This window comes from Equus przewalskii, chromosome 4, assembly GCF_037783145.1.
Source record: "Equus przewalskii isolate Varuska chromosome 4, EquPr2, whole genome shotgun sequence".
Classification (NCBI taxonomy): domain Eukaryota; kingdom Metazoa; phylum Chordata; class Mammalia; order Perissodactyla; family Equidae; genus Equus; species Equus przewalskii.
Window position 1 is genome coordinate 96,828,024 of NC_091834.1, and position 72,089 is coordinate 96,900,112.

At 38.4% G+C, this 72,089-nt stretch overlaps 4 protein-coding genes, 1 long non-coding RNA gene and 2 pseudogenes across 5 annotated transcripts; 6 read left to right on the top strand and 1 right to left on the bottom strand.

The window, feature by feature from the left end:
* The first annotated feature begins 3,848 nt into the window (after positions 1–3,848).
* On the top strand, positions 3,849–4,781 carry LOC103552556 (olfactory receptor 2A2-like). Its single transcript, XM_070618141.1, has one exon. It carries the CDS (start codon positions 3,849–3,851, stop codon positions 4,779–4,781), a length of 933 nt encoding a protein of 310 aa, XP_070474242.1.
* Positions 4,782–5,608: 827 nt separating this feature from the next.
* LOC103552555 (olfactory receptor 2A12-like) lies at positions 5,609–8,471 on the top strand (annotated as a pseudogene).
* Positions 8,472–15,018: 6,547 nt separating this feature from the next.
* LOC139083132 (uncharacterized) lies at positions 15,019–38,729 on the bottom strand. The gene is made up of 3 exons (XR_011539702.1): positions 38,595–38,729; positions 22,400–22,593; positions 15,019–15,386 (listed from the first exon to the last, which is right to left on the bottom strand). It is a non-coding gene; the product is annotated as an uncharacterized lncRNA (long non-coding RNA).
* On the top strand, positions 17,239–18,171 carry LOC103552544 (olfactory receptor 2A14-like). The gene has a single exon (XM_008522616.2). It carries the CDS (start codon positions 17,239–17,241, stop codon positions 18,169–18,171), a length of 933 nt encoding a protein of 310 aa, XP_008520838.2.
* On the top strand, positions 33,259–35,445 carry LOC103552543 (olfactory receptor 2A2-like). Its single transcript, XM_008522614.2, has one exon. The coding sequence runs from the start codon at positions 33,409–33,411 to the stop codon at positions 34,339–34,341; it is 933 nt and encodes a 310-aa protein (XP_008520836.2). The 5' UTR covers positions 33,259–33,408; the 3' UTR covers positions 34,342–35,445.
* On the top strand, positions 35,343–38,087 carry LOC103552554 (olfactory receptor 2A12-like; annotated as a pseudogene).
* An 11,694-nt stretch (positions 38,730–50,423) lies between the features above and the next one.
* Positions 50,424–58,708, top strand: LOC103552553 (olfactory receptor 2A2-like). Its single transcript, XM_008522624.2, has 2 exons — positions 50,424–50,491; positions 57,832–58,708. The coding sequence occupies exons 1-2, from the start codon at positions 50,424–50,426 to the stop codon at positions 58,706–58,708; spliced, it is 945 nt and encodes a 314-aa protein (XP_008520846.2).
* Positions 58,709–72,089: the final 13,381 nt, after the last annotated feature.

The following is a 72,089-nucleotide window of genomic DNA, read 5'->3' on the forward strand; positions in this document are numbered from 1 at the left end:
GCTATTGATTTATTCACTCTATTGGGAAGGTGATGTTTTAGGCATTGATGCTGTGATAGTCTTTATTCTAGTACTGTATCTGCTTAAGAGTTTTAATCTATCTTCAGTTTTATTTTGTTATCTTGCTTATTTTTAATAGCAAAATAGTAATAATGGTAAGAAAGATAAAAATTAAAACATTTATTAATTCAGATATAAAAATAACTAGAATAAAAAGTTAATAAGCAAATGTTCCTACTGGATATTAATAGATTGAGTTACCTTCAACAATATTATTATCCATTATGTTCAGAGGTTAAATGTTTTCCAGGGATTGCTTATTGTGTCCGACTGGTCTAAGTATAATTGTGCAACACTAATGTTACTCTCTCCCACTACATAATATAGGACCATTCTTTAATAGCAAAAATCAATGTCTCAAACTTGAAGAATATTTATATAGAATCCTCCCAAATGAAAGAACCTATGATTTTTATCTTTCATTTTCCAGTGATCAAATTCTAACTGTGGACTTCTCTAATAAAGTAGAAACCATGTCTTGGTCAATAGAAACTGGCAAATAGAAGACACTTAGCACATACATTTTTTGAACTAAAAATCACAATCATCCATTTAACAAACATTTCCTGAGTGCCTGTTTCAACTAGAACTGTACTAGTTATTATGAGGTATAAAGACATATACCTCAGCTCAGGACATATTACCCACCCACAAGGCATTGTTTGGTGAAAGGGCATCTCAGTTCAAGTAAATGACATTTGGTACAAACCCCTTTTAATCTTCAATTTTGTCTTTAAGATTATCCAGATCTACACAGTGAGGATATGACTCTCTAAGCTGTAATTATTTACCAAGTCTATACACTTACTAGGTGCCCAAAGAGCCTCCTCATATGAATCCACTCTAATTCCCAAGAGTAGAAAAGACCCTCTTTATAGGCTGTCTGACAACTAGCCTCTTAATGGACCAAGAGAAGCTCAAGTAGGCTGCCACCTTTGATTTATAGGAACTGGCTGTAAACTGCAATAAAATGGTTCAGATGAGGAGGGCCGTGACTCCAGTGCAACACCCCTTCAGGATTACACAATGAGGGCAGTGATAGCACAGTTTGCAACTACACTAGTATTTCTGAATGACCCATATGCATTTTCCAACTCAATATACACTAGCCTGAGAATTTACATTTACCTAAGCCTGATATGCTCTAGAGGAATATACAATAATTCTCAGCATTTTAAAATTACTGAATTCATCCTATACTCACAAGCATTAAAAAAACTGTGAACTAAAATTATACCCATCATCTTAAGACATTTAATTCATAACTATCTGGGGATGAATTGTCTGCTCTGTTGACCTTACTGTCAATAATGTAAGCCAAGTGTGATAAAATGCCTTTATATTTATGTAACATTTTAAAGTGATGTTGGTATTGATTATATTAAAATATTTTTTGACTTTTAATTCCTGTATAGATAAGAACCTTCCCCTTTTGAATATCGAAGAGTCAAATAATTACAGATGTCACTCACTGAGGAAACAGGAGTTCTTCTCGAGCCAGAAACTGGAATTGAGAAGAAAACTCTAGGTTAGAAACTACATGAGAAATCTGCATCTCTTGTTCTTAATAAGAGAGGCAGGAAGATGTCTAGAGAGGACTCCTGAGTAGTGGTGTCAGGTGGTTTCTTTCACATGGAAACATATGGAACCTGGGGAGTAAGAAACACAAACAAATCTCACATTAAATTGTGTCAGCTCCTTGAATTAGAGGACAGATAGCTCAGGGAGCAGGTGAAATAGACAATAAAAAATAAGAGAACTTCAAGGGGCCGGCCCCGTGGCCAAGTGGTTAAGTTCCCACACTCCGCTTCGGCGGCCCAGGGTTTCGTGGGTTCAGATCCTGGGCACAGACATGGCACCGCTCTTTAGGCCACACTGAGGCAGGTTCCCACATGCCACAACTAGAAGGACTCATAACTAAAATATACAAATATGTACTGGGGGGATTTGGGGAGAAAAAGCAGGGAAAACAATTGGCAACAGCTGTTGGCTTAGGTGCCAATCTTTAAAAAAAAAAAAAAAAAACAGGGGCTGGCCCAGTGGTGCAGCCATTAAGTTCACATGTTCTGCTTTGGAGGCCCAGGGTTCAGATCCTGGATGCCGACATGGCACCACTTCTCAAGCCATGCTGTGGTAGGTGTCCCACATGTAAAGTAGAGGAAGATAGGCATGGATGTTAGCTCAGGGCCAGTCTTCCTCAGCAAAAAGGGGAGGATTGGCAGCAGTTAGCTCAGGGCTAATCTTCCTCAAAAAAGAAGGAGAATTTCAGTGATTAACCAAGTAGCCATACACATTATAAGTCAACTTGAACTTAAGCTTGGTGGGCTATTAATTTCCATTTAATATTTTCCTTCCTCCTCAGTATCTAATAGCAAGCTGAGATAAGAATGAACCAAAGGAGCCTCATGTTAAGCAGACTTCCACCAAAGCATTAAAAGAGACTCAATGCCCCTTTGGGAGCCAGCATGAGAGGAGTATCCCTGTAAGTGGGACAACCACAAAGGAAAGGTGAACTTGGGATTGTAGAGTCGTGACTGTTAAGTTACGCATCCCTTCCCAATAAGTGGTGCTTACAGAAATAAGTCTTCCTACATCTGGGTTTTTTGCTTGTGTGATTTTTAGATGACTAGAAACAGATAGATACCTACACATAGAGACATGAATTGTGTGATTGATTTGACTGAGCAGTTTCAAGTCTCAAAATTTATTATAAAGCTTCATGAAAAAAACATAAATTCATATGTATAAAATTTAATCACTGAAGCCTAATATTGTAAAAACCTAATGAGGAGATAATATGTTAAATTAAAATATTTATATTGAAGGAAATAGTATGCACCTGTTCTAAGTATGTTGTAAAGAAATATTTTGACACGGAAAATTATTCCGAGGTGTTTCTAAATGGAAGAAATACGTAAACTAGCAACGCTGTTTCTGTATTTTTTTAATTCATGATGTATATGAAAATAAATGTACAGTAAAAGGTATAACTGTACATACCAACCATTAACAATGATCATCTGTGATTTTATGTTTCAGGATATTACCTCTTTAGTCTTTTAAATACAGTTTCATAATGTTTTTCTAAGAAGATTATGAAACTTGATGTCAAAAGCTCATACAAGGTAGGTACCACCTTATTCACAAAATGAGCCATATTCTTAAAACTCTAATCTCTAAATTTAAAATGTTAAAGTCTGTAATTTTCTAACCAGGAATAAAAGAAAGAAAACAATATAAACTTGATAATATGGTGCGAGTTACAAACATATGTTTTGCCTAAAAATAAACCACTGAAGAATTTCAAGACCATTTTCTTCAATGTTAATGTTAATTTAGTGAAATAAACTTGACTCCATAAAGGAAGTCAGTTAAGATATATTAGATTCTCAGAAGTAGTTATAAGAATCTGATATCCCCTATAAAAATGTATATACCTTCCCAAATTATATGTTCCTTCTTTTCAGTAACGACATTAGAAATTTGGCAAAAATCATGATATAAATATAAAATATTAAAATTCAGATATTGGTTTATATGATTCTTCACTAAAAGTAATCAGATTTTTTGGAGAAATGGCTGCATCCATGGCTGAAGTGGCGAATGTATTAGAAGAGCATGAAACGTCTTATAATATCAGACATGAGGGAGAGCTCAAAATGTATGGGAACATGTTAATAGGACAAAGGAGCAAGCTTTATTTTCAGGTAAACAACTCCAATTTTTGTTGATTCTCTGGTTCTGACCCTTTTATCACATTTCAGTCCTTGACAAACTGTCATTAGGGAATGGGAAGCAACCAGTCATGGGTCACAGAGTTCGTCTTGATGGGATTCGAGCTCAGTGCAGACGTGGAAGTGCTCCTCCTCTGGGTCTTCTCCCTGTTCTACATCTTCAATCTCTTGGCAAATGGCGTGATCTTGGGACTCATCTGTCTGGACCCGAGTCTACACACCCCCATGTACTTCTTCCTCTCACATCTGTCAATCATTGACATGTCCTATGCTTCCAGTAATGTGCCCAAGATGTTGGCAAATTTTGTGAACCAGAATAAAAACATATCCTTTGTTCCATGCATTATGCAGACATTTTTGTATTTGAGTTTTGCTCACACAGAGTGCCTGATTTTGATGGCGATGTCCTATGATAGGTTTGTGGCGATCTGCCACCCCCTCCAGTACACTGGCATCATGAACTGGAGAGTGTGCTCGGTCCTGGCTGTCACTTCCTGGTCATGTGGATTTATTCTGGCTCTGGTACATGCAATTCTCCTCTTAAGGTTGCCCTTCTGTGGGCCCTGGGAAGTGAACCACTTCTTCTGTGAAATTCTATCTGTCCTCAAGCTGGCCTGTGCTGAAACCTGGATCAACCAAGTGGTTATCCTGGCTGCCTGTGTGTTTGTCTTAGTCGGGCCCCTCTGCTCAATACTAGTCTCTTACGTGTTCATCGTCTGGGCCATCCTAAAGATCCAGTCAAAGGAGGGCCGCACAAAGGCCTTCTCCACCTGCCTCTCCCACCTCTGTGTGGTTGGACTCTTCTTTGGCATCGCCATGGTGGTTTATATGGTCCCAGACTCCAATCAACGAAAAGAGTGGGAGAAAATACTGACCCTGTTTCACAGTCTGTTTAACCCCATGCTGAACCCCCTCATCTACAGCCTGAGGAATGCTCAGGTGAAAGGTGCCTTGTATCGAGCACTGCAGAAGAAGAGGCCCACGTGAAGGGTAGAGAGAGTGTTGTTTGACTGGGGTTTTCCTTTTAAAATATGTGATTTGTGAAGTAAACTTTCAAAGGAATTTCCCAATTAGAATTTTATGTAGAAATAGTAATTGCCCGAATTCTATCTCTAACAATAGGGCAAAGTTCCCTGGAAAAGCATATCCTCTAAACTTTAAAGACCATGTTAGGAGATGGGACAGCTAAATTATCGGAATATTTAGTCTTTCTTTTAAGAAATATTGAATTCTCTTTATTTTTTGAAGCCAAGAATATTAATGTATGGAAAAAATATAAATGTAAGAAAATGATATCAATACATTTCTCTGGCTTATGTATTAGACATCTGTGACTTTGGGTCACCTTCTTGTAGCTGGAAACAGTGCAGTAAAATTAACGTCATGAGAGACAACTTCCAAAGTAGACTTGAAATTTCAACAAAGAAAATATTGTAGAGTTACATGACTCTACCTCCCCAGTTATGAAGCCAATGAGATAAGAGTTTAGAGAAACTCTAGATTACTTGATGGAATAATTTAGGAGTAAAGTGGAAAAAGTTAGAGAAAGCTTTAGTCCAACAAGGAACTGTATAAAAATTCTAAAATATATTAAAGGTTTAAGATTTGGTAAAAAGGAAATTCATTAGCAAATATGAAAATAGTTCCAGAGATAAGAGTTTTGAATATTGCTTAAACATTACATTTATTTTGAGGTCATGATTTTTCTAACAATGTAAGATTTAATCCTGTTGAAGTTGAAAATTTTCCCACCAAAATTTGTGTACTGTTTGAACCAACTTTTCTGAAGATGGTTTGGAGTAGCATTAAGCATCATGAGACAACTAGGATATAGCCAACACCATTTGTCCTTCATGGTGGCAAAAGTTCCTCTGGCTGTATGAAATGATATTGAACAACTGTCTTCATGATTCTAATGAGGATTCAATAAGTTAGGGTTTCTCCCTTTTTGCAAAGATTCAATATTTGTATATATTGCAAAACGATCACCACAATAAGTCTAGTTAACATCTCTCACCATGCATAGTCATAAAATTTTTTTCCTGTGACAAGAACTTTTAAGGTGTTATCTTAGTCACTTTCACATAAGCAATACAGTATTATTAACTATAATCACCATGCTGTACATACATCCCCAAGATTTATTTATTTTATAACTCTCAGCTTGTCCTTTCTGACCCCTTACACCCGTTTTGCCCACCCCCCACCCCGTGCCTCTGGCAACACCAATTTATTCTCTGCATTTATGATGTCTTGTTTTTTTTTTTTAGATTCCATCTATAAATGAGATCAAATGGTATTTGACTTATTTCGCTTAGGCTAATGCCCTCAAGGTCCATCCATGTTGCCGAAAATGACAAAAGTTCCTTCTTTTTATGGCTCTATAATATTCCATTGTGAGGTGTGTGTATGTGTGTGCATGCTTGTGTATACACACAACATTTTATTTATCCATTCATCCATTGATGGACAGTTAGGTTGTTTCTATATCTTGGCTATTGTAAATAATGCTGCAATGACCATGGGGGTGCAGAATCTTTTTGAGTTAGTGCTTTCCTTTCCTTTGGATCATTAGCCGGAATTGGGATTGCTGAATCATATGTTCCATTTTTAATTTTTTGAGGAACCTCCATACTGTTTTCCCTAGTGGCTGCACCAATTTACCTTCCCACCAACAGTGCAGAAGAATTCCCCTTTCTCTACATCCTTGCCAAAAGTTATTATTTTTTGTGTTTTGCAGAATAGATGTCCTAACAGGTGTGATGTGTTATCTCATTGTGGTTGCGATTTGCATTTCTCTGATGACTAGTGATGTTGAGTACCCTTTCATGTACCTGTTGGCCATCTGTATGTCTTCTGAATGGAAGAATGCCCATTCAGATCCTCTGCCCATTTTTTAATCAGATTCTTTGTTTGTTTTTCTGTTGAGTTGTATGAGTTCTTTACATATTTTGTATATTAACCCCTCAGGAGATAGAGGATTGCAAATATTTTCTCCCATTTGGTAGGTGGCCTTTTCGTTTTGTTTATGATTTGCTCTGACATGAAGAAGACTTTCAGTCTTATTATAAAATGTATCATGATGTTAATTTTTCTCTATGTTTTGACATCATCAGAACTTTACCTCAAGAGTGATAAAATTCTAGAATGAGTACAAAATTAAACATAATTAACTTTCATTTGAAAAATATAGAGTGCCAAAGCATAAAATATACACCTTTCAACACTATAAACAAACAAATGTGCTGAAAAAGACAACCAATCAAAACGGTGCCCTAGACCTTTCACAAGCCCAAATAAATTACAACACAGACACACTACTAGGCAGAGGATCATCATCCATGTATGCTTCCTCTTTTTGCAGTGTTTTTATGTCGTAATTTTATCTCTAAATTCTTCAATTTTATGTCTAAATTCTTCATGTGCTGCCAATATATGATTGTAATTATAATTTTTTTCCACTGGATTTATTCACAGGGTTTTTTTTTTTTTTCTGTCGCAGTAACATTAGTTTAAACTTTGTATAAATTTCAGGTGGAACATTATATTTCATTTTCTGTGTAGATTACATCATGTTCACCCCCCTAAGACTAAGTTGCTTGTAATTACAATTTAAAAATATAATCAATTCTGTCTCTTGCCTTTTCTGAGCAAAATAATTATATTTCCTTGGAATATAAAGTGCCAGAATTTTAGAGTTAGAAATTCTTCAAAGAATAGCTATAGTCTTTGCTGAAACATGAAATAGAAGATAGTTTTAGAGAAGATTACAGTTCAACTCAGTCCTCCCAATGAGAATAAAAAAATTGGCTTGACTGTTGCCCAAAGTCAATACCTCAGGTTCTAAGATGTCAGTATATATTTTTTTAATTATCTTCAATATTTTCAGCAATGTAAGCAAGCTTTGTACTTCTTTCTTTCAAACCTGGCCATCGTGGACATGTCCTATGCCTCCAGCAATGTCTCAAATGCTGGCAAATCTTATAATGCAGAAGAAAACCGTCTCCTTCGCTCCATGCGTCCTTCAGATTGTTCGGTATTTGGCATGTGCTGTCACAGAATATGAGTTTGGTAGTGATATTCTATGACTGGTAGGTGCCGATCTGCCATCCCCTGATTACACTGTCAACATGAGCTGGAGAGTGTGCACTGTCCTGGCCACCACTTGCTGGCTGTTCAGATTCCTCTTGCCTCTGGTCCATATTGCACTCATTCTGATGCTGCCTTTTTTAGACCACAAAAAATCAGCCACACTCTCCGTCAAATCAGGTGGATATTCAAATAGGCCTGTGCTGACACTAGGCCCAACCAAACTGTCCTCTTTATGGGCTCTGGGTTTGTCTTAGACAGGACCCTCTCCTTGGTTCTGGTCTCCTACATGTGCATCTATTTGCCATCCTCAATCCAGTCTACAGAGGGCTGCAGAAAGACCTTCTCACCTGCTCCTACCAACTCTGCATAGTCGGACTCTTCCTTGGCAGTGCAGTCATCATGTACCCGGCTCTCAAATCCAACCATTCTCAAGAATAAAGGAAAAGCCTATCATTGTTTTGCAGCCTTTTCAAACCTCTGCTGAATCCCTTGGTCTACAGTTTGAGGAACCCAGAGCTGAAGGATGTCCTGACAAGATCTGTGGGAAGAAGAGATCAGTGTGAGGGATGGTTTGTAGCACCCTGAGAGTGTGAGCTTGTCCTCACGATCCTGGGTCCTTAAATGCCTTTTTGGGTCATTTAACTTAACAAACCCAGTACTCTTGATCTTTGGACTTCTTATAAAGTGAGAGAATAAGTACTCTTACTGTTTAAGCCATTGATGCCAAACCTGAGATAAACATTATGACACAAAATCGCAGTCTAACCCTATTCACTAACATAGATGCAAATTTTAAAGAAAATACTAGAAAACAAGTCCATAAAATAATATTACATTATAATAAAATTTTTATCCCCAAAATGCAAGAATTGTTTAACATTCAACCAAAGAAAAAAATTTGCCACATTAATAAATTAAAGGATACGCATTGCCTATTGCAAAGGTTTGTACTTGTCTTGACTAAATGACTTTCAACTATATCACTCCAATTTATCTTTTTACCCAAATCACTCTACAAAATAAACAAACCTTAAGAATGAACGCAGAATAGAGTATTGTCTTCAGCCACCTCAGACAATATATCCATCCCTCAGGAGATTTCCCTTCTCATTCTGTTTGCACTGGTTATTTCCTAGAAATTCCATCTGCCTTTAGATTGTGTTGGACTCCTTAGTTCATTAATTTCACATCTTCCTCTTTCTTGGTTAACTCCCTTGTTTTGATGGAGTGTATGCTACACTAGTTCCGTATGGTTAAAAAGGCATACCATAGCAGAACTTATGGTGAAAACAGTCATAAGCAATAATAATTTCTCATCATCGCCTATGTTATTTTATTTTTTTAAAATGACCCATTGAAATTCTATGAGCTAAGTAGACCTAAAATTAAGTAAGACAGGACTCAAGACCTGCAAAAGAGGAATTATTGTCTCAGAGAAGGCAACATATTAAAATAATATTTAAGTGCGGCTCTAGGTGTCGTCTTGTGATCTGTAAACACCTTTCTCTCTAAACTGACCTTCATTCAATAAAGGTCCATCACAAATGATGAAGCCCAGCATGCTGTGTAATATTTATTCTTACTAAAACATAATTCAATATAAAAATTAATAACACTCAAATGAAGTCTAAGATTTTCCACAGTAAATGTTTTTGCTCTATCCATTTCAAAGATTAAAAGCAAAAAAATGGAGACAAAACATGACACCTCTTTGGTCCACAGTAAGATGTGTTAAATGTCATTATATCATCTTCATCAAAAGAAATTAAGTGGTAATTATGCATAACTGAATGAACATGCAGTAAATTTTTATCCTTAGCTCTATCTGGGTGTTGGTGAATGATATTTCTTTTTCTGTAATAATCTTGCTTTGCTAGTAAAAAAGGGAAAATGAACAATAAACACTACGAAAGTTAATAAGTTATTTAAGCACAACACTGAAGTATGTTATAATAAGTACTTCTAGTCTGCCAGAGAAGACCAATTTGGGTTGGGATAGTTGAAGAGGGATCCATGAGTGCTTTGAAAGATTGGTTTTATGTTTAAAGTCAAATGGGTAATACAAGGAGAAAATGGACTTGAAACAAGGAGTAAGAATTTCAAGAGGAAGAATACTGGGAGTAGGACTTGAGAGAAGTAGAGAGCGTGTGTTGGAGAATAAGGAGGTAAATGGAGTGTGGTTCTATTGGACACACATTATTTTAAGAAAAGAAATAACCCCAATTTGTCTCCTTTTAAGTACACTTTTTACTACTCCCCAGTAGATTAAGTGGATTACTTTTATTATGAAGTGCTCCTTCCACCACAGTTTGAAGAACTAAGACTCTCTAGAGAAGTAGATTAAGGTAGAAACTTCGGAAATTAGACCTAGAAGGACTTGAAAATCATCAAATATTAACGCTTAGTGAGAGACTGAGAGAGAAAGAGACAGAGAGAGAGATGTTCATTTTAACTGTAGCACTTAACCCGGGATGCAGAAATAAAGATGTGGCTCAGAAATCTGGAAATATTGGAAATGGAGGGCAAACTAAGGAAAATTAAGGAAGAAGCATATCTAAATTGTCAAGTCAAAAATATTTGTAAGTTATAAATGTGCAGTGATTGTTTGGCAATGACATTGTCTCCATTGGGAGATAGACTATTTCTCCGAGACGATGTCTTAACAGGGTCAGGGCATCACCTCCTGTGAGAGATCCAGGAATTACAGCCTCTCTTCTGCCGTCAAGCAGGAGGAATTATTGAGTGGAACAATTTTAAAACTGATAAAATACATATGAGAGAAATCAATTTATGAGAGAATCTTGAGTTTTTTTTATTTTCTATGCTAGAGTCTTGCATAGTTTAGAGACATCCTGGCCTCATCCAATCCCAGGCAAACAAAAACAAATTCCAGACAAACCCAAAAATGCCCATGGGAGACTGACAGCAGAAAATGAATTGACATGGGAAATGCATTCATGGGTTCACCTGCCCATAGGAAAGAAGCAAACTGCTTAAATCTCTCTGGGGAGAATGTGAGTAGATATAATTCACCTCGGTTCTGTCTCCTGAATCATTATTTGTGTCTGTGGGCAGGGAGTTGGGTTCAAATGATGGTAGGAAAGCCCCTTCCTTGCAGAAGCAAATCTCCCATAAAGTTCAGTGATGAGAGCTGTGTATCTGGGCTTCCCTTCCCCATGAGGCGCCTTTAGAGAGGAGATTCAATTCGAGGCTTCTCTGTGAGCTTTCTTCTAAGCTCAAGGCCACATTTGATAAAAGAACACAGATGGTACCACTGTAAGGAAAAGTGGTTCATCAGCCGTGAGCAGGGGTCTGCAGGTGGGTAATGGGAGTGAATGAGATCACTGGCTCCAGGGATCAGTGACTAAAAGCCTTCCATGTGTGGTCCTAAGCCTGTCTTCATAACTAGGGGCCTGAGGGGATCTGTAGGAACCACTACCTATCCCCATGGTGTGGCCACAATGGCTCTGTTCGTCTAGGACCCTCCATCCATGTTTCACTCATCATCCTCATGTGGCAGCTGTTGGCTTTGTCATGACTGTGTCAGAGGAGAGGAATCAGCTAACCATCCATGTGATAAATCAACTGGCTCAAAGGCGGCAAGGAACTGCAGGGACCTTGAGTACCAGGTGCCTCTTAGAAACAGAAGATGCTGAAGGCAGAGGAGAGTGGTTTGCTTGCCCTAAGACTGATCTTCCTTCCCTGCTGCTAAGCTCCTGCCCCACAGATTCTCAGAAACATTGTCTAACCAAACAGGTCCCATTTCTCACTTGTCCAGGAGACAGATGGCCTGGTCTTATGGGGAAACTCAGTGTCTCTTTTTGTTCCTTATTTTGGCAGAGGAACATTATGATTCCTTAACATGTTTCCAAACGATTATTAGATCCAGAAGTTACCCTGCAATGATAGTTTTCAAATCCCTTAAAGTATATTTTTAAGCACATATTAAGGGTCTTATGTGAGTAAACTCATTTAATTATTTCAACTATCTTGTGAGGTAGGGTTTAGTATTCACCCCATTTTGCAGATGGAAGAACTGAGGAACAGAGAAGCACAGATTGGTCACAAAGCTAGTACGTAGCAAAGCTGGGATTTGCACCCAGGAAGTCAGGCTCAGATTTCAAGTTTTCTTGTTTGCTTCTTAAACTGTGCCTCTCGTTAGGGTCAAGCTGAGTGTTAAAGTAACAGTTGGAGATGGTAAGTAATTTCTGAGTAAGCATGAAAATTGGATAACTGTGCTTCCTGAGAACTCCATCTTTGACAGACCAGGGTTCTCACTCAGAGACTGATCAATGGAAACTTTTACTTTGGCTCAGTGCTAAATATCCTGAATATGGCCCCCTTTCCTTTCGCAAGGGTCACACTCTCTCTCACATTGGGATATTTGGAATGGCAGAACTGCCATTTGAGTTTTAAAACCTGTATTTTCTTCTTCAGTCCAGGAGTGAAGTTACTGTAAAGGATTCTTCCGTTTCCTTTTTAAACAATTTTAAAAATCAGCATATAGAATCATTAATAGAAATGAAAGTAAAATGTATGCTTTTTAGTTTAAACTCAGAAATAACCATAAGAAAAGCAAGGTAGATGTGAAAGAGTTTACAATCCCGTGATTTTGTTGGATCTGTAATCCCAATGATTAGGAGTCTGCCTTCAATTTTGTGGTCTCCTTAATACTATTAATAACAGCTCACATTTATTTAACTCCTAATATATACCAGTTTAGTGGTATTTGTTCTTCACATCAGCCCATAGACATCTGTTGTCACCATGTACAGAGGAATTAGTGAAGCACAGAGTAAATTACTCAAGCTCACGTGTTCACCTTGCAGAATCGGGTTTAGAATGATGGTCTGACCAACATGTGAACCATGCTCCCATCATCTCATTCAGGGACCTTTTGTTTTTCAGGCCCTGCAAATTTTCATGTCGTGGAAGAGGAGAAAAATATATCCATGAAACTTTTCTCCTTATTCTGGGCACTGAAGATCTTTCTTTAATGTGTAGCTAGAGTGGATGGACACTTAAAGAAATCTTCACGTGGGTATCTCTCTGTGTATTGTATCTGTAAATCCTTAAAAATTTATGCAGTGTCTATGCCCCTGGAAGTCTCAGGGATTAAGATCTCTCTGAGATCCCAGTCAGCTCGATTCAGTGGGACTGATTAACACAACATTTGGTGTGTCTACGAAGGGCCATAATGCATTGTCATTAAATTTGCATTGTCCAGAAAATTGGGCAGATTCTCATTTCATCAATCTCCTAATTGGGACTTCAACATATGTCCTTTAAGTGTGCTCTATTGCATGAAATTAAAATACATCAATTAATAAGTCAAAGTATATCTATCAGCTCAGATAAAATCAATTCAATAGTATTTGAGTGACATTATAAGATATTTTTGGGTGCTCCAGTGAAGTGTCCAACCAAAACTTAGAGAGTTACTTTAAGAGGGCGACCTCCTTTTAATAGACACACCAAATTCATGTAGGCATAGACACACAAATTCACATGAAAGGAAGCAATTGTAGCTCAAATTTGCAATTTCATGGCACTCTGATCAACTGTGTCTACTAGTGGCCATACTGCAAGCATAGGAGTGTAAATAAAGGGAATTCACAGAGGCGAAGTTTGACACGAGTCCTCCGGCGGTATCTAGGGAAAGAGCAGAATTTCATGAGCCGACTTGGGATACAACGTTCCCGCTAGAAAGTAGGCTGATTCTAAGAGTCTTTTTCTAACAACCTGATGGAAAGATACCTGGACTTGATGATGACTAAATTCCCTGTCACTTCTGATTCTGCCTGTACAGGTACCGATTTTATTGTTGTTTTCATTTCTTTTGGTTTTTAACATGAAATGCCCAGAAGCTACATTACAGATAAGAAAACTAGAAGGGCTTTGAAATGTGCTCCTATCTATGACTAAAGTCACTTCCTTAGACCTTTGCTCTGCTTGTGCTCCCATTCACATTTTGGTGGATGTTTCCATAATTTTCAACTGGATTTAAGATTTGTTTTTACTTTTAGTCAATAGAAGATCTTGATCTTTTTCTCTATCTGTACAATTCAGAAAAAAATTCTATGAAGTAAAATGAAATTGAGGTTTTCAATATCTCCTTTCCTGTCCAATAATAGCTGTTTATCATAATAGAGTGACTTATTTCTCCCATTTGAAGCTCTAAGAAAATCAGCTCACATTTGAGATTCCTGTTAAAATTTGATGAGGGTTACTCTCAAGATGAGCAAAAATGATGGGCAACTATGGTTGTATATTACATTGTGGATTTTTCCAAAATGAAAATACCTTGTTTTTCTCATGATAATGCATACAGTGTATTAAAAAACAAACAGCAAATATGCAAACAATTTATAGAAGAGGTATGCCCCTGCATAATCCTACTCTCTAAAGAGAAAGTGCAGTATCCTTTTTAACTTAAAGAATTTACCCTTATATGTGTAAATAGATACAGAAGACATGTGCTTATATTTTAAAATATGAATCAGATCATATTATATACACATGGTTTGACTTTACGTGGAAAACTTTTCCTTTCACTATATAAAGACCTATATTATCTTTTTAAATGGCAGCATTGTTTTCTGTGCTTTTTACAAAGTTGCAGAATATTTTAACCCATTCTCCAATTTATACACTTTCATGTTGATTCCAAATTTTAACCATAAACAGGATTACAATGAATAATTGACAATCTCTTGGTCACTGTGGTTTGAGGACATTGGATTTTTTCTGTTCCCAGAACTCACCAAGTCCTTCTTGCCCGGGGACTGGCTTTTACTGTTCTCTGTACAAAGAGCGGTCTATGTGGTTGCAGTCAGGGTGGACTCCCCTCCATTGTTTAGATTGCACCCATGTGTCTCCTCTTTGGAGAGACCTTTCCTGACAATCCCATCTACAGGAGCCCCTTCAAACCGGGTCACTGTCTATCATTTACCCTGTTTATTTCCTTCACAGGACTTTTCACTCTCAACAAATATCTTCTTGGTTTATTTACTCCTGGTGTTTTAGGAGTGGTAATTAACCATGACCTCTCCTTGCTGCAAGTCTGAAAAAATAAATTGAGAAATAGACACAGGAATCAGGTAGAAATTAAAAATACGTTTTATTAGCGAGGTTCATTGGAAAACATCGTTTATATCTTTAACAAAATTTCTCTCCAAATTACGATCACAATTAGCACCCCCATCCCCGCCCAAAGGGTCCAGAACATGCTCCCACAGGCTGTAACCTGAAGGTTAGAAATGTATCTGACCAAACAGGAGAACAGAGGAGGAGCATCCTCAGTGCCTTTTTCCTGTTTCACAAATTGTGTCAACTAGAGGACAGAGAGGGCAGGTGTGCTCCAAAGCGCTTCATCCAGGGTAGAGAGGCTCCTCCCCTCTGTGGGAATGTGAGGAAGAGGACGTAGTTGGACCACCTACTTGCTCAGAATATGTCTCCCCTTCAGAATATCTCCCTTATCCACTGCTGTGCCTCCAGAACCTAGAACAGAGATGGGAACAGCTGATGCACTCAAGGAATATGTGTGAGGAATAGTGGAAATATAAATTTAAACTGTATGAAATTATTCACATATTAAATTAGCAAAGGTTAAAACTGATAATTTGTAGTATTGGTGCCCAAGTGGAAAACAGGCGTGATTCTCACACACTGTCAGTGGGAGGAATTGGTACAAATTTTCTGCAAAGATGCTGGCAATAGGTATCATAGCTTTTAGCATCTGCAATTTCACTTTTAGAATATATCCTAATGAAATAATCAGGAGGGTAGGCAAAACTTCAATTTGAAAGAATATATATTCTCAATGCTACTAAAGGTAAGAGAAATAAAAACCACAAATTTCCAACACAAGGAAATTAAATGTTATTATAATACAATATTGCGCTAATTTTAAATGCTATCAGTAAAATATTACTTAAATACATAAAAATGTTCTGAATATTAAATGAAAACGGTAGTTAAAAAACAGTCTGTATGGGGCTGGCCTCGTAGAGTAGTGGTTAAGTTTGCGTGCTCGACTTTGGCGAACCAGGGTACGTGAGTTCGGATCCTAGGCATGGACCTACGCAGCACTCATCAAGTCATGCTGTCTTGGGGTCTCACATACAAAATAGAGGAAGATTGGCATAGATGTTAGCTCAGCAACAATCTTCCTCAGCAAAAAGAGAAAGATTGGCAACAGATGTTAGCACAGGGTCAATCTTCCTCATCAAACAAATTTAAAAAGTCTGTATAATATAATCCCAATTTTAAAATATGAATTGAGTATCTAAGCGTTTACTAAAAGAAATCATTGAAAGTACTTTTTAAATATTATGTTGGATTTGAAACATTACAGTAGTTTAAAAATAAAGATAGTTCAGCATGTTTCTAGAATAAATGTGAAGAAACATAAAGGGACTGCATGATGTCACCTGGTTTCTCAACGTGATGTTGCCATCCAGCCCTTCAGGACCCTTTCTCCCTCTGCTCCTGGACACACCCAGGCACCTCCCAGGAGGAGCGCTCTAGAAACAAGTAACCAACTGATGCTGCAGCTGGTCCCACTCCCTGTGAGCTGCTCAGAATCCATCAGAACAGCAGGAAGCGGTCAGCATGGGAACAGTGATGAGGACGGTCTTCAGGGGATTGGATGACAATGGGAGTTGCCAAAGCTGGGAGGAAATTGTGAGGACGAATGATTCTGTCACACCAGGAAATAAGCTAAGCTCTGGGATTTGTCTCTATATTAAGTTATAAAAGGGAAAAGAGATAACATCGAAACAAAATACAATTACTGTACAGTTGTCATCTTTATAGATATGCACAGTTAATGTAAATATATTTTCTCCTTTTGAATTTCATACTTGAAGAGGCTACCAAAACATCATCATGTATAACTGAATTTAGAATATTTGGATATGTTTATTATGTTCTTTCACTTATACTTCACAAAATATTCTTTCACTTATACATAAATTTCAGTATCAAGTGCTGATAAAGAAAATAAAACTCTCACAATAAAACTACAAAAACTGGAGATGGAACAGAGGTCCCAGAAGATTCTAATGTATCAGATTAGGTTATCTTATAGTTCATTTTATTATCAATAAATAACTATATATATATTTATCATATTATTCCCTTGATTCAAGTGGCTTATTTTTCTGATTTATATGAGCACACTGAGTCAGTTTTTACAACGTATCTAAAAATAGACTATAGAAAACTTGCCAAAGTAATACATTTCTAAATGCTAACTCTGCAAGTTTCAGTAAATATTTTCTGTTTTGATGGCCTACAGCTCCGAGCTTCCTGTTGTGGACATGGGCTTATCTGTCTCTGCCACAGGAGCATGACAGACAACCAGACGTGGATCACAGAAGTCACCCTGCTGGGATTCCAGGTGGACCCAGCACTGGAGTTGGTCCTCTTTGGACTTTTCTCTCTCTTCTATACCCTCACCCTTCTGGGGAATGGGGTCATTCTGGGGCTTATCTGCTTAGATCCTAGACTTCACACCCCCATGTACTTCTTCCTCTCCCACTTGGCCATCATTGACATGTCCTATGCTTCCAACAATGTCCCCAAGATGCTGGCAAATCTTGTGAGCCAGAAAAGAACTATCTCCTTTGTTCCTTGCATTATGCAGACATTTCTCTATCTGGCTTTCGCTAACACAGAGTGCCTGATTTTGCTGGTGATGTCCTATGATCGTTTTACAGCAATCTGCCACCCCTTACGTTACACTGTCATCATGAGCTGGAAAGTGTGCTTGGTCCTGGTCACCATTTCATGGGCATTTAGCTTCATTTTGGCTCTGGTCCATTTAATTCTCATCCTGAGGCTGCCCTTCTGTGTGCGTCATGAAATCAACCACTTCTTCTGTGAAATCCTGTCTGTCCTCAAGCTGGCCTGTGCTGACACTAGGCTCAACCAAGTTGTCATCTTTGCATCCTGTGTTTTTATCTTAGTCGGGCCCCTGTGCTTGGTGGTGGTCTCCTACACACGCATCCTCTTTGCTGTCCTCAAGATCCAGTCTGGGGAGGGCCGCAGAAAGGCCTTCTCTACATGCTCCTCCCACCTCTGTGTGGTCGGGCTCTTCTTTGGCAGCGCCATTGTCATGTACATGGACCCCAAATCCCACCATCCTGAGGAGCAGCAGAAGATCCTTTCCCTGTTTTACAGTCTTTTCAACCCTATGCTGAACCCACTGATCTACAGCCTCAGGAACACAGAGGTCAAGGGTGCCCTGAGGAGAGCACTGTGCAAGGAGAGGCCAGTGTGAGAGACAGTGGAGATCATCATGGGGGTGGGGGCTTGGCTCCTTGTGAATATTGGTGGGTGGCATGTTCTGCCTTATGCTATAACAGATGCCACTTTCAAAAAGATTATAGATCTAAACATATAACCAGAAACCATAAATATTTTAAAAAATAAAATAGATGAATATCTTCATGACCTTGGGTAGGCAAAGATTCTCAGAGATGACCCAAAAATCATAAAACATACAATTTGAAAAATTGATAAATATTGGGCCTTTTTAAAATGACTCATTTTGTTCATCGAAGTCACTGTTAAGAAACAAGAAATGTAAGGCACAGACCAAGTATTTTGTATTTTTTAAAATATAATGGTCAGTCAGGTGTGGCCACAAGAGGAGACAAAGCAGAGGCTCAGGACAAAACACTTGATTATACTCCCAGGTCCTGGAGACGGGAGGTGGGGGACAGCATGCAAGGCCATATGGGCATGACACCAGAGTGGTCTGGAGCAGGAGACAGGAGTGAGGAGAGGTTTAGACCACCACCTTTAAAGGCATTTCTGCAGGAAACACCCAATAGAGATGGGAGATAAGAACAAGTTGGAGTTCTTATAACAGGTAAATCTTTACCACATAAAGAAAGATAATCGTGTAGCCTGACAGAGCAGGCAAATCCTAAAGCAGCGAATTCCTCTGATATTCGGAGCCCAAGTCATCCTATTTTCAATAATCCCCTTTGAAATCTCTCTGGCCTTCGTTCTCCCTTGAAGTATAAAGTGCTGTATAATAGTATATCTTACTGTTTTCTTCTTTTTTCTTGGTCCTCCTCAATCAGTTTGATAATCACCATGTGCACTTCTAAACTTCATACAACTGCCCATGCATTTCCCCTCGATTTTACCCATTTCTTGGTATTTAAATGTTCCACTCCCTAATTGCTCTGCAGTTTGGTTTGAAATATCTTTCTGTCATCTTCTCACAAGAAGATGTGAGCATTCATGGGCTTCCATCTGTCTTACTGAAAATGAGTATTAAAAAAGAAATGTAATGGAATATTTTTAAAAAGAAAGAACAGTTTGCCATTGTAAACTTCAAGGTCGTGGAATGATGAATCCCTGATCTCGAAAAGCAAAATAAAATGAAAATAGATATTTTTTAAAATAATAAAATAAAATATGACTTTTTTCTCATCAGTGGGATTTTCAAACCCTGACAAACTAGATAATATCTTAAAATCTCACATCAAATTTTTAAAATATACTGCTCCCAAATGTGAGAATAAAGTAAGAAAAAAGTGCTTTTCGGTGCAAAATTGTAATTATTATAAAAGGTTAAAACACTAAGAGGGCTTTTCAGTGCAGCTGCTGAGAGAGAAAGCGGCCTGAGGCCCCACCATGCAGGCAGGGAGGCGGTGGACACTGCAGGCCCTACTGACAGCCTCTGCAAGGTGCAGCAAACCCATGAGTTTTGAAGATGCATGAAGGTCATCAAGATAAATGTTTCTAAAAACTTGTCATAGAGAAGACTGTGAAACAGCTACTAGGGCCACAACTGTGTGTTACAAGAGGTACCAAAATTTACATCACATAGGTAGTTGTAGATGCATGTTCAGTCCTTAACCATGGTATTCCAAAATCCTTCACTACCCAAGTATGGTGTGCAACAGTTTGGAAAGTAAAAATGAAGAATTGACAAGAACAGATGAACAGAAGCAGACAATGAAAATTAATATTTTATTCGACATTGATAACATATCTCACAATAATTTATAGAGAAAAAATATATTAATGGGGAATTCTACTTCTGGTATGACATTGTGACAAGCGTTTGTGGACATGCTCCCCAGGGAAACTGGTGAAAGCTATTTTTAAACAACCAGTCAAACTATCTGGAAATGGCCTGAAGGGCATACAACAAATGAAGAAACATTTCTTCAAGAAAATCTACTAAGATTCAGTCTGAAGAACAAGAGTCTGATATCTGAACCAAGGTCGGATGCCTCCTTCCCCCTCCTCACCTCATGGAGAAGGAAACTCCACTGCAGACACATGCAGCCAAGTCCACAGGGTTCCCCTCCCCCTAACTCCCCAACAGAGGGCCGTCTCCCAGGAAGGGAAGGACACAGCATTTCTCATCCAGCCTGAAAGACCTCAGCATTTCTTCATCTGCCCCAGAGCTAACTGCTACTGAGACTAAGTTCTGGGTGAATGAGGCAGGAAGTGGGGGATCCCATCTTCTGCTCAGCCCCCACTTATGGGACAGAGACTCTTCTTTGGGTACGGCAGTGCTGAAATATGGGGGCCTTGTTCCCCTCTAATGTGGTGGTTCCAAACCACAAGAGACAAGTCAAGAAGACCTGAGGCTTCTACCCCCCATCTACTACATACTGAGGCCCATTCCTAAAATGGAGATTTCAGGGAGAGTTATGCCATTGTTCTCACATCTAGTCACAAAATCATGACTCAGAGATTTTGCCTGGAGGTAAAATCAGGACAGCCATCAAATAGCTATTGATCTCTCCTAAAGAAGCTGACTCCACTTGCAAGAGTGTGGAGAAATTCAAGCCTACGAGTGCTCTCGAAACAATGGAGGTTGTGTGGAAAGGAGGTGGGAAGAGATGGTTACATCCATTGGAGATACAAGCTAATCTATTGACTGGCTAGTTTTCAGGAGAGAACTGGAGAAAGAAATAGCTGAGAAGGGCCCTCCAGGGGTCAGAAGGAAGCTCCAACACTGACCTCTGATGGATCCCTTCAAGAGAGTCCTAATTTGGTTGGATTTTTGTCTGGAGTAATTTATACTCTAGAGCATTGCCAAGAACAAGAGACTAATCAGCCCACAATAGTGGGGTTTAACAGCTGAGTGCGGTCAGAGAAATAGACAGGCAAAGTGAGACTTGTCACAACCACTCTAATCCCACGGTGACTGTAGGCATACCCAAGCTGTTACCCTCTGAAAAGCAACACCCTGTGATGTTAACACCTAAAACTGATGTGCTGGTGGATGGGAGAATAGACTTCATTAGAGTAGTCTACCTGTCGATGCCAACAATCCGTAACTACTCTATAAATTGGATTTGGGGTGAGTTTACTGTGAGCCAACCTTGAGGAACATAAACCCCAGAGAGTCCTTTCACAAAGAAATGGAGCACTCCAAAGAAGTGAGGGTGTACAGAGTGGTTGTATACTGTCAAAGAACACGTATATCATATGATTAGAATGTCCCTTTTATAATAGTCATGAGGTTGCTTTGCAGGAACAGCCATTTGGTCAACAGAGTGTGTCAATGGTCTCAAGATGGGTGGTCACAAAGTGAGCACAGCAAGTCAGCAATCAATCCACAGTTTGGGGAGAGATGCTTATCCTTAAGGAAATAATGATGTGGGGGAAGTTACATCCTTACGTATAAGGACATTGTTTTTGTCTTTGGGAAGTAGTAAATACTCAAAGCAGATTCACAATGGATGCTCAACAGCCACCACATCAGGCCCGTTGGGAAAAACAATGTCAGGCCAAATTACTTTTACACCAAATGGCTTCCTCATATACTCCAATGTATCCTGTTGCTTGTCATTTATTTATCACAGCCAATCAATAAACAAGTAATCAAACAAATAGTAACAAAAAGACCCAGGTCAGTTGTGAGAGAGGTACCAATACCCAGAGTTTTATCTAAAATGTTGAGTTTACAACAAAAACACTATGAGACATGTAAAGAAACAGGGAAGCAAGACCCTTACACTAGAAGAAAGCAGACAACAGAAACCACCTGTGAGAGTGACCAGATGTTGGATTGAACAGACAAGGCTTCAAAGTAGCCATTGTAGATATGTTCAGTGAACTAAAGGAAGCCATGATTAAAAGAGTAAAGGCTGTACCATTTGGACCACCACACTGCATTTCTTTAGAACAAAGATTGCATTTTACAGCCCATACTGCCAACAATGGGCAAAGACATATCACATCCAGTAGACATATTATGTTGCATATCGTTCTCTAAATAGTGATTTGTTAGAGAATTGGAGAGGGCCATTGAAACATTTGTAATCTACAATGGGAAGAGAGAGAGGCAGGAAGGATTGGTTTACACGCCTCTGTTAGTGTACGTTCACTGTCAAATGTGAGGAAGGCCAAGGAGTCCCCACTCAACAGCATCCTCCACTTTTCTGGGAGATTTGAGGAAAGGGGGTGAGGGAGGATCCTCGATCATACACAGTTCTTCCCCATATTATCTCCACTTTCTGTTCTCCTACCTTATGCTGTTGTCCCTGGGTCAGGGCTGCAACTGTGGTTGCCAGAAGCAGGGATGATCACTCTACAAGAAACTGTAGCTGTACCTTTAGACATTGATGCCAGAATTCCTGAAGGCTGCTGGGATGCAGGTGTTTTCACTCCATCAGGCAAAACTGGGGTTGACAGTTGTCAATGCAAATAATTCATAACCAATCTATAAAAGAAAATTGGGGTAAGTTTATTATGAGACAAATGTGAGGACCAGCTTAGCCCAGGGCCTTCCTTCCCTGTGGAAGGAAGGGCACCAAAGAAGTGGGTGTACAGAGTGGTTATATACCCTCAAAGAGCATGGTTCACATATGATTGAAATGTCCTTTGTACAACAATCACGAGATTGCTCTGTCTGCACAGCAACTGATGGACACAGCAGGTAGCAAGTCTGCTGTCTAGATGGACACAGCAGGAAGCAGATCTATTGTCTCACGCTGGGTGGTCACAGCGTGGGCACAGCCATCAATTCCTAGCCTTGGGAGAGAAGCTTATCATGAGGTAATGCAAATGCAGGGGAAGTTGCATCTTTATCTTAAAGCCATTTTTTCTTATCTTTGGGACACAGCAAATGTTTAAAGCACAGCCACGTCAGGCCTTTTTGGAAAGAGAAGCTCAGGCCCTGTTAGATTTACACCAAATGCCTTCCTCATATTCTCCAATATATCCTATTGCTTGCCATTTATTTGTCACAGTGAATGCAGCTGTATTGCCTAGTGGTTGAGGAAGCCCACAAGTTCAGTGCCTGTGTAGTCAGACCCTATATGAATGGGAATGGACTTAGGGACACTTGCTAAACTAGTATTGCTCTCAGCAATCTGTCACAGCACAGTCCCTGAAACTAACGTCCCTTCCAAAGGTGGAAAACTGGATTCAACTCAACGATAAGTGGAGAAGAAGAGAAATAGTAGCAGAAAGTCAAAAAATGAATAAATAAATGGTAACACAATAAGGGAAATCTAATATTCAATGGTGCACCAGGAGAGGCTCACAGCTAGAGAATGATATTGTCTCTTAACACGATTATGCCAGATGCACAAAATGGTGAAGTCATAGGTTTCCCAAAACCAACCCCACTTTTGGACCCTGATAAGGTCAAATGGAAGCATGCAATCCTGAGTGGCATTGCACTGGCAAATATTTTGGTCAAATGATACAATGATAAACTGGACCGAATATAGCAGTAAACATTGACCCCTACCTTTCAGGTTGCTTCTACTACAAGGGATCTCATTTGGGAAGAAATTTTCAGGAACCACTCTCCACGTGGCCATCAGACCATGTGTTGTACAATTCGCACCAGACTGATCAGTGTGTAAGTATCAACTTTGATGATCAAATGCTTAGAAAAGTCCCTAGTTATAGTGGACAAAATATATAAGTTGCGTTCTTAGCATGCCATAGTGTGCTGTGCACATGTACCTTTGTTTTTGTGGATGGAAAGTTATTAAACAGAGGAGGAGAAGACAATGGATTTCTGTTATGAATAAAGTGTAGACTTCATATGCTGGGTATGAATTCCCTACAAAATAGCCCCACTCTCACAGGAGGATGGTTCTAGGAGGCCTTATGGCATACTCAGACTAAATTACATCTAGGTGGGACTACCACTTATCTAACCCTAGTAACAGGTGACTCAATATTGTGGGATAATAAAATATATATCATGACTGTACTCACCCCGTTAGTAGACAATGGCAACAAGCAGCTTAATGGATTCTTCCACAAAACAACAAGTGGCTTTAGGAGAGACAGGTGACTATCTAAGCATCATTGAACAAGCTGAATTCACTTTTAATAAGGAATGACAGTCAGTGGGAAAAGATTTGTTAACCATAATGAGCAGATTAGAAGGAATTCTCTTCCAGGAGGAAGGCAAGGGATAGGAGCCAGCCTGGAAATATGATGAGATTTGAGTGAAATGGGTCTGGCAGACTCAACAAATAATGCTGGATACTGCTGGGGGTCAGTCCTGACCCAGCAGGACCTCCTGACTGTTTTGATACAGATGGAAGCTAAAATAACTACGGGCAATAGCCCTCTGTTCTAGCTGCTGAGGCCCAAGGAGTGCACTGCTGGGGTCTTACAGACAAGGGAACTTATTCAAGTTCTCTGGGGGCACTTGTAATTTTCGCTGATGCACCACGACTCTCTCCAAGACTAGATCAGAGGAAGACATGATCGGTAGTACAGTTAGGAAGAAAGGAACTATTCTGAATAACACCATGGTGTCCTCACCATGGGGCGGGGAGACAGAAGTGGGTCCCACTACGTAATAACACACTAACAAACTAGTTTCAATACAAGACTTTAAACTAAAATAAGGTAACTGGCTTTGTCCCCAACTATCTTGGAATCCATAAATAAGTGAATCACGGCTAATTGTAATCACACCAGTCCACAATAATAGTCTGGTATATGGACAAGAGTCAAATCTATGGAAAGGCTTAGCATAGACCTCCATAACTCTTACTGACTTGTTCTTAATAAAACTGAATTCTACCATGACCATTCTGTGATAAGGGTTACATTGGCATTGTGGTTAAGATTCAACTACCGTATGTAAATAAGTCATGTGACCACACTGGTATTGATGATCAAATGTGTTGGAAGAAGGAGTTAAAGCCTCTTCAGAATGTAACCCCAATGGGAAATGGCTGGCCTGAGAAGAACTTGATTTAGCTGAATCATCAGCTCATTTCTATGCTAAACAGTTCTGTACAAGATTATTGGAGGTACAAATACCACAGGTCAAAGAGAATAAGTAATCAAATTAGTATAAAAATATGAAAATGTATGTTTTCATATCATATAGGATTATATATATCATATATATATCATATTCATTATATATATCATATAGGATATAGCTATTTCTTTGAGTCTATCGCTACCCTACACTGGCTCCTCCAAATGGTAGGCATATTCATGCTATTCATGTATTCATATTCATATTCATGTATCTGTTACATTAAATCAACTACTTCTGTATCTGTTACATAAATGCTCTTCTAAATTCAGTTGCTCAGAAACAATTGGCCATTAGGCTGTAGGAGAGCCCAGGCCAAGGTCCAGGTGGGTGGACTATGAAAGAAAGGGTTACTCAGTTAAATTCACGTAAATTGAGAATTAAAAGAAACTTTAAAGTATCCTAATCTGGTCACTTAGAATAATACACAGAAATGGAAATTGTTCATTCTGAGTTAGGATTCAGAACTATTTTGATTATTTTGGGCAGGAGTTCTGGAGGCACATACAGCTGATAACAAAGATAGGAGAGACAGGATGGCATATTTCTGAGGAACATTACAGGATCTAAAAAATGAAAACACTGCTCAGCGGTTAAGAGAAAAGACCCTGTGGGGTAGGCAGAATGCTAAAGTTGCCACCTAACATCCCTGTCCCCTCACTATTTAATCAAGCACTAATCAGGGTACGACTGTGGAGGGATTTGGCAAATCAGTTGATCTAAAATGTGGAGGCTATCTGGGGGGCCTAACCTGATCAGGTGAGCCTCCTGAAAGCAGGCATTTTTCTCCATCTGGTAGCCAAGGAGGAAGCCAGGGAGCTTTAAAGTGGGAAGGACTCAACACACCTGCTGATTTGAAGGTGGAGGGGCCGAGTGCAAGGACCTCGGAGGAGGATGCAGACCCAGCCAACACCTTGCTCTCAGCCTGTGAGACCTGTGCAGAGAAGCCTGCTGACCTGGGTCAGGAATTCTGACCAAGGAAACTGTGAGGGAGTAGACGTCAGCTGTTTTCAGCCGATGGGTTTGCATTAATTCGTTGCAGCAGCAACAGAAAACGAAAACACATTTGGTATTAGATAAAATTCATATTTCCAGCTCTGGCCCTTGCTACATTAGTAATCTATCATTTATGCAATGGTTCTCTAACTTTTTTTGGTCTCAAGACCTCTTTGAAATCTTAAAAATTGCTGAAGATACAAACACATTTAATTTATATGGTTGTATTTGTTGATATGTATCATACTAGAAATTAAAACTGTGAAATTATTTATTTTTAACTCATTTAGAAATATTTCCACTATGTGTTAATATAAATAATATATTTTTATGAAAAGTAAGTATCTTTTATGAAAAAAATAGTGAAAAGAGTAGTTATGGTTTACATTTTTTAAAATATTTAAATGTTTGGCTTAACCAAAGACAGTTGGATCTTAAATCTTCTTCTGCATTCTATGTCTTGCAATATCACATGTCACATTGCCTCTGGAAAGCTCCACTGTGCACTCAGGAAAGAGTAAGGTTGAAAAAGGCAAAAAGTCTCTAAATATTATTGTGAAAATAGTTTTGATCTCATGGACCCTTTGAAATGTTCTCAGAAATTCCCAGTGGCCTACGGACCACACTTAAAGAATGGATAACTTAGTTTATTTAATCTTCAGTTTCCACATCTGTAAAATGAAGATAATGACCAGATTAAACTGTGTAGTCAATACAAAGCATTTGGCACGTTTTCTGAAATATAAGAAGGGCTCGGCACTTGTCGCTTATGGATATTATCATCCTTCCTCATTTGTATCTATCAACTTCTACTGCAGACAGAAATACCTCTGGCCTTGGGGATTTATTCCCTCTCAGGGTTGCCAGAACAGGCTCCATGGGAACCCACCTCTCAACTATCTAAAAGTCCCAGCCTCTCATATACCTTCATGGGGACTGTAGAAGCGTGAATTCATAAAACTGTAATAATTGTAAGAGTTTGGGTACAGATATGTGATATCTGTCTCTGGCTTATAATCTTTGAGATATTTGGAAGTTAGTGTAGAAATAGTGTGATGCTGTGGGGGACTGGAATTGGCCACCCCAAGATATGTCTCTTTGGCATGAGGATTATTTTGGGCTGGTTACTTTTAAAAACTGCAGGCAGGAAAGAAACTCTGAAAAGTAGAATTTACTTACCCTTTGTTAAGAGACATTTACATTGTAAAGAAAATCTCCATCTGTAAAGGTGTCTCCCTTTCTGTACCAAGAAGGGAGGTTGATCTTATCTCTAGAAACTCTTAGTCAATGGGGAAGGCAAGATCTCAAGTCTGCATAACAATCTATAATAATCTTACTCGTGTTTAGTGTACTCATCTGGTAACCTCCTACAACTGACTCCCCCCACCCACAACATCCTCCTTTGTCTTTAGCTGAAGATGATATTTAAGGTGGCGGCTTCAGCCATTTTGGTGAGTTACTCAGGTTGCCTGAGCCTCTCCCGTGTATACATGTTATAAAGCGTTGTTTAATTTTCTCCTGCTATTCTGTCTCATGTGAATTTAATTCGTTCTCCAGCCAGAAGAACCCAGCACGGGTAGAGGAAATGTCTTCCTCTCCTACAATGCCATTATCTGCCCTACCTCTTCCCTGGAATTTTTCCTCCAATCAAAATCAAACACAATCTTAACTCTCCCAAGAGAATGTGGGCATCTTTTTTCCTCTTAAGGAGAAGATAAATAGCTATGATATATTATGATCCTTGTGGGAATTTGAATTCTCAAGAGAAATTCAAATGTGTTTTTAATTCATCTGATTCTAAAATAAAACCTATGTTCCTGGGTTCTTGGAATAACCTTCAGCAAGTCCTCCACCTCTATCTGGGATTTACTCCTGAAAGCTGCTAAGGGAGCAGGATACCACACTTATGTTTGAGGTCTGTTTCTCACCTCTTTGGATGTTATTTGGGTCAAAGTCAATTCTGACGAGAAAATCCAGTGCTAACACATCCTTATTCAGAAGAGATTCATTTATTCTGAGAGGTGGTTATCAGTATGTGTGGTTGATATAGATCAGGGAGCAGCAGAAACCACCATGGCTATGTGAGCAAGAATGACATTCCTGGGTGATCTTCCCTCCTGAGTCACCGTGCATTGAAGTTAGATTTAATAGGCACTAAATGTCTCCCTCCCCCACCTTAGAGACCCTCTGTCTACTGTGCTATGGGCAGGAGGTCCTTGAACTCCCTCAGCATCTCTCACCATCACCTGCCAATTTAATTGGGTGTTGTGGTCAGAGCTGGCCCAACTGTCTCAGTGAGAAGAGGCTCAGAGAATGAGAGGCTTTATATCCAGGCATTGTGTCTGGACAAGGTTCTGAAATAGCCAAATTAATGAGAGGAAATTATGTATTACCTAGCCTAAATGAAGATATTGATTTCCAGGTAAACTTCTCTCAATGGAGGAGAAAATTATAGTAACAGTTGAAGTAAGTCTTTTCTTTGCTGAAACAGTGTAAAATGTAAGTTTGCTACAAAGTTATTTCTGTGTGGAATCATCCCAGGTTATCACCCTACTGTGATGATTATCTGACTTGAAATCACAGTATTTTATATAAATATCTTTCTCCTCACAAAATAGGATGGAATGATTGCCAACACTCTTGACAAGAGTTGGAAAAATAGAATGAAAAATAGAATAAAGCCCCACAGATCAGGAAACATTCTGGGTTACAGGACTGCCCAGGAAGAGAATTGCTCACACTGACCATGCAAACATTTGTTATCTGAGCCACTATTGTTTTATTCACTCTATTGGGAAGGTGACGTTTTAGGTATCACTACTGTGATGTATTCTTCTCCATTCCAGTACTGTGTCTGCTTAAGAGTTTTAATGTATCTTCAACTTTATTTTTTATATTGTTTATTTTTAACAGAAAAATGTTAATAATGGTAAGAAAGATTAAAAATAAAATGATTTATTAATTCAGATACAAAAATACCTAGAATAAAAAGTTAATAAACAAATGTTCCTACTGGGTATTAATAGATTAGGTTACTTTCAACAATATTATTATCTTTTATGCTCAGAGATTAAATGCGTTTCAGACATTGCCTATTGTGTCCAACTGTGTCTAAGTAGAATTGTGTAATACTGATGTAGCAATAATCAATGCATCAAATTTAATGAACATTTACACAGAATCCTCCCAAATGCAATCATATTTATGGAAGTGAAAGACTCTATGATTTTATCAGTTTAGTTTTCCAGCGATCAAATTCTAACTGTGAACTTCTCTAATAAGTAGAAACCATGTCTTGGTCAATAGAAACTGGCAAATAGAAGATGCTTAGTACATACACTTTTTGAACTAATAATGACAGTCATCCATTTAACAAACATTTCCTGAGTGACTGTTTCATCTATAACTATACTAGTTATTATGAGATATAAAGATGTTCATGACATATTACCTACCCACAAGACTTATTCTTGGTGAAAGGGCATCTTAGGTCAAATCAATGACTGTATAAAGCCTGTTTTTACCTTGAATTTTATCTTGAAGATTATCTAGATCTTTATAGTGAGGATGCAACTCTTTTAACTGTGATTGTTGACCAAGCCTTTGCATTTACTAGGTGCCTGAAGAGCCTTCTCAAATGAATCTACTCTAATTCCCAAGAGTAGAAAAGACCCTGTTTATAGGCTGTCTGACAACTAGCCTCTTAATGGGGCCTAGAGAAGGTCAAGTAGGCTGCCACCTTTCTCTTTATAGGAACTGACTGTAACCTGCAATAAAATGGTTCAAATGAGGAGGGCTGTGACTCCAGTGCAACACCCCTTCCGGATTACACAATGAGTGCAGTGATGGCACAGTTTTCAACCATACTAGTATTTTTGAGTGGCCCATAGGCATTTTCAACTCAATATATACTAGCCTGAAGATTTACATTTACCTAAGGCTGATATCCTTTAGAGGGATGTACAGTAATTCTCAGCATTTTTAAAATTGCTGAATTCATCTTACGCTCAGAAGCATTGAAAAATTCAACTAAAAATTATACCCATCATTTTAAGATATTTAATTCATAACCATCTGGGGATGCAATGTCTGCTCTGTTGACCTTACTGTAAGCCATGTGTGATAAAATCACTTTATATTTATGTAACATTTTAAAGTGATGTTGGTATTGATTATATAAAAATATTGTTTAACTTGCAATTTCTGTACAGATAAGAACTTTCCCCTTTTAAATAGTAAAGAGTCAAATAATCACAGATGTTGTTCACTGAGGAAACAGGAGTTCCTCTCAAGCCAGAAACTGGAATTTAGAAGAAAACACAAGGTTAGATACTACATGAGAAATCTACATCACTTGTTCTTAATAATATAGGCATGAAGACGTCTAGAGAGGACGCCTGAGTAGTGGTGTCAGGTGGTTTCTTTCACATGGAACCATATGGATCCTGGGGAGTAAGAAACACAAACAAATTTCACATTAAATTTTGTCATCTCCTTGAATTAGAGGGTAGGTAGCTCAAGGAGCAGGTGAAATCAAAGAACAATAATAAGAGAATTTCACTGATTAATCAAATAGCTATACACATTATAAATCAACTTGTGCTTAAACTTTGTGGGCTATTAAACTCCATTTAATGTTTTTCTTCTTTCTCAGTATCTAATATCAAGCAGAGATAAGAATGAACCAAAGGAGGCTGATGTTAAGCAGGCTTTCACCAAAGCATTAAAAGAGGCTCAAAGCCCCTTTGGGAGCCAGCATGAAAGGAACAGCTGTAAAAGTCGGACAACCACATAGGGAAGGGGAGCTTGGGATTATAGAATCACGCTCTTAAGTTAGACACCCCTTCCCACTGGTGGTCCTTACAGGGGTAAGTCTTCCTATATCTGGATTTTTTGCTTGTTTTACTTTTAGGTGACTAGAGACAGATAAATACATACACATAGAGAAATAAATTGTGTGATTTATTTGACTGCACACTTTAAAGTCTCAGAATTTATTATAAGGGCTCATAAAAAAACACAAATTCGTATGTATAAAATTTAATCACTGAAGTCTAATATTGTAGAAATCTAATGAGGAGATAATATATTAATTAAATTTAAATATTTATATTGAAGGAAATGGTATGCAGCTGTTCAAAGTATGTTGTAGGGAAATATTTTGACATGGAAAATTATTCCGAGGTGTTTCTAAATGGAAGAAATACGTAAACTAGCAACAATGTTTCTGTATTTTTTTTAATTCATGATATATATGAAAATACATGTACAGTAAAAGGTATAACTGTATATACCAACCATTAACAATGATCATCTGTGAATTCATGTTTCAGATATTACTTTTTTAGTCTTTTAAATACAGTTTCATAATGTTTTACTAAGAAGATTTTGAAACTTGATGTCAGAAGCTCATACGAGGTAGGTACCACTTTATTCACACAATCAACCATGCTCTTAAAACTCTAATCTCTAAATTTAAAACGTTAAGGTCTGTAATTTTCTAACCAGGAGTAAAACAAAGAAAATAATATAAACGTTATAATAAGGTGCTACTTACAAACATATATTTTGCCTAAAAATAAACCACTGAAGAATTTCAAGACCATTTTCTTCATGCTAATATTAATTTAGTGAAATAGATTTGACTCCATAAAGGAAGTCAGTTAAGATATGTTACATTTTCAGAAGTAGTTATAAGAATCTGATATCCTCTACAAAAGCTTATATACCTTCCCCAATCATATGCTCGTTCTTCTTGGTAAGGAAGTTAGAAATTTGGCAAAAATCATGATAAAAATATAAAATATTAAAATCCAGATATTGGTTTATATGATTCTTCACTAAAAGGAACCAGATTTTTTGGAGAAATGGCTATGTCCATGGCTGAAGTGGAGAATGTATCAGAAGAGCTTGAAACATCTTATAATATTAGAAGTGAGGAAGTCCTCAAAATGTATGGAAACATGTTAATAGAACAAAGGCGTTTGGAGTTCTTATCAAAACTTGGAGGGTTCATATATGGGACGATTAAGCATGTAATGAGAATAAATAATTGTAATCCCTTGATAAAAACATTGATGAGTCCATATTGATAGATAGATGAGAGAGAACGATTGATACACACGACATAGAGCTAAATACATGATAGATAGATAGATAGATAGATAGATTGGTAGATGGATGGATAAGTAGATAGGCCCTTACCTTATACTAAAATTGACTATTAATAAATATAAAAGTGATGAAAGAGTTAGAACAGCACGTTTTGAAATAATCATTACCAGTAATTGAGTCTAGCAAGATCCCCAATGGATGCTGAATTAGTGGCTGAAACCTTTATGAGGAAGAGAATATTTGTATATTAATTTTAACGGATGCTCCAGAAATTGCATTAGAAAAGAATAATGATTTTATAATGGAGATACTTGGGAGGCTGCATCTTCACAAAGTGCTCCAAGTGAGTGTCAGCAATAATGGGTCAAATTAACCTCATGCGCATGCTCATGGAATACACTGAGGAGGATACTGGTTTTTCCTGTAGAAAGTGAATAATGCGATTCAAAAACGAGAAACTTCATACAACACCAATTTGAGGAACAATTCACTAAAGAACTGCTCTGTAATCTTCAAAAATATCAGTGTCATCAAAGGCAAAGAAAAGTCTGAGCAACTATTCCAGATGAAAGGAGAATCAACGTAGATGACATTAAATATAATATGTAACCTTGGATTGGGTCCTGGATGGGGGAGGATTAGAGAGAGAATATTGTAGATTAAAGAATCATGTCAGTATTAAATTGCTTGATTTTGATAATTCTATTGTGGTTAGATTAGTGAATATCTTTGTTCTTGGTGAAAATAAGATGAATTTAGGGGTAAGTGGGCATGATATCTACACTTTCAACTCAAATGATTCCAGAAAAAAAATACATATATATAGATAAAAAAGAATAAGGCAAATATGACAAAAAATTTAAAATTCGTTGAATTGGGTGAATGTATATGTGAATTCTTTGCATAATTTTTGACACTTTTTCTGTAAGTTTAAATTTATTTCATATTAAAAGTTAGAAACATGAAGGAAACCATTTTGGGGGAGTAGGGGAAGCTGTCAAGTAGGAACAAGGCTACAACCTTTCTCTGAGCTCATTTTGAGATAAACAACTCCAATTTTTGTTGATTCTCAGGCTCTGACCCTTTATCATATTTCAGTCCTTGACAAACTGTCATTAAGAAATGGGAAGCAACCAGTCATGGGTCACAGAGTTCGTCTTGGTGGGATTCGAGCTCAGTGCAGACTTGGAAGTGCTCCTCCTCTGGGTCTTCTCCCTGTTCTACATCTTCAGTCTGTTGGCAAATGGCGTGATCTTGGGACTCATCTGTCTGGACCCGAGTCTACACACCCCCATGTACTTCTTCCTCTCACATCTGTCCATCATTGACATGTCCTATGCTTCCAGTAATGTGCCCAAGATGTTGGCAAACTTAGTGAACCACAATAGAACCGTATCCTTTGTTCCATGCATTATGCAGACATTTTTGTATTTGGGTTTTGCTGCTACAGAGTGCCTGCTTTTGGTGGTGATGTCCTATGATAGGTTTGTGGCGATCTGCCACCCCCTCCACTACACTGTCATCATGAACTGGAGAGTGTGCATGGTCCTGGCTGTCTCTTCCTGGTCGTGTGGATTTATTCTGGCTCTGGTACATGCAATTCTCCTTCTCAGGTTGCCCTTCTGTGGACCCCGGAAAGTGAACCACCTCTTCTGTGAAATTCTGTCTGTCCTCAAGCTGGCCTGTGCTGACACCTGGATCAACCAAGTGGTTATCCTTGCTGCTTCTGTTTTTGTCTTAGTTGGGCCTCTCTGCTTAATGCTAGTTTCCTATATGCGCATCGTCTGGGCCATCCTAAAGATCCAGTCAAAGGAGGGCGGCACAAAGGCCTTCTCCACCTGCTCCTCCCACCTCTGTGTGGTTGGACTCTTCTTTGGCATCGCCATGGTGGTTTATATGGTCCCAGACTCCAATCAACAAGAAGAGCAAGAGAAAATACTGTCCCTGTTTCACAGCCTCTTTAACCCCATGCTGAACCCCCTCATCTACAGCCTGAGGAATGCTCAGGTGAAGGGGGCCTTGTATCGAGCACTGCAGAAGAAGAGGCCCATGTGAAGGGTAGACAGAATGTTGTTTGATTGCAGATTTCCTTTTAAAATATGTGCTTTGTGAAGCAAAATGTCAAAAAAATTTCCCACTTTGAATTTTGATGCAAAAATGGTACCGGCCCAAATTTTAGCTCTGAAAATAGGGCGAAGTTCCAAGGCAAAGCATATCTTCTAAACTTTAAAGACCATGTTAGGAAATGTGGCAGCTAAATAATCGGAATATTTACTCTGTCTTTTAAGAAATATTGAATTCTCTTTATTTTGGAAGCCAAGAATACTAATGTATGGAGAAAAAATTTAAATGTCGGAAAAGGATATCAATACATTTCTCTGGCTTACGTATTTAGACATAGATGACTTCTTCTCACCTTGTGGTAGCTGGAAACAGTGCAGTAAAATTAATACCATGAGAGACAACTTCCAAAGGAGACTTAAAATTTCAACAAAGAAAATACTACAGAATTATATGACTCTTCTTCCCCAATTGTGAGGCCAATGAAATAAGAGTTTAGAGAAACTCTAGATTACTTGGTGGAATAATTTAGAAGTAAAGGGAAAAAAGTTAGAGAGAGATTTATTCCAACAAGAAACTGTATAAAAAATCCTCAAATATATTAAAAGTTTAAGATTTGGTCAAAAGGAAATTCATTAGTCAATATGTAAATAGTTCCAGAGATAAGGGTTTTGAATATTGCTTAAACATTACACTTATTTTGGGGTCATGATTTTTCTAATAATGTAAAATTTAATCCTGTTGGAATTCTTGAAAATTTTCCCACCAAAATTTGTGTACTCTTTGAACCAAGTAAGCTGAAGATGGTTTGGGGTAGCACCAAGCAGCATGAGACAACTAGGATATAGCCAACATCATTTGTCCTTCACGGCAGCAAGAATTCCTCTGGTTGTATGAAACAGTATTGAACAACCGTCTTTGGGACGCTAAGAAGGATTCAATAAGTTAGGATTTCTCCCTTTTTGTAAAAATTCAATATTTACATATATTGCAAAATGATCACCACAGTAAGTCCAGTTAACATCCTTCACTATACATAGTCACAAAATTTTTTTCCTGTGACAAGAACTTTTAATGTCTTATCTCACCCTCTTTCACATATACCGTACAGTATTATTAACTATAGTCATCATGCTGTATGTAAATACCCAAGATTTATTTATTTTATAACTCTCAGCTTGTCCTTTCTGACCCCTTTCACCCGTTTTTCCCACCCTCCCACCCCTTCCTCTGGCAACCACCAATTTGTTCTCTGCATCTATGAGGTCTTCTTTGTTTTTTTGTTTTTAGATTCCACCTGTAAGTGAGATCATACAATATTTGACTTATTTCACTTAGGCTAGTGCCCTCAAGGTGAATCCATGTTGTCAAAAATGGCAAAAGTTCCTTCTTTTTATGGCTCAATAATATTCCATTGTGAGGTGTGTGTATCTGTGCACGCTTCCATGTGTATACACACCACATTTTCTTTATCCATTTATCTATCGATGACAGTTAGGTTGTTTCCATGTCTGCAGTGTAATAATGCTGCAGTGAACAGGGGGGGGCAGAACCTTTTTGAGTTAGTGCTTCCTTTCCTTTGGATAAAGAGCCAGAAATGGGATTGTTAGACCAGATGTTCTATTTTTAATTTTTTTGAGGAAACTCCATGCTGTTTTCCCTAGTGGCTGCACCAATTTACCTTCCCACCAATAGTGCACAAGAGTTCCCTTTTCTCCACATACTTGCCAGCATTTATTATTTCCTGTCTTTTTCAGAATAGGTATACTAACAGGTGTGAGGTGTTATCTCACTGTGGTTGCGATTTGCATTTCTCTGATGACTAGTGATGTTGAGTACCCTTTCATGTACCTGTTGGCCATCTGTATATCTTCTGAATGGAAGAATGCCCATTCAGATCCTCTGCCGATTTTTTAAGCAGATTGCTTGTTTTTCTATTGAGTTGTATGAGTTCTTTACATATTTTGAATATTAACCCCTTAACAGATAGATGATTGTAAATATTTTCTCCCATTTGGTAGGTTGCCTTTTCGTTTTGTTTATGATTTCCTTTGAGGTGAAGAAGCCTTTTAGTTTTATTATAAAATGCATCATGATGTTAATTTTTCTCTATTTTTTGACAAGTCATGAAAACTTTATCTCAAGAGTTATAAAATTCTAGAATGAGTACAAAATTAAACATAATTAACTTTCATTTGAAAAATATATAGTACCCAAAGCATAAAATATACTGTATTCAAGACTATAACAAAGAAAGGTGCTGAAAAAGACAACCAACCAAAAAGATGAGGTCCAGTGTGCTGCCCTAGATGTTTAATCTGCCTAAACAAACACAGAAACACTTTACTGAGCAGAGGATCATCATCTATGCACACTTCCTTTCCTTGCGTTTTTTTTCCATCATAATTTTGCGTCTAAATTGTTCATGTGCTGGCAGTATATGATTGTAATTATAATTGTTTTTTTGGCAGAGATTCCCTAGATTTATTCACAGTTCTTTTTTTCTATTGCAGTAACATTGGTTTAAACTTTATATAACTTTCAGGTGGACATCATTATGTTTCCTTTTTCGTGTAGATTACATCATGTTCACCCCGCAAAGATTAATTTGATTGTAATTATAATTTAAAACTAAAAGCAATTCTATGTTTCTTCACTTCTCTGAGGAAATAATTATATGTCTTTGGAACATAAATTGCCAGAACTTTTAGAGTTATAAATGCTTCAAAGAATAATTAATATCTTTGCTGAAACATGAAATAGAAGATAGTTTTAGAGAAGATTATAGTTCTTCAACTCAGTCCTTCCAATGAGAATAAAAAAATTGGCTTGACTATTGCCCAAAGTCAATACTTCAGGTTCTAAGATGTCAGCCTATATACTCTTTTAATTAACTTAAATATATTCAACAATGTAAGCAAGCTTTGTACTTCTTTCTCTCAAACCTGGCCATTGTGAACATGTCCTAGGCCTCCAGCACTGTCCCTAAGATGCTGGCAAATCTTATAATGCAGGAGAAAACTGTCTCCTCGCTCCATGCATCCTTCAGACTTTTCTGTATTTGGCATGTGCCGTCATGGAGCGTATGAGTTTGGTGGTGATGTCCTATGATCAGTACGTGGCGATCTGTCATCCCCTGCATTACACTGTCAGCATGAGCTGGAGAGTGTGCACTGTCCTGGTGGCCACTTACTGGCTATTCAGCTTCCTCTTGGCTCTGGTCCAAATTACTCTTATTCTGAGGCTGCCCTTTTGTGGGCCACAAAATTCAATCACACCCTCTGTCAAATCATGTCAGTATTCAAATTGGCCTGTGCTGACACTAGGCTCAACCAAATTGTCCCCTTTGTGGGCTCTGTGTTTGTCTTAGTCGGGCCCCTCTGCTTGGATCTGGTCTCCTACACATGCACCCTGTTTCCCATCCTCAGCGTCTAGTCTGGGAAGGGCCACAGAGAGGCCTGCTCACATGTTCCTCCCGCCTATACCTGGTTGGGCTCATCTTTAGCAGTGCCATCATCACATCCCTGGCTCTCAAATCCAACCATTCTCAAGAACAAAGGAAAAGCCTATCATTGTTTCACAGACTTTGCACCCCTATACTGAATCCCCTGGTCTACAGCTGGAGGAACCCAGGGCTGAAGGGTGCCCTGACGAGATCTGTGGGAAGAAGAGATCAGTGTGAGGGATGGTTTGTAGTACCCTGAGTGTGTGAGCTTGTTCACACAATTCTGGCTCCTTGAATACCCTTTTGTGTCCTTTAATGTAACAAACCCAGTACCCTTGATCTTTAGAGTTCTTATAAGGTTAGAAAATAAATACTCACACTGTTTAAGCCATTGACACCAAACCTGAGATAAACATTATGAAACAGAAAATCACAGTCTGATCCTATTCATGAACATAGATGAAAATATCTTAAAGAAAATATTAGTAAAAGAAGTCCATAAAATAAAATATTACATTATAATAAAGTTTTTCTCCCAAAAAATGCAAGAATTAACACTAAAATAAACAATGAAAAAGATTTGCCACATTCACAAACTAAAGGATACACATCATTAGATAAAAAACAATTTTTAAGAAAATGCAACACCAATTCATGATAAAACACTTTACAACCTAGTATAACAATAAACATTCCTAAAGAAGGTCTATGTTGTTATTGCCATGGAGTCGGTTATGACTCCTTGTGACCCTGTGTACAGCAGACCCCAACGCTGCCTAGATTTTTTGTGCCATCTCCTCACCTTCCGGTGCTACCTCAGACAATGCTCCGCTGCTATTTGTAGGGTTTTCATGGCCAATTGTCCCAGAAGTGGGTGTTCCTCCTACTCTGTGTTAGTTTGGAAGTGCCACTGAAACCTGTCTTCCATGGTTGACCCTACTGGTATTTGAAATACTGGTGGCATAGCTTTCAGTATCTTAGCAACATGCAGCCACCATAGTATGACAATTGACAGATGGAGCTGTGGTTCCCTGACCAGGAAATGAACCCCAGCTGTAGCAGTGAGAGCACAGAATCTTAACCACTAGACCACCAGGGCTGGCTAAAGAAGATCTAGGAAAAAAATAAAAGAGAAAGAAAAAACACACACACACCAGACCTCATACTTCATACTTAGTGAAATGCTGGCAACTTTCCCGGTAAGACAAAGAATAAGAGAAAGATGTACACCAGCACCACTTGTTTTTCTTGTTTTCGACTTTTTCTAGAGATCCTAACCAGTACAGTTAGACAAAAAGCAGAAATACAAGCGCACACACATTTTGAGTTGGAATGAACAAATTGTGATAAGACATGATTGCATATGTAGGAAATCCAAAGGAATCTTTTGATATTTATTAAAATTTTAAGAAAATTCAACAAGGCAGCTTGATGCAAAATCAACATGAACATCTATTATATTTTATACAGCAATAACAAATAATTAAAATAAAATTTTACCAAATGCTACCATAGACAACAGGACTTAATTTTGAAACGCTTAGAAAGAAGTCTAACAAACAATATACAAAAACTGTAAAGAGACAATTAGAAAAATTTATTGAGGCACTATGGTAACTAAATACACAAATATACAAAGAGAGAAACGCCAGGTTCTTAGATTGGGAACCATAATATTATGAAGATTCAACCTCTTTGAATTGATTAATGTATGGAATGTATCCTAATCAATATCCTACAGTATCCCAGCAGAATGAATGGGTGTGCGCAGAACTCAAGAAGCTGATTCTAAAATACAAGGGGCCAAGGTTAGCCCACACACTTTCAGGACAGATAAAGTACAAGGTGGGAGGATTAGATTCTCCAGATCATAAATGTACTGCGAAGTCCTAATACCTTAAAGTGTGGCATTCATCCAGGGGTTGACCAACAAAGAAACTGAGCAGAACACAAAACCTAGAAGCAGATTCATGCCTCTCTGACACTTGCTACATGAGAGATGTGGCATGGCCGTTCCCTGGGGAAAGGAAGGGCTTTGCAGTAAACAGTGATAGCACAACTGAGTAACCATAGAGATACTCAGCCCTGCAGAAAACTCAGCTCCTAGTGTTTTCAAAACCTAAGTGTCGAAGGCAAAACTACAAAGCTTTTAGAAGATATGAAGGGGAAAGATTTTTAAAATAATATGTAAAATAGTTTGCCACAAAAGGAAACATTGATATATTTGATTAGAGTGAAATCAAGACTCTCTTTAATCAATACAGAGCACAAAAAAAGTGAAAACACAAGATACAGAATCCTCTTCTACCAGCCCTTCTAATGGATCAGGTCTCAAGCATCACCTCCTCAAAGACGAGCATATTGCAAACACTCTCACTTGCCTTAAGGGACTTTCAACCATATCACTCCAGTTCTTTGTACCCAAATCACTTTACAAAATAAACAAACCTTAAGAATTAAAGCAGAATACAGGTTTTCTTCTGGCAATACGGTGGATGAGCCATTTTCAGATGTTTTGGTAGGAGGATTTTCCAGTATAAAAGTATTCAAAATTGATAAAGAAGCAAAAAGAAATTCTTTTGTCAATCTTTCCCTTCTTTTTTAAAGATTGGCACCTGAGCTAACAATTGTTGCCAAGCTTTTTTTTTTTTTCTGCTTTTACTCCCCAAATCCCCCCAGTACATAGCTGTATATTTTAGTCATGGGTCCTTCTAGTTGTGGCTTGTGGGATGTCTCCTCAGCATGGCTTGATGAGCGGCACTATGTCCATGTCCTGGATTCAAACCAGCGAAACACTGGGCCTCGGAAGCGGAGCTCGCAAACTCAAAACAGTCGGCCCCAGGGCCACCCCTGTCTTTCCCTTTTCACCAAGAAGGAAAATCTTTCCCAGAAGCACTCCCTCTAATCACATTTCTTCTTGTATTCCATTGACCAAAATGGGGCCAAATGGCCATCTATAAAGCAGTCACTGATAAAGAGGATGAAATTGATAGTTTGGTTTAGATTTATCCTTGTTTAATCCTCTCTGGCACCAGATGAGGTCTACTTTCTCTGATAACTCTACTACCTAGTACCTGAAGAGATGAGTACTAGGTCAGCAAGGAAGGGGGTAAGGGCCAGAGGGCAGACAACTAGCAGTACCCGCTAAATGGTTTAAGTTCTGAAGCAAGCCTTCTGAATCCTGAGAAGCAGGAAATTGAAGTGTGCTAAGTATTCCATACTTTGGTTTTAGGGATCCAATGGATACTTTCTCCAGATAAGACATAATGTTTTAAAAACCTAATGGCTACAATCTCTAAATATAAAGGAAAATTATTCTTGTGTCAAGAAGATTGTCTTAAGAAATTTATCTTGTAGCTAAAAATTATGAAGTAGAATGAGTATTTTAGTTGTATAGTGGGTACTTTCACTTCTGCTACAATAAAAAACATATATGCTTAAAAATAGCATGAGGAGTATGAACCAATTTTTATAAAAAAATATTTATCATTGTCTATTTATCCTTCTCTTCTTATATTTCTCTAAGGGCACAGAGATATGTGGGATTTCATTAACAAAATGTGTGGGTGGTGTGGCTGTATATTTCTGAATTGCTTAACTTGCTTTTATATTGGGAAAATATTCTTTTTACATGCAAAATAAATATAAAAATACTTTCCTAAAATATCATGGGATTACATTTTCATTAAATTATTCATCAGTCTGTCTTATTTGTCTTGGATCTGTATATATTCATGGAGAAATCATTGGCATATTAAGCTACTAATCCTAACGGTTATTTCAATGTACTGTGATTTGGAATAAGTTTAGATTTTTCCTTTGTACTTTTCAGAATTCCTTTTAATTTTACGTATGGAGCTTATGTCTTTTTACAACGAATATTCCATTTTTTTCCTTAAACATGGTGGGAGAGGGAGGATGGTAAACAGAGGTAGGGACTTTTAAGAAAAAGGTCACACGAGTGCATCTCTTCTGTTTACCAGTAAATGTGAGCAAGGGGAATGCAGACTTGATTCTCTTGATCAATTGTGTCCCTCAGCACCTATACCCTAAACTGCGCCTGCCACATTCCAGGTCTATGGTAAACATTCGATTAAGGAAGATAGTGGTGGTCAGTACCCAGTCGTCAAGCCCTGAGCAAAATTCAATGGAGTGTTGTGATCCCAGTAATCAGCCCAATCAAGGGGAGGCAATTGCTGGAGAAGTCTACTGCTGTAAGAGAGAAAAGCATCCCCACGTGAAGCCCATTCACTCCCAGCACAGCAGCGGTAGCAAGGAGTTTGAAAAGAAAACTCTTTATTAGGCCAATATATTCTTCACCTGACTTTCTAAGCAGGAAGTGGGTATCAATTAAGTACTTACAGCTACAAGGAAGAAAGGTGATGTCACTAATTGCCTGTTTTACCCTCTGCTTGGACCCTTGTGCCCATTGCTATTGCTTTCTACACATGTCAGTGCTCCCCAGCCACTTCAGACAATATGTCCATCCCTCAGGAGATTTCCCTTCTCGTTCTGTTTGCACTGGCTATTTCCTAGCAATTCCATCTGCCTTTGTCCTGTGTTGGACCCCTTAGTTCATTAATCTCACATCTTCCTCTTTCTTGGTTTACTCCCTTGTTTTGATGAAGCACACCCAAAAACAGCTTATTTGGTTAAAAACATGTACCATGACAGAAGTTATGGTGAAAACAGTCATCAATACTTCTAATTTTTCATCATGGCATATATTATTTTATTTTTTTCAAATGCCCTGATGATATTCTATGTGCCAAGTGGACCTAAAAAAAAAATTACAGGACTCCAGCCCTCTGAAGGAGGAATTATTGTCACAGAGAAGGCATAATATTAAAATGATATTTAAGTGTAGCTCTAGGTGCTGTATTGCGACCTGCAAACACTGTTATCTCTAAACTGAACTTAATTTAATAAAGGTCCATCAGGAACGATGGAGCCAAGCCTGTTTTGTAATGTTTATTCTTACTACAAAATAAAATATTAATCAATGTAAATATTAATACCACTCATAAGAAGTTTAATACTTTCTATAGTAAATATTTTTGCTCCATCGAGTTCAAAGATTAAAAGCAAAAAAAAAGGAGACAAAGCATGGAACCTCTTTGATCTACCATAGGCTGTGTTAAATGTCGCCCTACTGTCATCACCAAAAGAAATAACAGTGGTAATTATGCATATCTGAATGAACATGTGCTAAATTTTTATCCTTAGGTCTGAGTGTTGGTAAGTAAAATATGTTTTCTGGAATAATCTTGCTTTGTTTATAAAATTATAGGAAAGATGAACAATAAAAAATACTAAACACAATACATTGTTGAAGCACAGCCTTGAAGGATGCTATAATAAGTGCTCTTTGTCTACCAGAGTACGTTAATTTGGTTGGGATAGTTGAGGATGGCTCCATGACTGTTTTAAAGGATTGGGTTTATGTTTCAAGTCCAATGCGTAATACAAGCAGAAAATTAACTTGAAGTAAGGACTAAGAATTTCAAGATCAAGAGTCCTGGGGAGTAGGAGTTGAATGAAGTAGGGAGCATGTGTTGGAGAATAAGGAGCTAAGTGGAGTGAGGTTCTATTGGACATACAGGCTATTTTAAGAAAAGAGATAATCGAATTTTGCCTCCTCTTAAATATTCTTTTTCTACTCTCCAATAGATTAAGTGTATTCCTTCTACTTTGAAGCTCTCCTTCCACCACAGTTGAAGAACTAAGACTCTCTAGAGAGCTAGATTACGATAGACACTTAGGAATTTAGACCTGGAAGGACTTGACAATCATCAAATGTTATCGCCTGGGGCAAGACAGAGCGTGTGAGAGAGACAGAGAGGTATATTTTAACTATAGGTCTTCACTCAGACTGCAGAAATAAAAATATGGCTCAGAAATCTGGAGATGTTGGAAGTGGAGGGCAAAATAAGAAAATTAAAGGAGAGGTATGTCCCGACCCCCAAGTCAAAAATGTTTGTAAGTGAGAAATGTGCAAGGATTATTTGGCAATAGCATTGTCTCATTGGGAGATCACCTATTTATCTGAGATGATGTCTTAACTGGGTCTATGGGGCACTTCCTATGAGAGATTCAGAAATGACAGCCTCTCCTCTGCAGACAAACAGGAGGAACTAGAGAGTGGAGCAATTTTAAGACTGATAAAATACGTATGAGAGAAATCAGTTTATGACACAATCTTGAATTTTTTAATTTTTTTCTGTGCCAGGGTCTTGCATAGATTAGAGACATTCTGGCTTCACCCAATCCCAAGCAAACAAAAACAAATGCCAGACAAACCCAAAAATGCCCACGGGAGACTGAAAGAAGAAAATGAATTGACATGGGAAATGCATTCATTGGTTAACTACAAAGCCTCTGAGCCTCTAGAACCCTCCGTCTGCGCCTCACTCATCATCCTCACAAGGCAGTTTGTTGGCTCTATCATGACTGTGTCAGAGCAGAGGAGTCAGCTAACCATCCATGTAGGAGATCAACTGGCTCAGGGTCTACAAGGAACTTCAGGGGCCTTGAGGCCCAGGTGCCTCTTCTTAGAAACAGAAGATGCTGAAGGCAGAGGAGAGTGGCTTCCTTACCCTGAGACTGATCTTCCTTCCCTGCTGCTAAGCTCCTGCCCCACAGATTCTCGGAAATATTGTCTAACCAAACAGGGCCCATTTCTCACTTGTCCAGGAAACAGATGGCCTTGTCTTATAGGGAAACTCAGCGTCTCTTTTGTTCCTTAGTTTAGCAGAGGAATATTACGATTCCTTAACATGTTTCCAAATGATTATTAGATCCAGAAGAAACCCTCTAATGATGGTTTTCAAATCCCTCAAAATCTATTTTTAGGTACATATTAGGTGCCTTATGTGAGTTAACTGATTTAATTCTTTCAGCTGTCATATGAAGTAAGGTTTAGTATTCACCTTATTTTGCAGATGGAAGAATTGAGGAACAGAGAGGCACAGATTGGTGACAAAGCTAGTACGCAGCAAGCCAGGATTAGAACCCAGGCAATTGGGCTCAGAATCAACGTTTGCTTGTTTGTTTCTTAAACTGTGCTACTCATTAGGATGAAGCTGAGTGTCAAAGTAACTGTTGGAAACGGTAAGTAATTTCTGAGTTAGTGTGAGAATGGGTCAACTCTGTGCCGCCCCAGATCTGCATCTTTGACAGCCCAGGGCTCTCACTCTCAGAGTGATAAATAGAAACCTTTACTTTGGGTCAGTGTAAATATCCTGAATATGGCCCCCTTTCCTTTCACAAGAGTCACACTTTCTCTCACATTGGGATATTTGGAATGGCAGAACAGCCATTTGAGTTTTGAAACCTACAATTTCTTCTTCAATCGAGGAATGAGGTTACTTTAAAGGATTCCTCCATTTCCTAAATTCCTTTTTAAACTTAATTTTAAAAATCAGCATATAGAAACATTGATAGAAATGAAAGTAAAATGTCTGTATTTTATTTAAACTCACAATTAATTTTTTAAAAAGCAAGAGAAATGCTAAAGAGCTTACTGTACCATGATTTTGTTGACTCCTAATCCCAACAATTTGGCATTTTTCTTGAATTTTTTGATACCTTTAGTACTATTAATAACAGCTAACATTTACTTGACTCTGAATATACACCAGTTTAAGGGTATTTCTTCTTCATGCTATCACTTTCATTCCTAATATAACTCTATTTCGTTGTATTTATTCTTCGCATCAGCCCTTTACATATTGGTTGTCACCACTTCAGAGACGAAAACAACGAGGCTTAGAATAAGTGACTCAAGTTCATACGGTTCACCTTGCAGAAGTGAGGTTGGACTCATGGTCTAATCAGTCCCGGTAACCATGCTGCCCTCATTGTTATTCAGTATCTTGTGTTCTTCAGTCCCTGATCATCCTCATGCTATGGAAGAACAGAGAAATGTCTCCATGAAACTTTTCTCCTTATCCTGGGCACGGAAGATATTTTTTTAATATGTAGCTAGAGTGGACATTTAAAGAAATCTTCGTTTCAGGTATGTGTCGCTTTATTGTATCTGCCTCAGGCGTTTTCTCAGAGGAAAAAAAATCTGCCTTCTTGAACTGTAAAATTCAAAATGCAAAACCATGCCAATATTTACAAGGAAAAAAATTGCTTTCCCTTATATTATATTTCTATTTTCCTTGTCCTCACAAATGAGTTGATCAACAACTAGTGTGTGTAGACAGTCACCACTCTAGAGCTGTCTCCTCATGACCTTCCTACAACACTGTAAAAAGTGCAGTTGACATCCAGTATTACAATGGTTTGTCTGTAGTTCACTTTTGATGAAATGAGTCGGTTCACTAAGAATTCTATGTACTTTCTTATTTATTCCTGCCATTTGGAAATTTTTTTCTAGACTATTAGTTTCAATCAGAAGTGTCTTACCAAAAAAATTATATGTAAAACTCTATAATTCTAGATTCTTTTAATTATGAAATTTGAATATTCACAGGATCCAAATCATTTGGGAAAAGGATGCTAACAGCACGCATATTTGATAGCTGAAGCATTTGTGTGTCCACTCTCCTGGATCACTGGCTGGGTGCAGGAGGAACACACGTGGAGGTCCCAGATGAGCCCACTGGACTTTTCCTTTGCTGCTCTCCCAGGATTCCATCTCAGGCCCAGACAGGCTGCCCGGGCCCTGTGCTCAGCCTGCCTGCCCTTCCTCTCCAAGCTCTCGCCCACACTGCACCTCTGCAGGTCTCCCCTGACTCATGCAAACATGATCTTTAGAAAGAAACTTACTCTTGCCAGCTTCCTGTGTCCTTATTTGCTCCAAAGACATGCAAATGGGACTTTTTCTGAAGTCATTATCTAACTTTCTGTCATTATTTCTGTTCCTTGCTTTCCATACGACAAAATGTGCTTATTCAAGAAGAGTCTTAAAAACTTACAAAACCTCCTTGCACCTGGAGCTCACAGGGATTAAGAGCTCTCTGCCATCCTATTCAGCTTGATTCAGTGGGATCTATTAACACATTTGGTGTGTCCACAATGGGCCATATTCCATTCTGTCACTACATTTGCATTGTTCAAAAAATTGGCCAATTTCCAATTCATATCTCTGAAAATTGGAAGTTTGGTATATATCCTTCAACTGTGCTCTGCTTGCATGAAATTAAAATACATCAATTAATGAGTCAAAGTATAGCTACCCACTCAGATAAAATCAATTCAATAATATTGGAGTGACTTTGTAAGATATTTTACCCACCCTAATTTGCTGCTATTTCTTCAGCACTCCAGTGAAGTGTCCGTTCAAAACTTAGGAATTTACTCGAAGAAGGCCACTCCTCCTTTTAATAAAACACCAAATCAACATAGGCACAGACTCATAAGTTCACATGAGAGCAGGCAATTGTCTCGCGAATTTGCAGTTTCATGGCACTCTGATCAAATGTGTCTCCCAGTGAGCACAGTGCAATCACAGGAATATAAATAAAGGGAAAGTTTGGTGTGAGTCATTCCAGCAGAGGCCTTCTGATTGTAAGAGGCAGGCTGATTGTAAGAGACTTCTTCTAAGAAGCTGATGGAAAGACTTCTGGACAAGATGACAGCTAAATTCCCTGACACTTCTGATTCTGTATTTACAGGCACTGATTTTATCGTTGTTTTCATGTCTTTCAGTTTTTGACTTGAAATTCCAAGAAGCCATGTTACAGATAAGGAAATTAAAAGGCCATTGAAATGTGCTTCTCTGAACGACAAAGGTCACTTCCTTTGACCTGTGCAACATCAGAACTGTGCTCTGCTTATATTCTCCCTCACATTTTGGTGGATGTGGCCATAATTTTCAACCTGATTTAAATCTGTTTCTACTTTTAGTCAATACAAGATCTTGATCTTTTTCTCTATCAGGACAATTCAGAAAAAAAAGCTCCATAAAGAAAAACGGAATTGAGGTTTTCAATATCCCTTTTCCTGTCAAAGGTTAACTTTGATCAAAATGCAGTGACTTATTTCCCCAATTTTAAGCCCTTAAAATCTGTTCAGATTTGAGATCCCTATTAAAATTTGATGAGGATTACTCTCAGTAAGAGCAGGAATAATGAGCAACTTCAGTTGTATATTATACGCAGATTATTCCAAAATGGAAATATCTTGTTTTGTCTCCTGATAATGAGGAAATTTTATTTAAAAACAAATAAAGCAAACAATTTACACAAAGTTAGGTCTCTACATAATCACACTCTGTAGAGATAGTGTAGACAGATTTATTTTTAACTTACAGAATTTTCCTCCATATTTGTAAGTAAGCACAAGAGACATATGTATATAAACAGGTTCATATGTTAAAATATAAGGTGGATCTTATTATAGACATATGCTTTGACTTTATCTGGATAGTTTTTCCTTTCACTATAAGATCTTTATTTTCATTTTTAATGGCTGCATGGTATTCTGTGTTACAAGCGTAGCCAAATATTTTAATTCATCTGAAATTTATGAACTTCTATGTCAATTCCAATTCTTAAAAATATAAACAGGCGTAAAATGAATATGCACAATCTCTTGGTTCCTATGGTGTGGGGACATTGGATTTTTTCTATTTCTAGAACTCACCACATCCTTCCTGCCCAGGGACTGGCCTTTACTGTTCCTTGTGCAAGGAGCAGTCTACTTGGTTGCAGTCAGGGTGGACTCTCCTTCATCGTTTAGATTCCACCCATGTGTCTCCTCTTTGAAGAGACCTTTCCTGACAATCCCATCTATAGGAGCTCTTTCAAACCGGGTCGCTGTCTATCATTTACCCTGTTTATTTCCGTCACAGAACTTTTCACTCTCAACAAATGTTTTCTTAATTTGTTTACTCCTGGTATTTTAGGGGTGGTAATTAACCGTGACCTCTCCTTGCTCCAGGTCTGAGAAAATGGAGAAATAGACACAGGAATCAGGTAGCAATTTTTAAAATATGTTTTATTAGTGATGTTTATTGGAAAACATAGTTTATATCTTTAATAAAATTTCTCTCTAAATTACAGTCACAGCCATTAGATCACCCCCACCCCCAAAGGGGACAGAACATGCTCCCACAGTCTGTAACCGGAAGGCTAGAAATGTTTCTGACCAAACAGGAGAGCAGAGAAGGGCCATCCTCAGTGCCTTTTTCCTGTTTCACAAATCATGTCAACTAGAGGACAGAGAGGGCAGGTGAATCCCAAAGTGCTTCATCCGGGGTAGAGAGGTTCCTCCCCTCCATGGAAATGTGAGGGATGGATGACAGATAGATCACCTACTTGCTCAGAATATGTCTCCCCTTCAGAATATCTCCCTGATCCACTGCTGTGCCTCCAGAGCTTCCAACAGAGGCTGGAACATGATGCACTCAAGGAATATGTGTTCAGTTATCGTTGAAATGTAAATTTAAACTGTATGAAATTATTTACATTCAAAATTAGCAAAGGTTAAAACTGATAATTTGTAGTATTGGTGACCCTGTGGGAAAGAGGCATGATTCTCACACAGCATCAGAGGCAGGAATTGTGCAAATTTTCTACCCCCAAGCTGGCAATAGATGTTGAAAGTCTTGAAATGTCTATATCTAGTAAGAACAAACCAACTGATGCTCCTGTGGGCTGCTCAGAGTCCATCAGAACAGTAGGAGGCAGTTACCACGCTTGGTAGCAGGTGATGAGAAAGGAATCTTCTGTGGATTGGACGACAATGGGAATTTATCATGACGACAAACAATTCTGTCACACCACAAAGCAAGATAAGCTCTGCGATTTCTCTCTATATTAAGAGATAAAAGGGAAAAAACAAAACATCCAAACAAAATTACAACTATAATACATCTGTCATTTCTAACTTCACCCACGGTAATGTGAATTCACTTTCCCCTTTTGAGTTTCACACTTAAAAAGGCTGCAGAAATGTCATGTTTAACTGAATTTAAGATTTGTACATGTGCTCATTGCATGTAGTCAAAATGTTGTCAAAACACTGAAGATGAAACAGACGTACCAGAAGATGCATCTAGGGACTGTTAGCTGCTGAAAAGGAGGGGCATACAAAGTTTGAAAGACAATAGAAAACTGAGAAGTTATTTAGAAAGATTTGAAATCTGAAATAAGTGGTAGAAAAGCATATGAGAAGGTAAATAGGTAAATGAGCAACATATAAAGAAGAGAGGACGCTAATCACTTCATACTTTGGACCAAGAAGACAAGAAAGCCGAGAATATGATACTCCCTCCTATTGCAGATGTTGTCTCAGAATCTTCTCTCCCCCAACTACATTAGTAATCAGGACTCATCGAAGGGAAGCTAGAATACTTGAATTCTCTGAAACAACATATGGGCACGTGAGTAGATCCTATTCAGTAGAGTAAATAATACTTGATCCTATGATCTTGTATTTTATTTTCTATAACAAATTATATATGCTATTATCCCACTGATAAAGGAATTTTTATCTAAGTTGTATGAGCATACCGATTTAATTTCTAAAACATATCTAAAAATAAATTATAGAAAATCCATCCGAAGTAATGCATTTCTAAACACTCTGTAACATTCAGCAAATATTTTGTGTCTTGACCGGCCTACAGCTCTGATCTTCCTGTCGTGGACGTGGGCTTGTCTGTCTCTGCCACAGGAGCATGGCAGGCAACCAGACATGGATCACAGAAGTCACTCTGCTGGGATTCCAGGTGGACCCAGCACTGGAGTTAGTCGTCTTTGGATATTTTCTCTCTCTTCTGTACCCTCACCATTCTGGGGAATGGGGTCATCCTGGGGCTTACCTGTTTAGATTCTAGACTTCACAGCAATTGTAGTTGCCAGAAGCAGGGATGATCCCTAAGCAAGAAACTGTAGCTCTACTTTTAGACTTTGAGGCCAGAATTCCGAAAGGCTGCTGGGATGCAGGTGTTTTCACTCCATCTGGCAAAACTGGGGTTGACAGTGAATGCAGCTATATTGCCTATTGGTTGAGGAGGCCCACCAGTTCAACGCCTATGTTGTCAGACCCTACATGTCAGAGAATGGACTGAGGGACACTTGCTAAACTGGTATTGCTCTCAGCAATCTGTCACAGCACAGTGGCAGAAATGAATGTCCCTTCCAAAGAGGGAAACTGGGTTCAAATCAATGATAAGTGGAGAAAAGAAGAAATAGTAGCTGAGAGTGAACAAATGAATAAATAATTGAGTTATACAATAAGGGAAATGTGATATTACATTGGTGCCTCAAGAGAGGCTCACAGCTAGAGAATGATATTGTAGCTTAACGAAATTATGCCAGATGCACAAAATGGTGAAGTCATATGTTTGCCAAAACCAACCCCACTTTTGGAACCTGACAAGGTCAAATGGAAGCATGCAATCCCGAGTGGCAATGCACTGGGAAATATTTTGGTCATATGATGTGATGATAAACTGGACCAAATGTAGCAGTAACATTTGTCTCATTTTTCAGGTTGCCTCTACTACAAAAGATCTCATTTGGGAAGAAATTTCCAGGAACCCTTCTCCACATGGCCATCAGACCATGTGTTGTACAATTCTCAGCTGACTGATCACTGTGTAAATGTCAACCTTGATGATCAAATGCTTAGAAAGGTCCCTGGTTATAATGGACAAAATATATCAGCTACATTCCTAGCATGCCATAGTGTGCTGTGCACAAGTACATCTCACATTTGTTTTTGCGGGAAGAAAGCTATTAAACAGAGAAGGAGAAAACAGATTTCTGATTGGAATAAACTGTAGACTTCACATGGTGGGTATGAATTCCCTCAGAAATGGCCCTACCCTCACAAAAGAAAGGTTCTAGAAGAAGGCCTTATGGCATACTCAAACTAAATTACATCTAGGTGGGACTACCACTTATCTAACCCTAGTAGGAGGGACCCAGTATTGTGGGGTAACAAAACATACATCAAAACTGTGCTCACCCTGTTAGTACACAATGGCAATAAGAAGTAAAATGGATTACCCCACAAAACAAAATATGGCTTTAGGAGAGAGATGACTTTAGCACAAATCAAAACAAATAGTGGCTATCTAGGCATCATTAGACAACCTGAATTCACTTTTTATAAGGAATGACAGTCAGTCAGAAAAGATTTGTTAACTAGAAAGAGCAGCTTAGAGGGAATTCTCGTCAAGGAGGAAGGGAAAGGATGGGAGCCTGCCTGGAAATATGATGAGACTTCAGTGACATGGGTCAGGCCGATTCAACAAATGATACTGTATACTACTGGGGCAGGTCCTGACCCAACAGAACCTCCTGACTATTTTGATATACATGGCCGCTAAAGTCACCACAGGGCAATGGCCTTCCATTCTAGCTGCTGAGGCCCAAGGGTTGCACTCCTGAGGTGCTTATAGACAAGAGAATTTATTCCAGTTTTCTGGGGGCACTTGTAATTTTCACTGATGTACTATTTCTCTCCCCAAGACTAGATCAGAAGAGGCTATAATCTGTGGTGCAGTTAGGAGGAAATGAACTATTCTGAATAACACCATGTCCTCTCCATGAAGGGGCAGGGTGGAAGTGGGCCCCACTGTATAACAACACAGGATACATTCCAGTTTCAGTCCAAGCCTTTAAACTGAGATAGGGTAACTAAATTTGTCCCCAACTGACTTGGAACCCACAAAGTAGTGAATTATGGCTAATTGTAATGACATCTGTCCATAATAATAGCCCGGTAATGGGCAAGAGTCTAATCTGTTGGAAAGACTTAGCAAATACCTCTGTAATTCTTACTGACTTGTTCTGTAATAAAACTGAATTGAAATGACAATTCTGCGATATGATGTTACATTCCCATTGTTGTTAACATTCAACCACCTTATGTAAATAAGTCATGTGATCACACTGGCATTGATGATCAAATGTGTTGGAAGAAGGAGTTGAAGCCTCCTCAGAATGTAACCCCAATGGGAAATGGCTGGCCTGAGAAGAACTTGATTTAGATGAATCATCAGCTCATTTCAATGCTAAACAGTTCTGTACAAGATTAATGCAAGGTACAAATAACACAAATCAAAGGAGAACAAGTAATCAAATTAGTACAAATATATGAAAATGTGTGTCATGGCTCTATAGGATGTAGCTGTGTCTTCGAGTCTATCCCTACCTTACACTGGCTCTCCAAGTGGTAGGCATATTCAAGCTATTGGTGTATCTATTACACTGAATAAACTACTTCTGTATCTATTATATAAATGCTCTTCTAAATGTAGAAGATCAGAAAAATATGATCATTTTGCTGTAGGAGAGCCTAGGTCAGGGGCCAGGTGGGTGGACTGTGCAAGAAAGGGTCACTCAGTTAAATTCATATAAATTGGGAATTAAAAGAAACTTTAAAGTATCCTAATCTGATAACCTAGAGTAAGACACAGAAATGGAAATTGTTCCCTTGTGAGTTAGGATTCAAAATTATTTTGATTATTTTAGGCAGGAGTTCTGGAGGCAAATACAGCTGAGAACAAAGATAGCAGAGACAAGATGGCATCTTTCTGAGGAATATTATAGGATCTAAAAAAAGAAAACACTGCTCAGCAGTTAAGAGAAAAGACTCTGTGGGGTGGGCAGAATTCTAAAGTTGCCTGCTAAGATCCCTGTCCCCTCACTATTTAATCAAGCACTAATCTGGGTCCTGCTGTGAAGGATTTTGGCAAATCAATTGATCTAAAATGTGGAAGTTATCTTGGGGGCCTGACCCGATCAGGAGAGCCTCCTGAAAGCAGGCGTTGTTCTCCATCTAGTAGCGGAGGAGGAAGCCAGGGAGCTTTAAAGTGGGAAGGACTCAACACACCTGCTGATTTGAAGGTGGAGGGGCCGAGTGCAAGGACCTCAGAGGAGGATGCAGACCCAGCCAAGACCTTGCTTTCAGCCTGTGAGACCTGTGCAGAGAAGCCTGCTGACCTGTGTCAGGACTTCTGACCAAGGAAATTGTGAGGGAGTAGATGCGAGCTGTTTTCAGCCGATGGGTTTGTGGTAATTTGTTGCAGCAGCAATAGAAAACGACAACCAGTTTGGTATAAGGTAAACTTCATGTTCCCAGCTCTGGCCCTTGCTACCTTGCTAATCTATCATTTATGCAATGGTGCTCTAACTTTGCATTACTTTTAAACTCGAAAAATTACTGAGGATACAAACACATTTTATCTATGTGGTTGTATCTCTTCATATGTATCATATTAGAAATTAAAACTGAGAATTTATTAAACATTTACTTTTAATTAATTTAGAATCATTTCCATTACAATTTAATATAAACAATGTATTTTTAGGAAAAATATCTCTCATAAAACAAAAATTAGTAAAAAGAGAAGTTATGGTTTATATTTAAAAAAATTTTTAAAGGTTTGGCTTAAGCAAAGACAGCTGGATCTTATAACTTCTGCATTCTATGTATTGCTGTATGACATGTCCCATTGCCGCTAGAAAAGTACATGGTGCACTCATGAGAGAATGAGGATGAAAATGGCATAAAGTCTCTAAATATTATTGTCAAAATAGTTTTGATCCCATGGACTCTTTGAAAGGTTCTCAGAAATTCCCAGTGGTCCCTGGACCACCCTTAAAGAATGGACAACTTAGTATATTTAATCTTCAGTCTCCACATCCATAAAATGCTGATAATGTCTGGATCACTGTGTAGTCAATAGAAAGCATTTGGCACATTTTCTGAAATATAAGAAGGGCTCGATAATTGTCACTTATGATATCATCATCCTTCCTCATTTGTGTCTATCAACCCCTACTGCAGACAGAGATGCATCTTGCCTTGGGGGATCTGTTCCCTCTCAGGGTTGCCAGAACAGGCTCCATGGGAACCCACCTCTGAACCATCTAAAAGTCCCAGCCTCTCATGTACCTTCCTGGGGGCTGTAGAAACATGAATTCACAAAACTGTAACAATCGTAAGAGTTTGGGTACTGTAGTTTGTGATATCTGTCTCAGGTTTATAACCCTTGAGATGTTTGAAAGTTTGTGTAGAAACAGTGTGATGCCATCTCTGCCCTGCCTGTTCCCTAGAAGTTTTCCTCCAAGGACAATAGACACAAGCTCAGCTCTCAGAGAGAAGATGCAGACCTGTTTTTCCCCCTTAAGGAGAAGAGAAAAAGGTAGAATATCTTCTGATCCTTCTGGGAATTTGAATTCTCAATGGAACCTTAAGTGTGTTTTTAATCCATCTGATTCTCAAATAAAACCTCTGCTCCTGGGTTCTTGGAAAAACCTTCAGCAAGTCCTCCGCCTGTATCTGTGATTTAATCCCAAAGCTGCTGAGGGACTGAGATGCAACACTTATTTTAGAGGTACATTTCTCATCTCTGTGGGTTGATTCTCGCTCAAAGTAGATTGTTATGAGAACATCCAGTGCTAGCATCTCCTGATGCAGAAGAGATTAATTTATTCCAGGAGGTAGTTATCAGTATGGGTGGTTGATATAGGACAGGACAGCAGTGGAAACCACCGTGGCTATGTGAACAAGAATGACAATCTAGGGTGATCTTCCCTTTTGATTCATTGTGCATTGAAGGTAGATATAATAGGCACCTAGATGTCTCGCTCTCCAACCTTGGGGACCCTCTGCCTCCTGTGTTGTGGGTAGGAGGTCCTTGAACTCCTACAGCATCTCTCTCACCTTCACTTCCCATTGTAATTGGGTGTGATGGTAGAGCTACCACAATTGTCTCAGGGAGTAGGGACTCAGAGAATGAGAGGCTTTACATCCAGACATTGTCTCTGAAAAAGGGTCTGAAATAGCCTAGTTGATGGGAGGACATTATATATTACCTAGCCTAAATGAAGATATTGATGTCCAGGGAGATCTCTCTCAATGGAGAAGAAAATTCTATTAAGAGTTACAGTAAATATTTTCTTTGCTGATACTGTATAACATGTAAGTTTCCCATGTAATTATTTCTTCTTGGAACCATCCCAGCTCATAACCTTATTGTGATTATTATCTGACTTGAAATCACAGTATTTTATATAAATGTGTTTCCTATTACAAAATAGCATAGGATGTGTGACAACACTCCTGACAAGAGTTGGAAAAATGGAATAAAGCCCCATAGATCAGGAAACATTCTGGGTTACAGGACAGCCTAGGAAGAGAATTGCTCACATTGACCATGCAAACCTGAGACGCTATTGTTTTATTCACTCTATTGGGAAGGTGCAGTTTTAGTCATCACTATCATGATATATTCTTCTATATTTGAATACTGTATCTGCTTAAGAGTTTTAATCTACCTTCAATTTTATATTTTATGTTGTTTATTTTTTAACAGCAAAATGCTAATAATGGTAATAAACATAAAAATGAGTTTTCTTAATTCAGATACAAAAATAAGTAAACTAAAATGTTAATAAACAAATGTTCCTGCTGGGTAGTGACAGACTGTTGCCTTCAACAATATTATTATCCTTTATGCTTGGAGATTAAATGTGTTTCGGTCATAGCTTATCGTGTCCAACTGCGTCTAAGTAGAATTTTGCAAAACTGATGTTACTATCTCCCACTCTACACAATGTAGGATTATCCATTAACTATAGCAAAAATCCATGTCTCAAACTTAATGAACATTTACATAGAATCCTCCCAAATGCAATCATATTTATGGAAATGAAAGAATCTATGATTTTATCTCTTTCATTTTCCAGTCATAGAATTCTGACTGTGAACTCCTCTAATAAAGTAGAAACCATGTCTTGGTCAATAGAAACTGGAAAATTGAAGATGTTTAGTACACATATTTTTTGAACTAAAAATGACAGTAATCCATTTAACAAACATTCCCCGAGTGCCTATTTCTTCTAGAACTGTACTAGTTATTATGAGATATAAACACGTACAAGACATATTTCCCACCCACAAGACTTATTCTTTGGTGAAAGGGCATTCAGTTCTAGTAAATGATATTTGGTATAAACTCCTTATCTTCAATTTTATCTTAGGATTATGCAGATCTTCATAATGAAATTGACAACCAATAAACATAAAAGCAATGAAGGATGTATAACACTACATTTTGCAATAAAGACTACCAGTAACTGAGTATTTCCAGATAACCAACTGATGCTGAAAGTGGTTGAAAGATTTATGAGGGACAGAATATTTGTATATTAATTTTAAAGGATGCCCCAGAAATTACATTAGGAAAAAAATAATGTTTTTATAATGGAAATATTTGAGAGGCACCATCTTCACTAAGTGATCCAAGTGAACATCACCAATAATGGGACAAATTAACATCATGCCCCTGCTCATGGAATACACCGAGGAGGATACTTGTGTTTCCCTAAGAAGGTGAATAATCTGAATCAAAAATGAAGAATTTGGTACAATCCCAATGTGAGGAACATTCCACTAGAGAACTGCTCATACTCTTCAAAAATATCTATGTCATAAAAGACAAATGAAGACTGAGTAACTATTCCAGATGAAAGGAGACTAAAGATAGATGACATTAATTATATTATGTAACCTTGGATTTGGTCCCGGATGGGCAGCATTAGAGAGAGAATATTGTAGATTAAAGAATCATGTCAGTATTAAATTGTTTGATTTTGATAGTTCTATTGTGGTTAGGTTAGTGAATATCTTTGTTCTTGTTGGAAAAATGAGGAATTTAGGGGTAAATGGGTATCATCTACATTTTAATCTAAACTAGGTCCAATAAAACACATATGTAGAGAGAAAAAGACAATGATAAGGAAAATATAAAGGAATATTAAAATTTGTTGAATGTGGGTGAATGTATATGGAAGTTCGTTGCATAATTCTTGACCCCTTTCTGTAAGTAAATTTATTTCATAGTAAAAGTAAAAAAGAGGAACGTAACCAATTTGGGGAAACAGGGGAAGTAGGGACAAGGATATAACCTTTCTCTGAACTCATTTTGAGATAAACGACTCCAATTTTTGTTGATTCTCCAGCTCTGACCCTTTTATCACATTTCAGTGCTTGACAAACTGTCATTAGGGAATGGGAAGCAACCAGTCATGGGTCACAGAGTTCGTCTTGGTGGGATTCGAGCTCAGTACAGACGTGGAAGTCCTCCTTTTCTGGCTCTTCTCCCTGTTCTACATCTTCAGTCTGTTGGCAAATGGCGTGATCTTTGGACTCATCTGTCTGGACCCGAGTCTACACACCCCCATGTACTTCTTCCTTTCACACCTGGCCATCATTGATATCTCCTATGCTTCCAGTAATGTGCCCAAGATGTTGGCAAACTTAGTGAAACACAACAAAACCATCTCCTTTGTTCCTTGCATTATGCAGACATTTTTGTATTCGGGTTTTGCTGCTACAGAGTGCCTGCTTTTGGTAGTGATGTCCTATGATAGGTTTGTGGCGATCTGCCACCCCCTCCACTACACTGTCATCATGAACTGGAGAGTGTGTATAGTTCTGACTTTCACATCTTGGTCAGGTGGATTTATTCTGTCTTTGGTACAGGTGATTCTCCTTCTCAGGTTGCCCTTCTGTGGGCCCCAGGAAGTGAACCACCTCTTCTGTGAAATTCTGTCTGTCCTCAAGCTGGCCTGTGCTGACACCTGGATCAACCAAGTGGTTATCTTTGCTACCTGTGTGTTTATCTTAGTCGGGCCTCTCTGCTTAATGCTAGTCTCCTACATGCGCATCCTCTGGGCTGTCCTAAAGATCCAGTCAAAGGAAGGCCGAATAAAGGCCTTCTCCACCTGCCTCTCCCACCTCTGTGTGGTTGGACTCCTCTTTGGCATCGCCATGGTGGTTTATATGGTCCCAGACTCCAATCAACGAGAAGAGCAGGAGAAAATACTGTCCCTGTTTCACAGTCTGTTTAACCCCATGCTGAAGCCCCTCATCTACAGCCTGAGGAATGCTCAGGTGAAGGGTGCCTTGTATCAAGCACTGCAGAGGAAGAGGCCCACTTGAAGGGTAGAGAGAATGTTGTTTGATCAGGGATTTCCTTTTAAAATATGTGATTTGCTGAAGCAAATACTCAGAAAAATGTCCACATTAAAATTTTGATATAAACATGGTTTTGCCCAAATTCTAGATGAAAATAGGGCAAAGTTCCATGTAAAAGCCTATCTTCCAAACTTGAGAGACCACATTAGGAAATGAGACAGCTAAATTTTCATAATATCCTTTTTTTAAAGAAGTATTGAATTGACTTTAGTTTTTAAAGCCAGGAATATTAATGGAGAATAAAATTACAGGTAAGAAAATGACACCAATGCTTTTCTCTGCGTTATGTATTTAGATTATGTGACTTCTCACCTTGTGGTAGCTCGAAACAGTACAGTAAAATCAATACCATGGGAGAGAACTTCCATATTAGACCTGAAATTTCAACACAGAAAATATCACAGAGTTATATGACTCTATCTCCCCATTTGTGAGGTCAAAGAAATAAGAGTTTACAGAAACTGTAAATTCCTTAATGGAATAATTTAGGAGTAAAGAGATAAAAGTTAAGGAAAGCTTTACTCCAACAAGAAACTATATAAAATATCCTAAAGTATATAAAAAGTTTAGGATTTGGTTCAAGGGAAATCATAAGTGAATGTTTAAATAGTTCTAGAGGTAAAAGTTTTGAGAATTGCTCAAACATTACATTTATTTTGTGGTTATAATAATGTATAATAAGGCAAGATTTAATCGTGTTGAAGTTCTTAAAAAATTTCCTACCAATATTTTTGTAATGTTTGAGCCAACTTATCTGAAGATGGTTTGAGGTAGCACCAAGGAGCATGAGACAACCAGGATATAGCCGACATCATTTCTCTTTTATGGTGGCAAAAGTTCCTCTGGATTTATGAAACCAGATTGAACAACAGTCTTCATGATGCTAATGAGGATGAAATAAGTAAGGGCTGCTCTTTTTTTTTTTAAGATTCAATATTTGTATATATTGCAAAATAATCACAATAATTATAGTTAACATCCCTCATCACACGTAGTCACAAAAATTTTTCCTTATAATGAGAACATTTAAGATCTAATCATAGCAACTTTCAAATATGCAATACAATATTACTAACTATAGTCACTATGCTGTACATACATCCCCATGATTTATTTATGTATAACTCTCAGCTTCTACTTTTTAATCCCCTACACCCATTTTGCTCAGCCCCCACCCTTCACCTTTGCAACTACCAATTAGTTCTTGGCATCTATGAGCTGTTTTTTTTAGATTCCACATATAAGTGAGATCATACGGTATTTGACTTATTTCACTTAGCCTAATGCCCTGAAGGTCCATCTGTGTTGTCAAAAATGGGAAGATTTTCTTCTTTTAAATGGCTGAATACTGTTCCATTATGTGGTGTGTGGGTGTATCTACCAGATTTTCTTTATCCATTCCTCCATTGATGGACCCTTAGCTTATTTCTATGTCTTGACTATTGTAAATAATGCTGCAATGAACATGGTGGTGCAGATACCTTTTTGACTTAGTGTCGTCATTTCCTTCAGATAAATACCCAGAAGTAGAATTGCTGGATCATATGGTAGTTCTGTATTTAACTTTTTCAGGAATCTCCATAGTGTTTTCAGTAGTTGCTTCACCAGTTTACATTTCTACTAACAGTGCACAAGGGTTCGCTTTTCTCCACATTCTCACTAACACTTGTTATATCTTGTGTTTTTGATAACAGTCATCCTAAAAGACTGAGGTGATATCTCATTGTGGTTATGATTTGAGTTTCCCTGATGATTAGTGATGTTGAGCACCTTTGCATGTCCCTATTGGCCATCTGTACGTCTTCTTTTGAAAAATGTCCTTTCAGATCCTCTGCCCATATTTAAACCAGATTGTTGGTTTGTTTGTTTTTCTTTCTATTGAGTTGTATGAGTTCTTTGTATATTTTGCATATTAACCCCTTAGCAGATATATGATTTGCAAATATTTTCTCCCATTTGGTAGTTTGTCTTTTCATGTTGTTGATGGTCTCCTTTGCTATGAGGAAGCATTTTAGTTTTATATAAAATGTATCATGATGCTAATTATTCTGTATTTTTTGACAAGTAATGAATATCTTACATCAAGTCTAAAATTATAGAAAAACTACAAAACTAAAAATAATCACCTTCCATTCTAAAAATAGGTAATACCCAAAGCATAAAATATACAGCATTAAACACTGTAAATACAGGTAGGTGTTAAGAAAGACAAGAAGTCAAAAAGGTGAAGGTATCTACAAAATCTTCTAACTTATCAAGACTCAAACATCACCTCCTCAAAACTTGCATATTTCAAAGATTCCCTTTGTCTTCACTAAGACAAAGATGAGACTTTGACTCATCACTCCAGTTTTATCTTTTTACCCAAATCAATTTACAACATAAACAAACCTTAAGAACAAAAGCACAATAGAGGGTTTATTTCTGGCAATACGTTAGAGGAGTTGTTTTCAGATGCTTTGGTGGGAGAATTCTCCAACATAAAAATGTTTAAAATTGATAAGAAGCAAAAATATATCCTTCTTGTCAGTCTTTCCCTTTTTATCAGGAAGGAAAATCTTTTCCAGAAGCACTTCCTCTCGTCAGATCTTTTCTTGTATTCCAGTAGCCAAAGTGGGCCAAATGGCCATCTCTAAACCGGTCAATGATAATGAGGATGAAACTGAGAGCTTGGCTTAGATTAATCCTCGTTTAATCCTCTCTGGCACCAGATGAGGTCCACTTTCTCTGACAACTTTACTACCTAGTACCTGAAGAGAATGAGTACTAGGTCAGCGAGGAAGTGGGTAAGCACCAGAGGGCAGACAACCAGCAGTACCTGCTAAATGGTTTAAGTTCTGAAGCAAGCCTTCTGAATCTTGAGAAACAGGAAATTGAAGTGTGCTAATTATTCCATCCTTCAGTTTTAGGGATCTAATGGATGCTTTCTCCAGATAAGACATAATGTTTTCAAAACCTAATGGCTACAATCTCTAAATATAATGGAAAATTATTCTTATATCAAGGAGATTGTGTTAAGAACTTTATCTTACAGTTACAAAAGGATTCTGGGGGCTGGCCCCATGGTATAGTGGTTAAAATTCAGTGAGCTCTGCTTCAGTGGCCCATGTTCACAGGTTCAGATTTCAGGCATGCATCTACTCCACTTGTTAGCCATGCTGTGGCAGTGACCCACATCCAAAACAGAGGATTGGCACACACATTAACTCAAGGCTAATCTTCCTCAACCAAAAAAAAAGAGGAAGATTGGCAAAGGATGTCACCTCAGGGTGAATCTTCCTCAGCAAAAAAAAAGAAAAAAAAAAAGGATTCTGAAGTAACATGAGTGTTTTAGTTACATAGTAGATACTTTTCCTTCTGCTACCTTAAAAAAAAATATGTACTTAAAGATTGAATGAGGAATATGAACCAATTTTTATAGAAAATATTTATCATTATCTGTTTATTGTTTTCTTTTATTTCTCTAAGGGTGCAAAGATATGTGAGATTCTGCTAACCAAATGCGTGGGTGAATGGTTGCATTTTTCAAATGGCTTAACTTATTTTTATATACAAAAAGTATTCTTTTTACACAAAAAAATAAAAGTGAACTTTGTACCAAAATATCATGTGATTACATTTTTGTTAAACTATTCATGTATCTGTACATTAGTCTTGGATCTGTCTATATTCATGGAGAACTCTCTGGGATATTGAGCTAATAATCCTAATGGTTATTTCAATGTACTGTGATCTGGAATAAGTTTAGATTTTTTCTTTATACTCTTCAGAATTGCTTGTTTTGTACATGTGGAGCTCATGTCCTTTTATGACAAGCATTCCATTTTTTCCCTAAAAGTGATTGGAGAGAGAGGATGGTAAAGAGGGGTGGGGACTTTGAAGGAAGAGGTCACACAAGTGCATCTCTCCTGTTTATCACTAGATGTGACCAAGGGGAATGCAGATTTGTCTCTGTTCATCAGTTGTGTCCCTTAGCACCTATAACCTCTACTCTGCCTGTCACATTACCTGTCTGTAGTAAACATTCCATTAAGGAATTAATTAAGGAATTAAGCAGTGGTCAGCACCCTCTCTTCAACCCCTGAACAAAGTGCAGTACAATGCTGTGATCCCATTAATCAGCCCAATCAAGGAGAGGCAATTGCTGGAGAAGTCTACTGCTGCAAGAGAGAAAAGCATCCCCACGTGAAGACCATTCACCCCCAGCACAGCAGCAGTGGAAAGGAGTTTGAAAAGAAAACTGTTAGGCCAATGTATTCCTCACCTGACGTTCTAAGCAGGAAGTAGGCATCAATTAAGTACTTACAGCTACAAGTAGGAAAGGTGATGTTTACAATTACCTATTTTTCCCTCTGCTTGGATCTTTGTGCCCACTGCTATGGCTTTCTACACATGTTAATCCTCCTCAGACACCTCAGACAATATATTCATCCCTCAGGAGATTTCTATTCTCCTTCTTGACTAGCTGCTTCCTAGCAATTCCATCTGCCTTTATCCTGTGTTGAAATTCTTAGTTCATTGGTCTTATGACTTCCTCTTTCTTGATTTCTCCCTCTTTTGATGGAGAACATCCTAGAACAGCTTTGCCGTTAAAACATGCACCGTGACTGAAGTTATGGTGAAAACAGTCATCAACACTTGCAATTTCCCATCATTGTTTATATTATTTTATCTTTTTCAAATATCCCAGTGAAATTTTATGTGCTAAGTGGACCAAAAAACAAAATATGGACGGAATCAATACTGTGAAGGAGAAATTTCTGTCTCAGAGATGGCAAAATGCTCAAATGATACTTAGGCGAAACTGTAAATATTATATTTAATTGTGATCTGCAAATGCTTTTCTCTCTAAATTGACCTTCATTTAATAAAGATCCATCATTAATATAGAGCCAAGTATACTTTGTAATTTTTATTCTTACTAAAACATAAAATATTAATATAAGTATTAATAAAACTCACAAGAAGTCTAAGACTTTCCACAGTAAATGTTTTTACTCTATCCATTTGAAACATTAAAAGCAAAACTGGCCACAGATCATGACAGCTCTTACAATCCACAGTAGGCTCTGTTAAATGTCATCATATTGTCTTCAACAAAAGAAATAAAAATGGTAATTATGCATATCTGAATGAACATGCACTAAATTTTTATCCATAGCTCTGTCTGCATGTAAATGAAAAAAATTGTTTTTCGGTAATAATCGTGCTTTGTTTGTAAAACACAGGAGATGATGAACAATAAAAATTACTAAAAGTGATAAATTATTGAAGCACAGCACTGAAGGATGTTGTGATTTTCTACCAGAGAAGACCAATTTGGGTTGGGAGAGTTGAAGAGGGCTCCATGAGGGCTTTGAAGGATTGGCATTCTGTTAGAAGTCAAATGGTTAAGACAAGGAGAAAATTGACTTGAAACAAGGACTAAGAATTTCAAAGGCAGGAGTACTGGGGAGTAGGACTTGAACGAAGTAGAGAGTGTGTTGGAGAATAAGGAGGTAAATGGAGTTAGGCTGGATTGGACAAACATTATTTTAAGAAAAGAAACCCCAATTTGCCTCCTCTTAAATGTATTCTTTTTCTACTCTCCAATGAATTAAATGCATTCCTTCTATTCTGAATTGCCCCTTCCACCACAAGTGAAGAACTAAGACTCTCTAGAGAGCTAGATTAAGATAGACACTAGGAAGTTAGACCTGGAAGGACTTGACAATCATCAAACATCTTCACTTTGTTTGAGAGAGAGGGAGAGAGAGAGAGAGAGAAAGTTCATTTTAACTGTATGCCTTACTCCAGAATGAAGACATAAAAATGTGGCTCAGAAATCTGGAGATGTTAGAAATGGAGGAGAAATTAAAGACAATTTAGGGAGAGGTATATCTAAACTCCTAAGTCAAAAATGTTTGTAAGTAAGAAATGTGCAGGGATTATTGGGCAATAGCATTGCCTCCATTGGGAGATCACCTATTTCTCTGAGATGAAGTCTTAACAGGGTCCATGGGGCACCTCCTATGAGAGATCCAGAAATTACAGCCTCTCCTCTGCAGTCAATCAGGAGGAATCAGAGCGTGGAGCAATTTTAAAACTGATAAAATAAGGATGAGGAGAAATTAATTAATGATACAATCATGAATTTGTTTATTTTCTGTGGCAGAGTCTTGCATAGTTTAGAGACATCCTGGCTTCACCATATGCCAAGCAAACAAAAACGCATTCCAGACAAACCCAAAAATGCCCATGGGAGACTGACAGAAGAAAATGAATTGACATGGGAAATGCGTACATTGGTTCACCTGCCCATAGGAAAGAAGCAAACTCCTTAAATCTCTATGGGGAGGATGCGAGTAGACTTAATGCCACATGATTCTGTCCCCTGAATCATTGTTTGCGTCTGTGGGGACAGATTTGGGGGTCAAACGATGATAGAAAATCCCTTCCCTGAAGAAGCAAGTCTATCATAAAGCTCTGTGATGAGAGCTGTGTATCTGGGCTTCCCCTCCCCATGAGGCCCCTTTAGAGAGGAGAATCAATCCCAGTCCTCCTTCTCTGTGAGCTTTCTTCTAAGCCCAAGGCCACATTTGATAAAAGAACACAGATGGTACCACTGTAAGGGAAAGTGGTTCATCAGCCCTGAGCAGGGGTCTGCAGGTGGGAAATGGGAAAGGGGAGTGAATGAGATCACTGGCTCTAGGGATCCATGATTAAATGCCTTCCCTGTGCGGCCCTAAGCCTGTCTTTATAACTAGGGTCCTGAGGGTATCACTAGGGACCACTACCTATCCCCATGGTGTGGCCACAATGCCTCTGACCCTCTAGGACTCTGTCCAGTCCCCCTCATCATGTTCATGTGGCAGTTCTTGGCTTTGTCATGACTGTCAGAGGAGAGAAGTCAGCTAACCATCCATGTTGGTGATCAACTGGCTACAGGGCTACAAGGAACTTCAGGGGCCAAGAGGCCCAGGTGTGTCTTTTTACAAATAAAAGATCCTAGAGTCAACCCAGTGGTGTAGTGGTTAAGGTCACGTGCTCCACTTGGTGGACCTGGGTTCACAGGTTCAGATCTGGGGCACAGACCTACATACCACTCATCAAGCTATGCTGTGGTGGCATCCCACATACAGAATAGAGGAAGTTTGGCACAGACATTAGCTTGGCAACAATCTTCCTCAAGCAAAAAGAGGAAAATTGGCAACAGGTGTTAGTTCATGGCCAATCTTCCTCACTGCAAAAAAAAAAAAAAAAAAAACCCAAAGGATCCCGAAGGCAGAGGGGAGTGGTTTGCTTGCCCTCAGACTGATCTTCCTTCCCCACCGCTAACTGACTGCCCTCACAGATTATCAGAAATATTGTCTGGCCAAACAGGACCCATTTCTCACTTGTCCAGGAGATAGATGGCATTCTCTAACAGGGAAAACTCAGTGTGTCTTTTCGTTCCTTATTTTAGCGGAGGAATATTATAATTCCTTACATGTTTCCAAAGGATTATTGGATCCAGAAGTTACCCTGCAATGATGATTTTTAAAATCCCTCAAAACATATCTTTAAGCACATATTAAGGGTCTTAAGTGAGTAAACTCATTTAATTCTCTCAGCTGTCATATGAGGTAGGGTTTAGTATTCATCCCATTTTGCAGATGGAAGAACTGAGGAACAGAGAGGCACAGATTGGTCACAAGATTTGCACTCAGGCAGTTGGGCTCAGAATCCATGTTTGCTTGTTTATTTCTTAAACTCTGCTACTCATTAAGATCAAGCTGAGTGTCGAAGCAACTGTTGGATACGGTAAGTAATTTCTGAGTAAGTGTGAAAATGGGACAACTCTGTGCTGCCCCAGATCTGCATCTTTGACAGCCCAGGGCTCTCACTCTCAGAGACTGATCAATAAGAACTTTACTTTAGGTCAGTGTAAACATCCTGAATACGGCCCCCTTACCTTTCACAAGAGCCACACTCTCTCTCACATTGGGATATTTGCAATGGCAGAACTGCCGTTTGAATTTTAAAAACTGTATTTTCTTCTTCAATCCAGGAGTGAGCTTACTTTAGAGGATTCCTCCATTTCTGTAAATTCCTTTTTAAGCTTAACTTTAAAAATTGGCATATTGAACCATTAATAGAAATGGAAGTAAAAACTGTGTTTATTTAAACTCAAAAATAATCACAAAGAAAAGCAAGATAGATGCGCAAGAGTTTACAATTCCTTGATTTTGTTGGTTCTCTTATCTCAATAACTTGACAGCTTCCTTTAATTTTGTGGTCTCTTTAATACAATTTATAACAGCTCATTTTATTTAACTCTTAATATATACCAGTTTAATAGTATTTATTCTTCACCTCATTCTTTGCACATATATTGCCAATATTTTACAAAGGAAAACAGTGAGGCTTAGAATAAGCAACTCAAGTTCATATAGTTCACGTTGCAGCAGCGAGGCGGGAGTGAGGTCTGACAATACTGGTAAGCGCGCTGCCTTCATCCTTATTCGGGGAGCTTGTGTCCTTCAGTCCTTCCTCATGGCCATGCTATGGAAGAACGGAGAAATGTATCTGTGAAACTTTTTCCTCATTCTGTGCATGTGCTCTTTCTTGAATGTATAGCTAGAGGGAACTTTTAAAGAAATCTTCATTTCAAGGATCTCCTGCTTTATTGTATCTGCCACGGGCTTTTGCTCACAGGAAAAAAAAAAATGCGACTTCTTGAACTGTGAAATTCAACATTCATAATCATCCCAATATTTAGAAAAGGATTGCTTTCCCTTCTACAGTAGTTTTATACTTCTCTTGTCATCACAAATGAGCTGATCAACAACTAGTGGGTGTCGACAGCCATCGTTATAGAGCTGTCTCCTCATGGCCTTCACACAAAGCTATAAAAAGTGTATCTGACATCAAGTATTATATGTGGTTTGTCTGTAGTTCACATCTGAGGAAACAAGTTAGTTACTAAAAATTCTATTTGCCTCCTTATTTATTCCTGGCATTTGGAAATAGTTTTTTCTAGGCTACTGGTTTCTTTCATAAATGTCTTACTTTAAAAATTACCTGTAAAACTGTATAATTCCAGATTGTTTTAATTGTGAACTTTGCTCAAGGATCCTAATCATTTGGGTAAAGGACAATGATAGCCTGCGTATGTGATAGCTGAAGAATCCACGTGCCCACTATGCTAAGTCACTGGCTGGGTGCAAGAGAAACACACATGGACGTCCCAGTTGAGCCCACTGGGCTTTTCCTTTGTTGCGCTCCCAGGATTCCATCTCAGGCCCAGACAGGCTGCCCAGGCCCTGCCCTCAGCCTGCCTGCCCTTCCTCTTCAAGCTCTCGCCCACACTTCACCTCCTGCAGGCCTCCCCTGACTCATGCAAAGATGATATTTGGAAAGAAATATATTCTTTTCAGCTTCCTGTGTCTTTATTAGCTGTGAAGACATTCATACAGGAGTCTTTATGGTGTCATTATCTAATTTTCTGTCATTACTTTTTCTCTTTGCTTTCCATCATGACAAAATGTGCTATTCAAGAGGAGCCTTAAAAATTTACAAAATGTCTATGTCCCTGGAGGTCTCAGGGATTAAGAGCCCTCTGACATCCTATTCAGCTTAAGTCAGTGGGACCGATTAACACAACATTTGGTGTGTCCACAAAGGGCCAATTCCATTCCGTCATTAAATTTGTATTGTCCAGAAAATTGTTTCCATTTCATATATCTGCTAATTGGCAGTTCAATTTCTATGCTTTAACTGTGCTCTGCTTGCATGAATTTTAAAATACCTCAATTAAGAAGAATTCAAAACTGTATCTGTCAGCTCAAATAAAATCAATTAATTAACATTTGAGTGACTTTGTAAGATATTTCACTGACCATAATTTGCTGCTATTTCTTGGGAGCTCCAGTAAAGTTTCCACTCAAAACTTAGGAAGTTAGTCTAAGAGGGCCACCTGTGCTGAAGAGAAACACCCAATCCATGTAGGCATAGACACAGACACCTAAATTCACATGAAAGAGAGAAATTGTCTTTCAATATGCAGATCATGTGTTGTACAATTATCTGACTGATGATCAAATGCTTAAAAGAACTCTGGTTATAAGGGACAAAATATATCAACTGTATTCCTAGCATGCCAAAATGTGCTGTGCACGGGTACCTATCGCTTTTGTTTTTGTGGGTGGAAAGCTATTGAACAGAAGAGAACACAATGAGGTTCTGATGGGAATAAAGTATAGACTTCACATGGTGGGAATGAACGCCCTGGGAAATGGCCCCACTCTCACAGGAGGAAGGTTCAAGGAGGACTTAAGCCATATTTAGACCAAATTAGATAAGGTGGGACTACTACTTATCTAACCCTCTTATGAGGGACCCGATATTTTGGGATAACAAAATGTGTATCATAACTGCAGGCACACCATTAGTACACAATGGCAACAAGAAGCATAATGGAAGTGCCACAAAACAAAACATGGCTTCGGGAGAGATAGGTACTAACTAGGCATCATTGGACAAGCAGAATTCACTTTTACTGGACAAATATTTGTTAATTAAAATGAACAGGTTAGAGGGAATTCTCTTCCAGGAGGAAGGCAAGGGATGGGAATCAGCTGGAAATATGTGGAGACTTCAGTGAAATGGATCAGGAAGACTCAATAAATAATGCTGGATACCGCTGGGGCTCAGTTCTAACCCAACAGGACCTCTTGACTGTGTTGATGCAGATGGAAGCTAAAGTGACCACAGGGCAATGGCCCTCTATTCTAGCTGCTGAGGCCCAAGAGGTGCACTTGCGGGGATCTTAAAGACCTTGGAACTTATTCAAGTACTCTGGGGCACTTGTAATTTTCACTGATGTACCTGACTCTCCCCAACACTAGATCGGAAGAAGACATAACCTGTGGTGCAGTTAGGAGGAAAGGAACTATTCTAAGACCACGTCCTCACCATGGGGGAGCTGGGAGAGAAGTGGGCCACACTATACAACAACACACAATAGAAACTAGTGTCAGCACAGGTTTTAAACTGAGATAGGGTAACTGGCTTTGTCCCCAACTGACTTGGAACCCAGAAATAAGTGAATCGAGGTTAATTGTAATGAGACCTGTGCATAATAATAGTCTGGTAATGAGCAAGAGTCAAAGCCCTTGGAAAGGCTTAGCAAATACCTCTGTAATTCTTACTGACTTGTTCTTAACAAAACTATATTGTATTGCGCCTATACTGTGATAAGGCATTACACTGGCATTGTTGTTAAGATTCAATTACCTTATGTAAATAAGTCACCTGACCACACTGATATTGATGATCAAATGTGTTGGAAGATGGAGTTAGGGCCTCCTCAGAATGTAACACCAATGGAAAATGTCTGGCCTGAGAAGAACTTGATTTAGATGAATCATCAGCTCATTTCTATGGGAAACAGTTCTGCACAAGACTATTACAAGGTACAAATAACATAGCTCAAAGAGAACAAGTAATAAAATTAGTACAAAAATATGAAAATGTGTTTCATGTCTCTGTAGGATCTAGCTGTTTCTCAAGTCTATCCCTACCCTACACTGGCTCCTCCAAATGGTAGGCATATTCATGCTATTACTGTATCTGTTACATTGAATCAACTACTTCTGTATCTATTATATAAATGCTCTTCTAAATGTAGAAGATCAGAAAAATATGATCATACTGCTGTAGGAGAGCCTAGGCCAGGGGCCAGGTGGGTGGACTGTGCAAGAAAATGTTACTCAGCTAAATTCACATAAATTGAGAATTAAAAGAGACTTTAAATCCAATCACTTAGAGTAAGACACAGAAATGTAAATTGTTCAATCTGAGTTAGGATTCAGAACTATTTTGATTATTTTGGATTGGAGTTCTGGAGGCATATACAGCTGATAACAAAGATCGCAGAGACAGGATGGCATCTTTCTGAGGAATATTGTAGGATCTAAAAAAAGAAAACACTGCTCAGCAGTTAGGAGAAAAGACGCTGTGGGGTAGGTAGAATTCTAAAGTTTCCTCCTAAGATCCCTGTCCCCTCACTATTTAATCAAGCACTAATCTGGGTCCTGCTGTGAAGGGATTTGGCAAATCAATTGATCTTAAAATGTGGAGGTTATCTTGGGGGCCTAACCCGATCAGGTGAGCCTCCTGAAAGCAGGCATTGTTCTCCATCTAGTAGCGGAGGAGGAAGCTAGGGAGCTTTATAGTGGGAAGGACTCAACACACCTGCTGATTTGAAGGTGGAGGGGCCGAGTGCAAGGACCTCAGAGGAGGATGCAGACCCGGCCAAGACCTTGCTTTCAGCCTGTGAGACCTGTGCAGAGAAGCCTGCTGACCTGTACCAGGATTTCTGAGCAATGAAACTGTGAGGGAGTAGATGTGAGCTGTTTTCAGCTGATGGGTTTGTGTTAAATTGTTGCAGCCACAATAGAAAACTAAAACAGGTTTGTTATCAGATAAAATTGATGTTCCCAACTCTGGCCCTTGCTACACTGCTAATCTATCATTTATGCAATGCTATTCTAACTTTGCATTACTTTTAAACTCGAAAAATTACTGAGGATACAAACCCATTTTATTTATATGGTTGTATTTGTTGATATGTATCATGTTAGAGATTAAAACTGAGAATTTGTTATTTACTTTTAATTCATTTAGAAATATTTCCATTATAATTTAATATAAACAATGTACTTTTAAGAAAAATAAATATCTTTTATAAAACAAAAAATAGTAAAAAGAGAAGTTACGGTTTATATTTAAATTTTTTTTAAATATTTGACTTAAGTAAAGACAGCTGGATCTTATATCTTCCTCCGCATTCTACGTGTTGCAATATCAGATGTCATGTTGCCTCTGGAAAACTCCACTGTGAACTTGTGAAAGAGTGAGGGTTAAAAAGGCAAACAGTGTCTAAATATTTTTGTGAACATAGTTTGATCCTATGGACCCTTGCGAAGGTTCTCAGAAATTCCCCTGGTCCCTGGACCACAGCTAAAAAATTGATAACTTAGTATATTTAATCTTCAGTCTGCACATCTATAAAATGGAGATAAGGACCAGATTAAACTATGTAGTGAAAAAAAAGCATTTGGCACATTTTCTGAAACATAAGAAGGGCTCAATAATTGTCGCCTATTGATATCATCATCCTTCCTCATTTGTGTCTATCAACCCCTACTGCAGACAGAGATGCATGTTGGCTTGGGGGATCTGTTCCCTCTCAGGGTTGCCAGAACAGGCTCCAAGGGAACCCACCTCTGAACCATCTAAAAGTCCCAGCCTCTCATGTACCTTCATGGGGACTGTAGAAATGAATTCATAAAATTGCAATCATTGAGAGTCTGGGTACTGT

Excerpts from the sequence above, each read along its gene's own strand:
- LOC103552544 (XM_008522616.2), top strand. The coding sequence starts at position 17,239 with ATGACAGACAACCAGACGTGGATCACAGAAGTCACCCTGCTGGGATTC.
- LOC103552543 (XM_008522614.2), top strand. The coding sequence starts at position 33,409 with ATGGGAAGCAACCAGTCATGGGTCACAGAGTTCGTCTTGGTGGGATTC.
- LOC103552556 (XM_070618141.1), top strand. The coding sequence starts at position 3,849 with ATGGGAAGCAACCAGTCATGGGTCACAGAGTTCGTCTTGATGGGATTC.
- LOC103552553 (XM_008522624.2), top strand. The coding sequence starts at position 50,424 with ATGGCAGGCAACCAGACATGGATCACAGAAGTCACTCTGCTGGGATTC. Across the intron at positions 50,492-57,831 it reads CAGGTGGACCCAGCACTGGA|TACAGACGTGGAAGTCCTCC; the intron begins GTTAGTCGTCTT and ends ATTCGAGCTCAG.